The sequence below is a fragment of the Platichthys flesus genome, chromosome 19 (genome assembly GCF_949316205.1).
Source record: "Platichthys flesus chromosome 19, fPlaFle2.1, whole genome shotgun sequence".
Taxonomy (NCBI): domain Eukaryota; kingdom Metazoa; phylum Chordata; class Actinopteri; order Pleuronectiformes; family Pleuronectidae; genus Platichthys; species Platichthys flesus.
In genome coordinates, this window is record NC_084963.1 from 4,925,185 (window position 1) to 4,990,031 (window position 64,847).

The window sequence follows — 64,847 nt, forward strand, 5'->3', positions numbered from 1 at the left end:
TGTGATGGATGACGCCCGGAGCACAGTCAGAGCTGGCTCATAATTAGACCTTGATGGCATTAGTTGCATTTCCTGGTGGGTATGTCACAATACATGTGCCAGACTAGTTAAACAGGGACACCTTGACATTTTGAATTAGCTGCTTTTTTTTCTTCTTTTAACTCTGCAGGCGACTGATGGTGGAATGAAGCTCGGATGTACAGCAAAGGCTGGTTGGTCTTATTAGTGAGGTGTATTTAAGCAAACAGGACAATCCAAGGCTTGGAAGCACAGCGCACCGATGGCCTGCGATTGTTACACTACGTTCACCACCGCGCAGATAATCGTCACCTAAGCCCTCGACGTGTCTGTGTAATCGGAGGTAATCATTAAAGCGGGTTCCACTGTGTGGAGGTGAGGTAACAGAGTGGAAGGTACCTGCAGCGGCTCAGGTGATGGGCTTCCTGGTGTGGATTTCATTCGTCTGGCCGAGTACCTGAGGAGCAAGTGAAAGTCAGGAGTGAACTGGAGTAGTTTTGATGGTTTTAGTGGCAGCAGCACATGCACCAGTGGGAGAAGTGGTAATAATAATGATGAATTAAGAGTAGGTGTGATGTAAGGAGAGACACAAGTAACAGTAACTTCTTACCTTCCTGCAAAACTTAGGATTTAGTCCTGAATTGTTAAATAAGACATTTCATTTTAACCTAGCGTTGTACTGAAAGCAGTGGTAGTTGATGATTTATTATAGGCTGATCAAAACTGAGCCTTTCACAGACATATTAGCGTTTTTCTATTTGGTGATATGTGTCTGTATATGTAGTCAAACTCATTAGCGTCACTCACACTCTCCTGTGTCTGTGTTTGCTCTCGCTCTTCAAATGATATCCAGTTTATCTCTATCATGAAATCTACTCTCATATGAACATACACACATATTACGTATCAGGAAAATAAAGTGCTGCATGCCCATCTAACTTTGTGACCCCTACGACACACACACTTACAAACACACAGACACACACACAGAGAAAGCAGCCTCTACCCTCACGAGTCTGGCTGCTCAATTAGTCAGTCATAACGCTGATCCCTGGTCAGGCTGAGATCATGTTGCCAGTCTCGTTGTAACACAGTCAGATCAGACAGGTCAAATACCTGTTCAGGTGACACACCACTGATATTTCACCTCAGGTACCAGACAAGGCTAACGCTCACCTCCATTTGAATACCGTCCTGCAGGGTGTCCACCACATGCCTGCAACACAAATGGCACAAAAAACACATTTACCACATATCTGGTTGCTTTCTGTTGCAAAGGAGTTATAATCATTAATCATGTCATCTCCTTTTATCATCCATTTCATTTATACATGGTTTTTTTAATCATTTCCAATATGGTATGTTTTAAATCCCTGCCGGCAGATGTGCAGCGTACAACTACAAACACATAACTGCTGCTCGGCATCAATCTGATCATCTAATAAGGAACATCTGCTGAGGTCCCGACCGTCCAGTCAAAGAGGATTTCGCCTCACGAGCCTTGTTTTGACTCGGTGAAGCCAAACAAAGTGAAACCATTCAATCACAGAATGATTTAAATTTACACACGCATGTCTGAGTGCAGAAGACGGAGACACACATTACAACCAGAGGATGTTATTTCATTATTAATGTGATCTCAGAGTTTGATCTTCTGCATTATCGCTGGAGATCAGAGTTAAACTTTACAAGTGGGGTTGAGTGGAGGCCTGAGTAATTGTTTTCTTGGTAAAGAGGCTTTATGTTTCAAATCATATTATAAATAGTGCAAAAAGCTTCACTAATTGTCTTTTTACCTCAAATGCTCATTCAGCTCAGTCTGAATCCTAAAAGGTGGCACGCAAGACATAGACAAGTTTATGAATGACGTTGTTTGATTTATCTCTTTTGCAACATTCACTAGTTTTTAACAGGACATTTTTTATCTTCTATTAATTTTTAAAACAGGTTTTATTTTACGGGACAAAAGAGAATTAGAGAGAAATGGTAAGCCAAGTGTCGGTCTTTTAAATTCCATTTTAAATATAGCAGTTATATATTAAATACACCTCAAAGCACACAGGACGTATTCAAAGTTACTAAAGTAAATTTAATGAGAGTTTGTTTCAAAAGACGAATTAGTTGAACCAGTCATCTCTTGTGTATGTGAGAACAGAAAGTGGGAGGTAAAGACATGTAAGACAATCAGTTGTGTCAGAGTTGTGCAGCAGTACAGACGAGTGTAACACACTAACACACACACAAGCTAGAGCATGCACGCGCACACACAGTAATTAATTTGGTGGCTTCTGATTGCCAGGGTTGCTTACTGGTTGGAGAACCCAGATCAGAGGTGTCACCTGCAAGATTCCCAAACAGAAACACACAAAACATACACTCACACAAACACACTCTCATTAAAACACACAGAGCTGAGAAAAGTAGGAAGAAAAACTTAGAGTAGAATAAACAAACAGATGGAAAGATAGAAGCAGAAACAAAGATAAGGAAAGTCGAAAGAACAAAAGGAAAGAAAAAGGAGAAATAAAAAATAAAGAAAGAAGTTCCCACCCAGTTCCTCCCTCTCTCAGACACACACAGAAACACTGGGTGAGTGACAGGGCCTTATTGTGGGTGTAAATTGAGGCGGTGAGGTGTGTGTGTTGTTCATTAAAGCAGAGTGAATCTCTATTGGTTTTCATTAAGGGGCCTGACCACACCGACTGGATGGTTAATCTAGACAGCGACGTTCCTCTGCTCGCCCCCATCCCCATTTCTCCTCACACACACACACACACACACACATAGTACATCTCCCCTTAACAGACACAACCAGATTCTTATTTATTAAGCAGAGGTGACAGGTACTGAATAAGTTGTTTTCTGGTACAGCTTGTGTGAGTGTGTGTGTGTGTGAAACAAAGTTCATGAAAGTGCGTGTAAGGCCCTGTATCTGTTTATGTTGTACAACATTTCCGTGTGTGAACATTTGAACGCTCACATTCATTTGTGGGGTAATATCCAGTCGTGTGGTCCTCACAGATGTGTCCACGTGTGCGTCTTTGTGTGTCGGTGAGTGCGTATGCGTAGAAGGACAATTGGTGTGGTTATGAGTTAAGTCTAATTTCCAGGAGGCCTGTCCCGGCTAAGCGGAGGTGACACGGCGCTGCTCCAACCAGTTATCTGTCACTGGGAATTAGACACTAACACACACCCTGAGAGATGGACTAGGGCGTGCGAGCACACAAACACACATACATACACACTACAGTTTGTCTCTATCTGCCTTACATACAGTATGTGCATGTGCATAGATGTGCATCAAATGGCCGAATCCATTTGGAAAATCTTATTCCTACGGTTGCGGTTCCAACCTGCCCCGGTTTTATTTATCTTCTTCAGTTCATAATTACACTGTCCTCTCAATGAAGGTAAAAAAGTTAAATAAATCAACATTTTTAACATTAACTCGCATCTTTGAGTCAACTTTTCTTTGACCTGTATTATTATTTTCTCTCAGATAATCTTTAAACGTTGAATTCTCACTGTTAAATGCTTGCAGTAACGGCAAGTAGTTGTTGGCCCCTGTTATCTTGATGGATGCAAACGATTTATTTCCACTAATTTTGGACCATGATTTGCCAACAGCCTCAAACCCTGGTCTGTGAGGGGGAATGTGAACTGTGAAGTGTTTACAAGTGTCTAGTAACCCAGTTGGGTACCAGGAAATACAGCTTGTCTTCTTATCTGTCCCATCCCATTATTCCCTCCCTTTCTTTCACTCCCTCTCTCGTTCACACAGGGGACCTTTTAAAAAGTGTGTAAGAAAGATGGTTTATGGATCCCATCTGCGCTGCCAGATACTTCCGTCGGCGCAGATGGGATTGTGTTAATACGGCGTCTGATCTCGCTGTCTCATTATTCCGGTTCAGATACTCGGGGCCCCTTCAAGTGGTCTTGCTGCACTTTTAGCCAAGCCTCAATCCAATCATCTCAGGCTATTGTGTGCGCTGAGGGGCCATACTGCCGTTCTCTCCGAGGCTTTGAACATGAGCAGCCCCCTCCATGTAAACCAGATACTGATAGAAAATATAAAATTACATCTACAGAAGTCTCTTGTAGTTTTTTTGTCCGCCTTGTACCCCTCTGTCATGTCAGAACGGGAAAGTGAAGAGTTCTCTAAATGGTATTAAACGATATTGGATGTTTGCTGCTGAGTAATTGACATTAAAGAAACAACAAATAAACGTGGAACCATTTTTCTCACTGATGCTTGTTCTGCATCCTGGCTTTATGAAGGTAATCAATTACTGTGTATTGTGAGGAGGGGTAAACCTTTTTTCAACCGAGGGTATATTTCTTACTGAAATTAAATCTAGTTATTTTTAATGTTTTTACATTACATGTCATTTTTTTAAATTTAGATTTACAGTGTTTCATATTTTCACAAAAGCACATGGTATTTAAAATCTGAGATATTTCACACAATTCTGCAATACAAGTGATTTGAGGAGTTCTATATTGTATTCATACTTTATTTGACTTTGAATCTATTGGCATTAATAAGGCCTCTCTACCACGAATGGATATAAATAAGGTTCAACAACAAATTCAACATGGTTTTTAATTGTTGTCTCATTTTTTAAAATACAAGGAGTCCTCTCTATCTGAACTACTGCATCTTAAATTCACATCTGATTTGTGCAAAAGCCTTTGAGCCAGAACCTGAACACTGAAATAAAACACGAACTACACATCGAAAGTGTAAAAATGATTCATTATGATGCACTCGCAAAGTTGAGATACTTGAGAGGGACGATAAACAAAGCACAGGCAATACAGAACGCCTCTTATATGAGAGCACCGCTTGCTTCTTCGTTTAAAAAAATACCGCTTCTGTTTTCTGAATCAAAATAATCCATTAGAGAGAGAGAGAGAGATCGTACTGGGCTGTGGCTACTTGGAAAGAGGGATTTAGGTGTGTGTGTGTGTGTGTGTGTGTGTGTGTGTGTGTGTGTTCCCAGGGCCTGGACAGACTATCAAGCATCTATCCATCCTTTGGATCGATCAATATTTATAAACCCCCCAGGACCTGTGGTATGAAGCATATAAACAAGCAATGGAGTAGAGCAGCACCGACCACAAAGCAAACACACACACACACAATATTTTATATATATATAAATATATATATAAAAGCAGCAGCATATTACAGTGCATATGCAATCAAGCACTGATAGAGAAACAGAGAAAGAGAGAGAGGACAGAAAGTAGAGGTTCACATTTGATATATTTACCAGAAATGTAACACACACGTTTGTAATCCGAATCTGGAATATCTGCCGGTGTGATTTGCTAAGAGGCAGTTTGCTGTTTGTGAAATAAGGCGAACGACGATGACTATTGATTATCACTGAAATTCTGCATTTTATTACCGGCTCAATGATGTGATGGCGGCTGTCAAAGATAAAATAAACAGTCTTGACGAGCTGTTTACACGTGATTATATTAGTTTGTGTTAAATCACAGTTTGATCTTTTTACAATTCTTCTTCGCTTAGTAACAGTTTAACAGATGAATACATTATCGGTGAATGAGTTGAATTGGTCGGATTAATTAAAAATAAAAAACGGTTTGCACTATAAGTGATCGTGTGAATTGTCTTTACAGATGTCGGAAAAAGTTCCTTGCGATGCCTGAATGTGGAGTTTGTTTCGAACACTCGACCCCAACTTCCATCGATTTTCTCTGTTTCTCTTTTCTTTCTGGTCCTTGTCTGACTTTTCATATCCAAACAACTGGGCCAGGAAAGGAATGGGCATTTAAAAATAAAATCAGTATCACAACCTAAACATCAGAGTAAACAGAAATTTAGTTTCATCCCTGATAGAACAAAGATGTGGTTTTCCTCCAGATAGATCCAACTCTCCACTGCCATCGCTACAACATCTGAGACATCTCAGTCATCAAGGGTTACCTCCAGCTCTGTCTAAGGAATTACATGCACTGACACAGACACACACAAACACACACACACAAGCTAAAGAATCCCCTACTCATCCACACATGGTGCGTTCACACACAGACCCACAGACTCACAGACAATTCCCCCTTTTAATGTGTGTGTTGTGCCATCAGAGCAGGTGGAAACACGGTGTGTAATTAACATGTCATAATCAATGTGGGGGAGTTTGACACCTTGTAATCACTGTGTGGAGATTAGCACCCGTAGCCCCAGGACACACACACACACACACACACACACACACACACACACACACACACACACACACACACACACACACACACACACACACACACACACACACGCACACGCACACGCACGCGCACGCACACGCACACGCACACGCACACGCACACGCACACGCACACACACACAACACACAACACACATTTAGAGAACATTTCCAACACGCACAAACAGCCAAACACACACACACACACAGAAGCACCAGTGTGACGTACACAAACAAGCATGTGTGCCTGGCTACTCGGCTACCCAGGCTTACATACACACCAGAAAACACGCTTATACACACACACACAGACACACACACAGGGCCTGTTTAATATCATTTACATAATGAGAGAGCAGCCACAGTAATAGCTTTTCCTTTCTCTTATTATCATAATTTCACCCTGGGCGCCAAACGACAGAAAGAGAGAGGCAGAGAAAGAGCGGAGGAGAGAGAGAGAAATACAGCAGCGGTGTCTCGTCCTTGTTCCCCTGAAACAACTCTTCCTCAAAGTCAAGGCCAACTAACCCTCCATCTTCCTCAGTTTCTCTCCGTCCCCTCTGTCTTCCGCTCTTTCTGTCCATCTCTTCTGTCTCGTTTGGCTTTTGTTTCTTAAGGTTTAAGAATAAAAAGAACCTAATATCTTGTTTAGATTAATACCAGAAATGTAAAACTATTATGTTCAAAGCCTTGAATTATGTCCAACACTTATAGATTATATCAGATACATCTCTTAACATAAATATATCAAAATATCCTACAACTCATTTAGATATTAATACATTTATACATTCTCTACAGTAAAGTGTAGAAGTGAAGTCCTTCCTGCCTATTCGACTTTAGACTTGTCCTGTCTCGCTCGAGATACATGTAACCACACACCGCAAAAACCACACATACCGCAATTTACAAACGCAGGTAGATCTTTTTTAAATCAATGTGTGAATGTCTATGAAGTCCTATTGAAGCCCCGGGAGGATAGTGGGGGTCATATTCTACTGAAATCTAAAGAGTAAAAGACATATCAGACTCCGTGTGTCTGCAGAATGTCATTGATTTCTCACAAAAATAAGAGAATAAGAAAAAAAAATGTCATCCGTAAAAGAGGGATCGAGTGTTGGACAGTGGAAGGAAAGAAAGAAAAGCAGGGGACGAGATGAGGGAGGTTGAGGATGTATTGCTTTCTCTTGGTGTCTCCTCCTTAATGTCCTCAAACTTGTCACTCGTTCTTTTTGGCATTTTTCCCTTAGTTCTCCTTTTCCTCTATGTCATTTCTACTCCTTTCCTCTTCCTTCCCTTTTCTAGATTATCTCCTTCCATTCTGTCCATCCTCTCTTTGCCTTTATAATCTTCTGGATTTGTTTTTCCTCACTTTCATCCATTTCTTTTCAACCCTTTACTTCTGATGGCCAGACTGTGGATGGAGTCAGTCGGTATCATTTCTAGGTTTCTATGTCAAATTAGGATTTGTATGCTTGTTTGGACAGTAGCCAGGCGTACGTTAAGATGTGTGTAAAACATAAGGGAATAGATGTTTGCCTGCTATCTACACTTTTTTGTTAGCTTTCATCACTTTTCTCATCCTTACCATCCCTTCTTATTCTTTACTCTTATCGCTCACTCCTTCCTAAGTCATGTCTCCTCGCACTCCTTCCTCTCATCCTCTCCCTCCTCCTCCTCCTACTCCTTCCCTCCCTCTCTTCCTCTGTATCGACAGAGGAGGTATGCATTTTGCTAAAACATTGGCTGATGAATCATTGATGTTGCTGTTGGGGTTTCAGTGGCGCGGGGGCAGCCGGATGTAAATAAGTGAGGACTAGGTATGAGGTATAGCTAACTGATATTCAGCCCTCCCTCTGAAACATTGATGAGATATACTTGTGAGTGTGTCCGTGTGTTTGTGTGTCTGCGTGTGTGTGTGTGCGCACTGGTGCAACTGTGAAGGCTATTTAAGAAGGCCAAATATGACAGTTGTTTACAACTCCGGCCAGACACAGAAGAACTAAGGGAGGAAGGGAGGGGGGCTGATGAGAGAAGGGGGTGAAGGATGGGTGAACCTTACCAAATCAGGGATGGGAGAAGGGAAGGAGAAGGGAAGGGAAGAAAGGGAACAAGGAAGGAAGAAGAGAAACAAGGGATATGGTCGAAGATAATGTTACTCGCCTGGGAGAAATATGTTCGACTACAATGACATGAAGCAGACAGACATGTCAGGATGAAACACACACACCCGTGTGCAGGCTAACACAATCCACCTGCTCACACATACAGCAACATGCAACCAAGTAAGAATCATAATGCAACACACACAAGCAGCAGGGAGCAAACCATTAATAGTGAGTTGAAGATATCAGAGTTAAAGCAACAACAGCCACTTTCATCATTAAGTGATAAACACTGCAACCACCATGTACTCTCCTTCTGACAGATGTGGATTATCAGAGACTTGATTTGCTTTACTTTCCTTTACAGAAGCCTGAAGGTAGAGCGGACCTAATATACTGACTGTAAAGTCAATGGTTTAAACCCTGTCTGCTCCAGTATGTATGTGGAGGTGGACTTGGACCAGTTACTGAACCCCAAAAACCAGCTGCACCATTGGTGAATGAGTGTGAAAGAGAAGTACTGTGAATAGGTTGGGACTAATACATTGATGTGTATGTGAACGGCTGAATGTGACTTGTGGTGAAAAGTGCTTTGAGTGTTTGTTAAGACAATAAAATATCACTATATAAATTCAAAAACTGAAACACACACACACACACACACACACAAACACAAACACACACTCACCCAATCACTGCTCCACACATTCACTTAAAGCACTTTTCAGGCCTCTTAGTGCCTCTCTCCCTCCCTGCATTGAGAACCATTAATACAGTCATTTAGTCCTCTAATACATCAGTGTGGTCAGTGGAGCTACATTATGCATCAGCTGGGGTCAGGGCACACTGAACTGTGCTGGTCGTGACTCTAACCACACATTGTAAAGACATTATCTGTTTCTCACAGAAAACAACACTGACACAAGGGTGAGTGATTTAAAAGGACATATGCTTAGATCTGCTAGGATATGTGTACACACACACACACACACACACACACACACACACACACACACACACACACACACACACACACACACACACACACACACACACACACACACACACACACACACACACACACACACACACACACACACACACACACACACACACACACACACACACACACACACACAGAGGTTAGTGGTTAAATGTAAATATGTAGAACTGTGCATTAAACACTATGTGTGCACACAATATAAAGTGTTTCTAAATATAAAACTGCAGAGAGAGTTTGAGGCATATCCCAGCATGCACTGAGAGAGACGGGGAGAAACACCCTGAGTCTGTCACAAACTCAGATGCACAAACATCCTCTCTGCAGCAGCAGGGTTAAAACTCAGAACCAGATAAAGACAAGCCACCACATTCCATCTTGAAGATGAAATGTAAAAGATGAAATAATAGACAATCAAATTACAAACTAGAGAAAAGTAGAGTGCATACCTCCGCCAAGGCCCAACAGTCCTCTTATGAAACTACATTTGAATTCACTAGATGTGGATTTTATTTGCACCAAATGGCAAACACTCACAATTATCCGTCCACTAAAGATGCCTGATTGTCAAGATCCATAAATTATTCTCCTTAGAAATCAAGAAAAATTTTGAAAACAAAGTAAAATATATTTTTGCTTTTCTTCAAACCAGAATTTCCATGCAAAACTAAATTCTAACTAACAGGACATCACATTACATTTATGAATCAGAAAATCAGTATGAGCATGTTCATTTTTGATTCTGTTCAAATGAAATTACTGCTAGCACGAGTCTCTTACCAGCAAACGCACACACCCACCCAAACACAAAGCAACTCTTAACCACACAATAAAACCCCATTATCTTTTAACCACAGAATACAACAGCACCTTAAGTTTAAAAAACCAAACTCTCTGAAGCCCATTAGCCATTCACCATGGAGCAGAGCACTTTAGTCTGGTGTTTTACAGTTAACCACTGTTTCTGCAGCACATTACCTTCTCACCGCAGTGTGTTTGTGTGTCTGTGTGTTTGTCTGTCTTGTACAGAATGTGGTTGAGTCTCATATTTGCCATGTGTACGTGCATTCGAACATCTTGTGTGAGTTATCGAGTATCTAAGTGTAATTGTGTGTTATTGTTTCCTGGCCGTGTGTGTGTGTTTGTGTGTGTGCGTATGTAATGTGACACTTTAATGAAGGCAGAAAAAGACGAGAGTGAAAGAGGCAGCGGCACGAGAGGAGAGGGATGACAGAGGAGAACAGTATTGAGCGATGTAAGAGGAAGAAAAAAAAAGTCTAAAGATTATAAAGACACACGTGGACATCAATACTGTCGAACCGCAAAGTCACATTGGACAAACGAGACACAATCCAGACTCTCTTATAGTGAGTGACAGAGGGATATACAAAATAAAGAATGAAATATATATTTAAAGACAGTAAGGAAGAACGAGCAAGGAGGCAAAGAAAGAGAGAGAGAAAAAGAAAGACTTGAAGGAAAAAAGAATAAAGATGTAAAGAAGGGAGAGAGGGAAAAGAGAAAGAATGAAAGAAAGAAAGAGAGAAAGAGAGAAAGAGAGAAAGAGAGAAAGAAAAAAAACTAAAGAAACAGAGACAATTTATTTTGCACTTTGCATGATTCCTTAATTTAACATGATTTCTTCATTAAAGCCACAAAAAGATATCAAACTTATTTACATCAGCCTCTGAAAAACGACAAGAGGAAGACACAAAACAAGGGTGAAATTCAAAGGCAAATGAAAAAGAGAGAGGGAGGGAGACAAAGAGAGAGAGAGAGTTAAGAGTGGAATTCTAAGAGAAACTGTGACGAGGCGGCAGCAGTACATCTTGATCAACAGATGACTGATCATATCAGCGCTGGCCATCTTTCACCAGCCGCCGTTTGACGACACAACGTGACCCCCTGCACACACACACAAACATACACAGGCACGCTCCCCACACGCGCACACATCCATTTCCCCCGACGTTCCCCGAGGCAGGAGCATCAATAACGTATGGCCTGACCAGGGGCCTCCATTCACACACACATATACACACACACACGAATGCACACACATACACAAGCATGTGCACAAATACACTCCCATATGTGACAATTTCACATATTCATGCATTCATTCGAACACACACACACACACGCTGAGGCTCTCACACACACAAAAGGTGGTCAAGCTGGAGGAGAATAACTGTAACACACACACTCACACACACACAGACAATAACACCACAATATGGCAGTGTGCCCTCAGGCCTGGGGTCTCACCCCCGTCCCTGGACCTTGTGTCGTCCTGCTGTCCCACTGTAACGCCTCTGTGTTCCCCCGACAGTCCCAATGAGGAAAGATGAGGGGAATTCATAGGAAATAATAGATAAATAAAACAGATTTATCTGATGGAAAAAAGGTAAAATGGAGAGAAGACGAGAGTGAAACAATAAAAACATATGGAGCGAGTAACACAACGAGGAAGAAAAACAAATATGGGAACTAGAAAGGAGGAGAAGAAATAAGGACCAAAGCCAAAGAGTATGAAAGCTATAACTTGGAAATGTGGAGGAAAGAAATATCACATTCTGCCAAATACTTTCTTTCATGTCTAAAAACAAAGCAAAATAACTAATTAACGCATTTTAACTTTAGAGTAAAATGGCTATAAGGTAAAAACAAAAATGTGTGTGTCTGTCATCAGGGATTGTTACATTATGTGACACTTTACTGATTTTAGCATTGCAGCTGCACTGCTGCATTGCGGTTTTACGTACGTACTACAACTCCTCTTTTCAGAGCTGTAACCTTATCTTAATTTATTTAACGAAATATCGGAATGAGAGGATCAAGGCCAAAGGAGCATTAGTAACAGTGAATTTCATACATCTCCCAGAATGCCTTTCGGCAGGCCTGAGATAATAGGTTGGTCGAGAGCAATGGCGTGGACTGACTGAAGCTAGCTTGCTCCCGCTAATTTTTAAGGTCACAAGATCTGGTGATGTTTTGCAGCACTGGATGAGGTCGGACAACATTTCTAACAGCATGCATCACGTTGAACGCCCAAGCCTAATGGCTGTAAACTTGTGACATTCAGCTGTGACAATTAAACACTTTCCAGTCATGATTACAGACGCCTCGTGTTTGAGATGCAACAGTTGCACAAAAACAGTAAAGCTCAACTTTTGCATCGTCCATTCATTTTAATTTCTCATAATTAATGTATCAAATTGAATTAAAAAGCAGGAAATGAGATCAGCAGGAGCGAGGCCCTTTGTCCTGGTTCATGACAATACTCAGATCTAATAGGAGTGTACTTTAACACCTGAGTCCACCACGCTTCCATATCATTATTATGTTTCACTATTCATTCTCTCTTTTATCTTTTAGTTGTATTACGGCCATTCTGTCTTTTCCTTTGACGTCATTAAACAAACACACCTGGTGTCCGGTTACTTGAGGCAACACACAAGGGTTGTGTGGCCTCTTCAGAGCACGACAACAGCACAAGATCAATTCTTCTCAGCCTACATCCAATCATCTTACGTCTCCCCTCTTCTTACCTCTGTGTAGGTCTCATTGTTCAGGGCTTCTCCGTCTTCACTGCGCTGATGGTGTTTTGCAAAAAGGCTCCAGCATAGGTCGTGAATCAAAACTCCAGGTTAGCAGCTGGGAAATGGACTAAACTAAATAGTCAGAGTACATGTCTTTCAAAGATGGTTTTTATCCTCTTTTAGGTAGTACTTGTTATTAATAATTAGTTATATAATGTGAAATGGGGTGAAACGTCATGATTGATAGCTGTGACCTACTGAAGATGAGTCAAGTGCATGTATAGACGGGACCTCTATGATCTGTATGCGTGAAAATGAATCAGTTTCCAGACCAACTGGCCTTATCCGCTCAGAGAGGCGTGGGTTAAAACTTGCAATGATACACAGGTGTTATTGGTGAGATTAAAAAACGGCTGCTTCCTGTTCAAGTGTCCCAAACTCCACGACAATCTAACAATGAGTCAGCAAGAACAAGACCAGGATCCTGGTGTTCATGAAGCTAAATTGTACCAAGTCGATTATTTCATTTTTCTTCCTACACCATTCTTTTCTCAATGTGACATAACTTAATATCTCAAATGAAATTAAAATGGTGGACGACATGTCTATCAGAGAGAACCTCTGCCAAAAGGTCTAAAATATCAGTATAGGAAACAGAAATATAGAGTATATGAAAATGATGGCTCTAAACACAGTGTGCATGTAAATATTGGTACAAATTCATCAGTGATACAGAAACAAATTAAAGTGATCTGTAGCAGGAGGAGGAGCCACCTCCGGGAGGCATGGCCCACCCATGACTATTTAATAATGGAAACAAATTTGCTGCACATAAAAGCAGTCTCTGCTTCTTAATTGGACTCTTTAGTTATTCCTGTTAATGTTAAATACTGAGAGGGTTTAAAGACTCATTAACACACACACACACACACACACGCACACACACACACACACACACCTTAAGGTTATTTGGCTGGGTGAACTATGCACAGATACACAAAGACGATGTTGTAGGTGAGCCGCTGCACACACACACACACACACACACACACACAGACACACGCACAGACACACGCACACACACACAGGATAATTATTACCTTCATATGCAAATGCATGCAGTGCCCGTCTGGCAGCCTGACGTTTTTTTTAAAGTGTGTACTTTTCTTATTTAATTAATTAAAACAATTGTCAATGAACTTTAAATTAGTCCAGCATAAAATAATCATTTCCACAGTGTGCGAGTGTGAGTGTGCAGTGGTTGTGTGAATGTGTGTACGTGTTAATAATTAGCAGGCAGTAAAGCGGCTATGTTAATTGCATTTAAGATCCTGCCTGGGGAGAGAGGGAGCAAGAGAGAGAGAGAGAGAGAGGGGAGGGAACAGAGTGAGGATGAAAGAGAGAAAAGAAGGGAGAGAGAAGAAAAGAGAGAGCTAGAGAGAGAGAGAGAGACAGAGAGCATCTATCTCTCATCTCTTTTTCCTGAAATAGAGAATTCCCATGTATTCTGAGATGTAAAATGGAGCGTGGAGCCCTCAGGAGCAGGAAAACACACACACACACACACACACACACACACACACACACACACACACACACACGCACACACACACCCGCACACACACACTTGCTTTAACGCATACACTCTCTTTCTTTCGCTCACTCACACACAGCCCCTGGGAGGATGGAGCTAACCTTAATTAGCCTAACACTGTGGTGAAATTGATTGAAATGCAGAACATCAATTATTAAGCCTAACTGTTTTCATAACCCCACACACACCTCGCCATGTAGCACACGTAGAGGGAGGGGAGCGATAACACCGAGGTGGAGGTGTGTGTGATGATAAGAAAGGACAGGTGGGACATTACGTGTGTGTCTGTGTGCGCCGTACTACTGCATATCTAAGGAGATAAGACGGCTGTGGCTTACGAGCATATTGTGCACGAACCAGAGGGGCGGACGGTTCGATTCCCAGCTCTTCCAAGTTGCACCGGATGGCTGTACAGGCCTGACGTGATGGAACAGAACCGTATGAACCATATGAACCAATATCTTAACAAAGATCAGGGAGGACAGCAACACATCTGGAAAGTTTGTGTCATGATGCTCGTTTACAGGGATCATGACTTCACCGACTCCTGCAATGTTGATTTGACTTATGAGTTTAATAATAAAAACAAAATCTGTGTATTATTAAGTCAATACAAGAGGGAGTGCTACCTTGCCATTTTGCTAATCTATGACCTTGAGCTAATGACTGCAGCCCAACGGTGCCAATACCGCACAGTGCAAAGTGACCGTTGAGTGTGTTATGCTATTGAGCTTTTTTCACAGCACACATTGTGACATTTAATCGCAAGTAAAAAATAAAAACGGTGTAATTAATAACCCCAAAGATGGCTGAGTTCCATTGAGGCGGCTCTGGTGCTGTGCTTGCTAGCTCCGTGGCACAAAGTGGAAGAAGAGCCGTGATTAATGTCAGTTATACCTGTGCTGTTATGAGCACGCAAAATGTCTGCCATGAAAAAGGCAAATCATTGAAAAAATTCATAAATCACATTTAGATTTTGCAAAGCAAGCGTTTCCATGCAGCGACGCCTCGCACTCATGTAAACTGACAAAACTTAAATGACCCAATCTCCCTGTATAACGACCCCTGCCGACCTTTTGACCCCAACCCGACTGCAGGTCACGAGCAGGTGGCGATGACCTTACTTCAACCACAAACACACTTCCTACTGGTTCGTCTTAATGGCTGTGGTCAGCTTGAATCGTCTTTTGGTGAAAAGAAGAACTCTCGGGTGACCAATAAAAATAATAACAACAAAAAAAGAACAGTTTGCACTGAATTGATTTTTGGTGAACTCATCTCAAACTAAATTAGTCTTTTAAAAAACAAACGTCAGAACAATTTGGTCGTTAGCGACAGAGCTCGGTGGATGACTAAGTTAATCAGAAGCTGGACTGTTTTTTTCCGACTCATCCATTTGGAACTGGAGTGGATTAGCTGTGGTTAACTTAATGGCTTTAACAGTAACACCTCCAGGCCTAGAGCCATTGAGTGTAGCCCTTTAACATTTTATGATGAGTCTCATTTGCATGGTTTGCAAAGCAGGGGACAAACAGGCCTGTTCTCAGTGTGATGGCTTCGGTTTGACTCCCATCCAAAAGAAAACCAAGTCGTCAGCACTGTAAACTGTATTAAACTAGTTTCACATTGGAATGAAAGAGAGAAATATTCGCTATTTTTGCAAAACCTGACGGATAGATGTGAAACCATAGGTGGGCTAACGCTGCTGGTGACTCCCAGTTAGATGATAGTGGGACAATTAGCCAGCTTGCACATTACCAGGGCCCTGGAAATTAAGCAGCCGATTCAGCCATCATCAATTTTATCGGTTTCACTTGTTTGCTCTTCCTATCGTGACTTAATCATGAAAAAGAAGGATTTGGAATAAACAGCGAGATCCACACAGTCCTGATAAGATCTCTAATCAGCTGCAATAAGTGAAATCATGTGTGTGGGCGTGTCAGAGCCTTTAACTAAGAGAGTTATGTGATTATTTTTCTCTGCAGTGAGATGGATTTGTCACTCACATCATCTTTCTTTGCACTCCAGCAGCAGCGTGGCCCATCTCCCTGACTCAATGACTCCCTGACCTCCAGTCTGTCTTGCCCCCAGTGCTGCAACAGCCACGACCCACTGACAGAGTGGAAAACTCATTCAGGCCTAATTACATGGCCCGGGCTTCGGCCCTCTCTCTTACTTTCTTTCACAGAAGAGGCACTTTCTTTCTTTCACCCCTTCTCTTTTCTCCTGCGCTCTCTCACTGTCCTTTTCTCTTTGCTCTCTCGTTTCTTCTCCCCTCGTGCTCCAGTTACCGGATCAAGGTTAGCCGTGCACCACCGGCCAGCCAGAACACACACTCACGTACACACACACACACACACACACACACACACACAGACACACACACACAGGACATCCAACACTCTGCCGTGGCCCAGAGGCCACAGGTACACAGGTACAAAAGCTTTGAGATGGTTCATTGTCTTTTCCTCAGGGTCAGCCATAGGTTAGAGACAAGTCTTAATTAGTTGACATAACTTATACATGATTACCCTTCTTCAGGTCCTATGGCCCCCAAACAAACACACACACACAAAGTGATTTCTTAAGACTTCAGCCAAGTAGGACACACACATCTCCCACCCCCTCAGCTCAACTCACTTAACCCTGTCCTGGAAAGAAACAGGAAAGACGCGTAGCAACGAGGCTTTGAGTCCAGGGGTCATCTCAGGGAAATGTAAGGAACCCTGGGAGGAACCTTACCCCAGGACGCCAGACGGCACCAAAACAACGTCAGAAACAAAAGTCATATTAATGATGGATGACAGTCGGGGTCAGTGCCCCAGTCGTGTGTCAGGACCTACGTTGCACACCAGGGATTGAAAATGGCAGACAGTGGGAATTAAATGTGTTTTTTAAAATGACTCCGCTGTGTGTGACAGGTTTGATTTTCACCTTAAGGAAAGGACAATAATGATGGACGGAGGGATGGATGGCAACGGACAACAGACACTTAGAACAACTATAAGGTAAAGAAATTAAATCACATAATTACACTTTATAATTTACTCTAATTGCAATATGGTATTGACAGAAATATTCTCCTCCTCAGGAGCAGATGCCTACCAGTAAGGAGATTTGATCCTGCCATCACTCTCTTGCACCAGACGACCTCACATTTATATAAAATCCATAACGCGCTGTAGCCTAACAGGCTCATGTAAGCTCAATGCTGCAATATGTATGCTGTTGACTGTAATTTACCAACCTGAATTACTCCCATAGTTATTGGAAAGCATTTTGCATTTGCAGCCACTGCACGAGACGGAATGGTTACAGCAAGCCCGATCGATATCCCGCCCATAAAGCAGACGCCACGGTCACAGGAATTAACATATTTGTGTCTATAAACCATTCAGAGACATAAACCTCAACTGAAATCCGTTCTGCAACCACAAGGCATAAAAATGACTGCCACCATTACCAGTCTATGTTACACTTCCAGAAAGTTTAGATACACTCAGGATATGGTATTAATTTGTTTGGGAAATGCTTACTGCTCTGTACTGTAATAGGGCTCTGGGGAGGGGATGATTTCCAAGGCCAAACCATAAGGAAGCAGGGCAAGCCTCAACAACAACAACTTAATGATGCTCTGGTAATGGAGCCACGAGTGAAACACTTAGAAAGAGTACTCACTCTGGCAGGGGAAAAACACACTTTGTACACAAATGGCAATGTGCACGTCAACACAGATGCAAATGTGAGGAGTAGAGCCAGTGCAAAGATGTGTGCAAGAGTAAAAAATACCCAAAAAATTGAAATGCAAGAGGAAGTACGGACAATTAATGGACTGCAGATTAAAATGAGCAATTGCCCCAAATTGTGTGCATTTACGTTATAGTGACATCAATTAATGTGTTCGTTCCCAATGAATAGAACAAACAAACACAAACAGAGTCTCTTCACTCTCAAAGATTGTTCACACTAAGTGCACCAAGCCTTTTAACTGCGAACATTTTTTAATGTGTCTTAATGTCCGAGATGTTTAACTCTGCGGCCGTCACTTTGCTAAGAAGCCTGCTGCTCTGTGCACAAACACGAGGGGGTTCGCTGACAGTAAACAAACCTAAATAATTCACAAGGCCAAATAAGTTTTATTTATTTGTTATTCATCAATCCTTCTGTCGGGCGTATGATCCAATGTCAGTGCACGAATACACATTAGTCTGTACGATTGTACCGTATTCGACTGATAATTGCTTTTCAAATTTAAAAATCAATATACCGATTTTTATCTTTGTTGAATCTGGTTTTCTTAAAGCAATCTATCTTTTTCAAGGTGTGACCAACAAAACCATAAAAACTATTTTTTTTATCCTGGTTCAAATGTCTGTCCGGGAGTGGATGAAAGATTTTGACTCAAAAGGCAGAAATACAGCTCAACAAAAATATGCCACAATGAACAAAAAGATGTACACGATAAATTCAATGTATTAAAGAAGCACCATAAATGTCAAGGTACACTAAAACATGGAGAAACAAGCTAACCCCCTTAAAAGTTATTGAGCAATTCGAGGATTCAAAGGTGTTTTCAGCACATCGGTAAAATTATGATATAGAACAAAAAATAAAACACACAAATAATACAGTAAGAGATGGCTTGTTGAATAATAAAATGGTATGAAGAGAGGGTTAATATCACCAAACACTGCAGATTTGATACTCTATAGATAAAGGGGAATGTTCATTCAGACTCATTAATGTGCCTCTACCTCCCTCTGCTGGCTGTTAACACACCCAGCACCACAAACACAAGGCACAGTCCCACTGCCTCCAATTAATAACTGCTTAACCTGTTGTCGCCTGGACGTATAACTTGCATTAAACTGCTTTTAGATTTAAAACAAAATCATTAACGCTTAGACTCTAATACTTAAATCATGCACCTGTTCCTTCTATTCAATATTTACATGTAGATCATCTCTGCACTAAACATGTATAAGGAAGCTGTTTATAATCCTATGTGAATAAACGGGACTTTTACATCATGTGGTTATTGAACTGTGTATGAAACTGTAATGTTTCCTTTGGAAACATTTCATCACATTAATCAGGTTGATTTCTTAATTTACAATTTTTTTTTGTGTAATTTCTTGCTGTTTTCATGAGAGTGCTAAGTTTTTTCACACTGCTAACACTGTTGTTTATGAGTTTAGAGGCTGTTGTGGACTTACCTCCAGTTTGTTGTCTATTTTCTTGCTGTACAGTCCTTGAACATTTTGAGTTAAGTCCACACAAACATTATGTTAAATGCTTAAACAAATTATTCTTCACAAACGGGAGGAACACAGTCATAGTTGTGTTTGGAGCTACAAGCTAGCCTGGTACAAAGTACCCGCGGAAAGTGGCGCCATGTTGGTTCCTCTGTACCGCACCTGCTGATTTAAGCCCCGCCCCCTACCTGGCGACAGAGCATGTGCAGCGGGAGGAGGGCTTTGCGGTTATCAGTAAATTCAGGTTTAACTTTTCAATCCTATGAATCTGGATCAAATCAACATTGGAACATATGTTGAATTTTAAGACGACAGCTCACGTGTGTCTTCGATCTACAGGATCCTGACAGGGACAAAAATACATTTTACAATGAAGTGAGGATAAAAAAAGAGAGAAATATTTATATAGGCCTAAATGTTAGTTTTTTTTAATAAGACTTTTCATCTGTCCAGAAAAGAGTTTCTGTCAAATAGGAGAGTTTATCAATGATTGCATCATATCTATTAGAATCTTATTTTAATTCAACAACGATCCTTTGTTTCCCCACATTATATCTCAACAATGCTTTTACCATTTTATTCTCTCACTGTATATCAGAACAATGTGACGAGAAATATTGGATTTTTTAAGATGAATAGTGTTCAAATTGAGAAAATGACAACAAAGCAAACGTTCCAGGAATAGAATAGTACGTCAGATCAAGTAAAACGAATCGAGACTATTTCTTTAGAAAGAATTGTAACATGAAGGTCATAAAACTGCTCCATAAAATGATGTTTCTATTCTTTACAGAATATTTTTGGAAGCTGTTGAACACGTGATCTCTCATGGCCATTACAGTAGACTATGTGTTGTCTTTTTTCAAAATTGCAAATGATTTGCCAAGCAACACAAACATGACAAAATTTCCAGTTGAATTAAAACAGCTTTATTAGTGTACACTGTAATAAGTTGAATGTATATGTAGAATAGTTGGAAAGTCTATGAAGATTCAATCATCAGTGTTTGAAGAAGACAGAAATCCTAACAGCGTGTTTTCTAATGGAATAATAACCTGTCGATAGCAAGAAAAATAAAATAAAGCATGTATGGTCAAATAAAAACTATACAATAAACACTAGTGACTTGTAGAAACTTCACTTTTCTCCAAAGTAACCACCTCTTTTTTTTTTCTTTTTTTCTTTTTTAAATCAGAAAAAATTTATCAGAAAGCGGCTTTATTGGAGATACACAATTGTCATCACAATAAGAAGAAATAAAATAAAACATGATCTGTAAATGGGAATTTGGACCCTTCGAAATGTGTAGATGTCGTCTATAAGAAACCTATTTTGTTATTGGTGTGAAAGGTGGATCGTTTAAGGGGGAAAATTCTAGGTGGCACTCGTTTAAAGAAAGAAAAGTAGATTTAAAAAAAAGAAAAAGGCTTTTGCTGGACCCTGGCTAAATGTTTACAACAGTTTGTCTAGTCATCAGAAAATACACCATGTATACTTCTAACTGGGGGAAATGCGTCCAGACAATTCGATGCCACTGCATAGAACAACCGTGGGTTTGCAAAGACACAACACTAGTTTCATTTTAGCATGTGGTGTCCTGACCTTGGTGGAGTTGATTCAACTTTGTCGCCTAATAAATGACAAAGAGACAAGAGCAGCGAAAAGACAGGACAGACGAGAGAAAAGAAAGATACACACACAGAAACCAACATCACTGCATTTGGCTGATTTTTTGTTTGGTTACAAGTGAGCATGGAATGATTTCTACTGATTCAAAACTTGGGTCAAACCATTAAGAACTCGTCTTGGAGGATCGTCACTTGCTTGGGAGATTTTTTTTTTTAAGTGTCAATCTGTCACTTTGGTCAGAGGATGCCATTTCTCAAGTGTGTATCCAATGATAAAAATTGTCTGTTTTCTAAAGTTTCTGCAGGACGGACAACATGGACGACTAAACATCAGGATTTCTGGACTTCTCGTCTCTAAACTAAACCTTCATCTGGCGTTTCACAACATTTATTTTTGAACTGTACATTTTCTGCCGTATGTAGCGGGAGTGAGAAAATTAAGATAGAAACTGTGAATGTGTTCACATGCACCCGCAACGTTGTGTAAGAAATTAAGACCTGCGTGAGGTTTGTATTTTTTCCAGTATGTAGAAAGTCACAGCAGATATCTGGAATGTGAGAGTTTGATCCAAGATGGCGGTGCATGTATAGTCCCATTTACATGTATTTACATGTCCTACTTAATCACCCCCCCCCCCCCCCCCCCCCACGGGAAATAACACCATCAATACCTGTGTGCATATAAAACACAATCCCTGTCAGTTAACAGAGTACAACCATACTGAGAATTGAACCGCTGCAGTGCTGGGATTGGCTGCAGCTTGGACGCCGCGTACTGGAATGTCCTTAAGTAAAGTGGAGTTAATCAAATTCACCTCAAAGTCAGAGATTTTTTTTCTTTATTAATACTAACTGCAGCGATACTGGAAATTATGAATGTCTTACCCGGCTGATGGATTAAACCCTAATACTTTCAAATAATCTGAATTTTTCGCTATATAAAAACAGCTTACTTTTCAAATGACTATTGTATACTGGGAATGTGTGTTTGAGCAACTAACCAAAGTGGCAAATTACATCGGAAAGTTTGAACCTCACCTTGACGCAGATAAAATACTTAAAAACTGGAGCTAGGCTTTCAACAGCAGTTGGTATTTTTTGACACAGTGGATCTGCAGTGTACAGGACATACCATAAATACATGAATTCAGTCTTTGGGACAGCAATATTACAATTTTGGGTCGCGACCCTCGAGCTGAAAAATTAGTAACAGTAAGGCAAGAAATTTCTTTTTCCAACAGTTTCAACCGCCAAAAGATTCCAAGAACTATTCTCAGAGATACACGTTAGATCCTATGCTACATACTTCACATTCACTTCTTCACCGTCGAGCTGTGATCATTTCAAACCGGAGGGCATATTCTAAAAAATATTTAAATTCTAATAAAAAGGAAGAAAGCTTTGAAGATTTTAAATATATTTATATATAAAAAAATACATGAAAATACAAAAATGTAGCTAAACGAATGTGTAAAGAAAATAATAACTGTGTCGTATAACTAGCTTGTCAAATACTTAAAGCTTAAATACTTTTGAGTTGAAAAGATTTGGGCTCTAAAAATGCCGACATAGGTATTAGCTGGCTTTTAGATCAGGGCAAGGGGATCTCATTAAAACCAAATAGATGCTCCAGACTATTAGCCAATTCAGACAATATAAGGACTAAATATTTATAGCGAATATCCTAAATTTATGAACAAATTTCTTCGGATTTTCTTAATTTCAGGTGGGATTTGCAACATTCCTATCTGTACATTTCAAAGCATATCTTGCTGAACTTTACATAAAAGGCATCTGTATTACGGGTGCATGATTGGGGGCAGTGCAAGTACAGTATAGGGGCGTTTTTCTTTTAAAGTCCCACACTGCGGGACTCTATTGATAAAATGTCGATAATGAAAGACAACCGTGCATCAGTCCAAGCAAATAATCAAGAGACTTGCACGTTTTATACATTTGTGAAACGTCACGAGATGAGCGTTTCTCTTTTTAGTCTGTTCGACAGCAGGGGGCGACACTGAAGCGTAGACTCTTGGGTTTACCTCGAGTCCTGGTCCTGCACGTGGCGGACATCGGACTCCCCTTAATATACATGATGATAGAAAAGTAAAAATGGCAAGAATGTAAGCGAGAGACAGCAAGAGCATGCGGGAGAGAAACAGAGATAGTGCATCTTGTTGGGCCTGACGAACTAGAGGAACTGTAAGTAAATCCTTCTGGATTTGTCTTTTTTTTCGAATGACTAAACGTTCAAAGATTTAAGCGGTTTGAAGTTCTACAGAGGTGACGCGTCGCATGTTCTTACTCTGAGGATTCCTCAGCTTACTCATTCCAGTTATCTGTGTTGGTTCGCTAGTGACCAAACTTAAAAAAAAAGACAAAACTCCTCATAGAAGAAACATCTGCTCCACTGCACACTCCTCAAATCGGACCAACCCACATTCAGCACAGAGGAATTCTGTAAGTAAAACAACGTGTTCAAATATCTACTTAAGTGATGTATGAACTTTAAAAGTGTGTTTCTGTCACAGTATGTGTGTGTGTGTGCGTGTGAACATGTAAAGACAGGGTATGTCATATTAATTAATTTAGTTCTTCCAGTGGTCACCGCTCTCAGGGTTGAGGACCCTGTGGTCGGGGGGGTATGGTCTCGACGACGCAGGGCTGATTGGGGCGATAAAGGGGTTGGACTTTAAAAATGAGCTGGAAGTTTGGTCATCAAAACCAAGACATGCTGAGAAATTCATGTCCGGGCCTGAGGTCGATTTCTAACGCAGAAGAGCCCGGAGTGGCAGTACTGTCAGTCAACCCTCGTGTAAACGGAAACGTATCGATGATGAGTCAAAGCTTGTGCTGTGGTTGGTAGGGAAGAGGCCAGGTGGACTTGTGGTTGGACAGTCCTGTTTACACGTTCAATCCCAGGAACAACCACGGTCGGGTCGATGACGAGGACACGGAAGCCCGGTCCAGCTGTGTGTTTTCTGGGCTGCAGCCTTGATCAAATACCAAAAACACAAATGCAGTCTGGTCCTTTACGATCTGGCTCTTCATTTAGCATTTTTGATATTGCAGCGTGATTTCAATTCTCATGATTAGGTCCGTGATTACTGGAATGTCAGCCTGATGTTGATCCAACAGAGCCGAAAGGTAACCAGGTCCAGTGTGACATCACTGTTAACATTCCCCTCTTGTCCATTAGTCGTGTCATTCTCTCCTCCAGGTCCAATGTGTAATCGTTTTTCTCCGTTTGTGTTGTTGTTGTTGTTGTTGATGTTTTCAAAATGCTGTCAGTTCATCAGTTTAAGACGGCGTTGTTGTCTTCTTCAGAACGTACTGTTCAAACATCATGAAATGTCAGTCTGAGTTTGCGTCCACAGCAGCAGGAGCCTGTTTATGACATGCTGGAGCAGCGCACTGAGGGGGAGCCCATCTGGGTCAGCACCTTATCCAACCACTGGAGGGGGCCGTTGAGATGCAGCTCAATCCAACAGGGGGTGCTGGTTACTGTCTGACGCCTGCAGGGATAAAACAACAGAATAAGGGCACAGTCATACTTGGTGGTGGGGCCTGTGGTGCGAGATGGGCCTTTATTGATTACGGATAATATCAGGATATCCCCGGTTTCCGATTGGTATCAATCACTTAATAGAAACAATTACAGGCTGATACAAGAGGAAGCAGTTTGTCAAATGTGAACTGTAATCAAGCTCTTTGTTTTAGGTGATAAACAACCAATAAAGTTCATGTGGGAGTTTGCATTGTCAAAGGTCTGACCAGATGAAAAAACACAGCTCACTGCTCCTGCCAGGCTTCACCTGAACAAAAGGAAGGCAACCACTGTTAACGTTCACAGCAGCTTAACCCAGACCAGTGAGGACAAGCCTGGACAACCCCCCCGCCCCCCCTTCAAACACTGCTGTCTGGCTCCTGGGAGGGTACAACACAACCCTGAGCCAGGAGCAGAGCAGATGTTTGCTGGTTGGACAGCTGCAGAGACAAAAAGGTGCAGACAAAAGCCCGAAACTGACATTCTGCAACAAAAGGAGGATCATAATAGAGATTATTTAAATTTGGTATCTGTGCAAATCATGAAAAATCTAAAGCTTAACCTGGCGGGATGTTGCCATGGTCAAGGATTCAGTTAAAATCTAATCTTAAGTCACATTTTATCAACAGTTACAGTTTGGAAAGATGTGGAAACTATATTTGCAGCTCTACCAAAGCTCAGTTCATTAAGCTGAAGGCTTGTGAAATCAGCCTGTGAGTTAGTGTTCAGGGCGGATGAAACAGTTGCTTTATGCACCGAGCAGCATTTACGAGATCCTCCGAGCTACGCTGGGATCCAACCACAGGGACCAAAACTAAAAAGACCATTTTAAAAAGTTCCCTTTTGCTGCAATTTAGAGCCCCAGCCTTCCCCATGGAGCCTTTAAAACGACATGGGGTTTTTATTCCAAGCGCCTGATGCAGTAAATAACCAACTTAATTAAGATTTTACTCATGTGACAATGGCTACAACTTAAACCTAAAAATAAGGACTTGAAGAGAGAGACGTCTGCTTCATATCAGTTTTGCAACAAACAAAGCTAGACACAACCATCAGCAGCCTCTGCACAGACAGCATGGAGTCATTTTGTCACGTAGCTTCTTTCACAACCCTGTTTCACTAGGATGCACCACATGAATTTCTCAAACACCTTCTGGTCTGGACTGATACAACCCCTCCCCATTCATCACGTGTGATAGCAACAGATACTGCGTCAGAGATTGTGACCCACCTGTACTCAGCTCCCCAGCCCTTGACGAAGCTCATTCTGATCGTGCACATCCTGGTTAGCTGGTAGACCGCCTCGAATCCCTGATTGACTGACTGGGCCAGCAGTGCAGCAAACTCTTGGTTGTTAAAAATCTTCAGGTTACAGCCTTGAAAAAAGAAGAGGTGACCATTAACCACCAAAATCTAGGTGAACATTTGTGTAAAATGTGTTCTTGAGGCCAAACATGAGATTGGGGAGATCACAGTGACCTTGAAATTTGACAGTTTCCCATAAATTAAGGAGAGTGTGGCTGCCTGCTTTTTTTTTTGCTGTTGCTTCATGGTGTAGTCTCTCTAACACATAGATAACGGATCAGACTCACAGTCCGACTGGCCTTGGGGAGTATCTGGAGAAATCCCACCAAAAATTAGTTTTTGGGGGCCAAACAGAAAGTCCAGCCCTGGCGTGTCCATGAGGTCCTCAGTAGTGATTCTATTCACACTGATCATTTGGCCAGAAATGAAATATTCAAAGTTATGGGTACAGATGAGTCAGTATGTGGGTGAGTGTCTGAGACACTGTGGACATTCGTGATCTCCACAGTGAAGACCTCAGCGAGGCCTGTTTCATTATAGAGCCATTGAATACCAAGAGTTATGGAATTTTGTTTTGTGGCACTGGTGCTTGTTCCTCACATCCCAAGATGTCAGACAAAGGTTTCAAAAGGTACCACATCCCCTTTATGACAATAAATTCATCTCATCAGTAAACCAGGCAGGAAACTTTTTGTCAGATGTAAAGCATTCATGTGGCCTCAGGAGAAAAGGTAAGAAATACCTGGTGGTATCTTGCAGACTGTGGCAGGATGCCAGCCGTACCGCTGGTTACAATTGGGACTCTGGACAAAAATGGCACTGTCGCTGAGGCACTCGGCGAACACCTCCCCTCCGATGTAATACAACCTCACACCGCGACCTGTGGGGTACGAGACAGGAATAATTGTGAAGATGAAGGGAACAAAAGAGAAGCATGAAGATATAAGAATCTGTTTTGTACTCACAGTAATATTAATAAACAGCAAATTACATGTGTCTAGCAGTTGGTGAGTGTGTGTGATGTGTGTGTGTGTGTGGGGGGGGGGGGGGGGGGGGGGGTGTACCTATATGTCTCCTTGTCATTTCGACAGTTGCGTTCCTGTTCACGTTGCTGAGGAGCCCTAGACAGAAACGTTCAGAGTTGGAGGGGTCGGTGAAGCCGTCGACTGTCAGAGATGGCTGTGAGGCGTGGAACGTCTCTCCCACCCGCTGGTTTAGTTCATAGTAGGCTATGGAGCACCAGAACGCTGGTTCACTGTAGGTGACTGGCTGAAGGTCTGAAAAAAAAAATCAACATGTGTTTCATTAGAAATCCTTGTCTCGTAAAAAAAATGATTTCCCAAATGTAACAATTATTCAAGGCCTTCATTTCTGGGCATAATTTTTAAGATTTTACATTTATTGCTCAAAAAAATTCCAAAACCAAAATGATCTGATTCTCAAAATGGTGGAACCTCCCCCTAGTCATCCAACTGACTTACAATAATGTGAACATGCAGTTCACATATGAAGCAGTCTTACCAAGGCCATGACTGACAGGTGACAGGCTGCTTGGTGACATTTCTGCTGGTGAGCCTGTGAGAGTAAAAAGACACAAATCACATTATGGTAATCTGTGTGACGTGTGTGGCATTAACTTAGAGATTAAACTGATATCTTTCCCACCACATTTGTTTACCTGATTCCATACTCTGATTCATCTGCTGGTCGCTGGTCTCTCCATCTTCACTGATGTAGCCGGGGGGAGGAGTTTCTATATTCACAAACATTTTACACATTATCAGAGGGAACTGAGGAATAACGACCACCAAGCAGCATTTGAATTAACACCCTTCATTCAAAAATGTATCTTGTATGGATTGTGTGGCCGATTCTTTCATGAGTGAAGTGAAACCGTAAAGGTTTTACATCACGTCCTGCATACAGACCTGGTATATAGTTATTCGGAGGGTCTATGCCAGCAGGGAAGTTGGTGTTCTCAGGAATGGAGTTTGTAAAATCATCAAGAGGTGGAAGCTCTGTCAGAATCTCTGTATGTCGTGGAACCAGCACTGGAGGCAGCACTAAAGAGAAAGAGGCTGATGTTAACAGAGGCAGGAAAAAACCTGAATGAAACTACCATCTCAATGAATCTGGTTGCTATGAGAAACATCACTTAATGTAGGGCACTTTGTACTCGTGTAAACCTTTTCACACAAACAATTCTTAAGGGTCATTACCTGGCGTCTCCACTCTCTGGTAATGGTAGGGATTGACGCACACTTCATCCTTCTTGAGGTTGAAGGCGTACTGACAGGTATCAATGGCCCTCAGCTCATGGTGGCTGTGAAGGTCGGGCCATCTCCAGAGGCGGCAGTAGATGACGTGCGGCAGGCCTTTGCGATGGGACACCTGAAGACGCCCGTCCAGAGACCTGAGAAAGTGGTTTGTTAGTGGAATGTGGGTAAACAACACCCAAATAAAAACAAACAGGGGTGAACTAGTCAACTAACTCAACAGGGTGCAGGATGCTGGTAGTTTTATAGAATGATCTCTTAAACAAGTACCCTGCAAAACACATTTGTCTTTTCTATTTCATTGAGAAAACATTTAAATTACAAACTCCCTGAAAGTGATATTTATTCACTTAATATTCTTAATGTAATAAATCTCCTTTATAACTACCTTTTTTTTCTTATTCATTTCTTATTTTCTTATTATTGTAACCCATAATACAGTTTTATTGTGTAACCTTTGCAGCAATGAAGAGACGTACAATAATTGTTGACTGAGTTTGTGTGCATGGGAGTGTATTCACCTGCTGTGGTCAGGGTATCCATACATGCCTGCAGAGTCCCACTGCTCTATCGTGTGGCCTGAGCCTAGCCCCCATAGATCTGAGCAATTGCTATGGACAGACACACACGCATACGCACACAAACATGCACACACATGTACAGACACAGGACAAGTGCAAAAAGGATAAAAAAAAAAAATGAAAACAAAAGATGATAAACATGAGATGTTTCATTCCAAATTAGTATGATGAAATCACAGATATTCACAGTTGGTCTCTTATTGACATGAAGGAACCATCTTTATTCAGAAAGAGACTACGTGTGGATGGTTGGTGATTAAATGACAAATTCCAAATCTGACAGTGAAGTGATGCAGTCAGGTGATGCATAGGGACAGATGGATTCACTTTACGGTTTTGGCCAAAACAGTGATACAAGGGGTAGATAATTTTCCATTTCTGTTTTCCTGCTCTCACGCTGGAGAAAGACAGTAAATTATAAACATCTGATCATTTTACTTCTTAGGGCTTTAAGTGTTTAGCAAACCCCTGCAAAGCCTGACTGCATATATTATGTGAATTACACACATACATGTGATTCATCTTCCTGCACATCATTTCTACACCATGAGGACAAGTGTGATGAATCACACAGATTATATTTGCATCTGAACAACAATGGTATGTGAATGAGGAAATAAAGAAATTCAGTAGACGTGACAACAAAAAACAAATGTCTCTATGTACAAATGCAAAGTACACGTGTGACTTAGGAAAGCACACGTCACAACTGTTGCTAAGATGTTGATTAATGCTCTTGTGTTTCATCTCAGAGGAGAGGATGAGGAAGAAAGAGAGGGAGAAGAACAAAGAGAGGGAGCGATAGAGGGAGATTCTGTTATATGATCAGAGTGACCCGACAGCCAGACCTGCCTCTACAAGTGCTGCTATCTGACCACTTATCAGCCAACTCAAAGAATTCTACAAATAAAAGCTCTGAGTATACTATCTCCAGATGCCAGCCAATGTTGTGCCTTCTTCCTGTCTTACTTAAAAAAGGTCACCAGTTCACTCACAACCGTGTCTGCTCCTTTTCCCAGCAAGACTCTTGATGCTCATCTACTGACCTGCACGTCGCTGGGGATGAAAATCTAAAAAAGCCGGAGTTGGGAAATTGAATTTGTTTTAGTTATCAGCTTAACTGGATTATTTGCAAAACATCATGAGGATATTTTCACTCCAGAGCCAATGTATAGAGTTTTTTGCAAACCCGCTATCTTCCTCTGAGGTCATGTGGGTTCCCATGCCTGCTATCTCTCGACACAGATGAGCCCCTCTTTCACGTTTCCTACCTCCACTCAAACGGAAATCTATAAAGCCCTGCTATCTCTTCAGAATCCTCCTAACACCATTCTGACATCCTCCACCAGCCATCAGAAACGAGAACTGCGAGAGCAGAGCGATTAATCTCAGATTTCTATCAAACCTTACTTCTGCGTTCAAAGCTGGAAAGTGAGCTGTGCATTAAACAGCACTTTGTGACTCTTCCTCCTGTAGACTGAGGACAGCAGCGGTATTCAAGCAAATGTCTCACAAGAACCACAATCACCTTATCAGTGCCACTTCAGAGGCTATCTACTCCACATTCCTCACAGCGAAGAAACCGAGAGGCCTCTTTCGTCTCAGATGGAGCTAATACTGCATCTTAAATCCTTTTACTTTCCCCCCCGTTGTTACATCCTAAAATTACCTCAACGAAGTGGAGTAGTTTCAGTTAAATTTTTCAGCAGCTATATCATCGTCTTAAAAGGAACATCTACCATGACTTAACCTTCATTATTCACACATTTTTCTAGCACTGCCTCATTCTTTATTTACAGAACTGACAGACAGAAGTTCTATAAATTAAATATCAACACGTATCATGTAGCATGTTGATGCAAGGTGCAAATCTACACCATTGACTCATAGACGACATGACTGAATTGCCAAATCATTGTCTATATTTATATCTACACAGAGTGCAATAAGACAGCAATTTGATTCGATTGTCCCGTCCTCTGTCGGTAAGACTTACAGAGTGTACTGGTGAGAAAGTAGCCACCCCATAGGAATATCATCATCGGATATTCCCTAAATCATAGAAGATGAACTCCTACACATTTAAAGAAAAGTAAATACATGCATTATCCCCTCTTTTACTAAACCTACATCTGCCATCATTAACTTTGCTGTCACCACTTCAGCTTCTCACCACATCGCTAATGCTATCAGAGTTTTATCAAACCAGATGAACACATTTACTCAGATTTCATTGTAATGACAGGTTTAATGAGATCTTTCTTTGTGTATCCTATCTGTGAATCCTGAAAAAACATGACTTTTTTGACTGAAGAGAGATTTTTCAGAATTGGAACTAATTCTATAATTGGTCTTTTATGGTTTAAGACAACAAAGAGAGATGGATAGAGAGAAAGAAATGAGAGAAAGGGTGGATTGTATAGAAATCTTTGACGGGTGAAGCTCATAAAATGTTCACAGAGAAGCCTAGTTATCTCCCCTTTCTTCTGATCCTCGGCCGATTGATTGACGATAATCTGTGGCTGTCCATGGGGTCCCCCTTAACATTGCCACTATTGTCATGGAGCAGTTTCGTCTGTTCTGGTGACTTGGCTCAAGTAACTTATCATGCAACACTAGGAGAAGTCTGTGCTGAAAGACACGTGAGCCGTTCAGGCCAAGTATCCACAGCATTGGTCGGTTTGGGTAAAGAAAGGTTCTGCCACGAAAGCTAAAAGAAAATAAATTACCCAAAGTGCATTTTCCTCTGTGAAGTGAAAAAGTAAAGATCTGAACCCATTTGAGGTCAAGATGTTCCGTTTCGTGCTCTGTATCTTTGTTTCAACTTGAAAAACGTTTGCTAGGATTGAGAAGATATAAAAGACAACCTTCCCAACAGCTTCATGTCCCACATCAGCATAGCTATACTGTGTTGTTAATAAAGTGTTTATTCTTTGTTTCATTATATCTTCCTTGTATTGCTGTGTAGGTCTCAAGATGTCTACAAATTCAACCTCCAATAGTCTGGTTGGTGGAGGGGGATGGTTTGTGCCTCAGAGCAAGAACACTACAATGTCATGCTCAAATGTTCTTCATTAGCCATTCAGACAGCCTTGTGTCTTTGTCTACTTTCATAAACATGTTGTTTACTAGATACTAAGACTAATAAATGCAGGCTTTCAAGTGCTTCATCGATTTTACTTGCGTCGCCCTGAATGCCTTTCAGAGCTGATTCGGGCAACAAGCGTTTCATTAAAAAAAAGTGGCAGATGCCGAGTTCCAATCCAAACACTTAGTCACTCGTGCTGCTGTCAGGAATTACACATTTGTGTGAAGCTAATGTGTGTAATCAATAAGACACACCAGCACTTGTCACATTACATTCTGCATTAAAACAGTAGAAGCTCATTAGGCCAAACAACATTATTGAAAAGGTCTTTGTATTTAAGGAAGCTTAAAAATCATAAGTGCATCGCTACACTGTTATGAGCTCTCAACTAATTTATTCCTTTTGATTAGATTCATCTGATCTTGATCTAATTGTCTCTTTTAATGAGTAATGTCAACCTTATCACAGCAACGGGATGAGAGGCAACACCCCAACTAAGATGCTGGGGTGCAAAGGAAAACATGGAGGTAATCGGAGCCTGTCACACCTCCAGTGACTTATCAGATAAGTTCAAACCATCAACTTAGCTGCACACAATGTCAATGCATACATTTCCTGCCTATAGTTTACTTGGCATCGCGTGTTGGACATCTGTTTCCCCCAATCAAGTTTCACTTCTGCTGCCTTGGAAACATACAGCACAGGCGATGGGGAAGTGGACCCGCTGTTGCCCAACTGAATCTTTGCTTTTTTGCGAGCTTGTGGCTGCCTGTCAGCCTCCTGCTCACTTTCATGTGTGTTGACACACCTCAGCGAGCTGATCTGTACTGATGATGTTGTGGTACCAGTGCAAACAGAGACAGCGGATGTGTGATTGTGAGCACAGCTTGGAGTGTGCTGAAACAGCGAGTCGTGTACAGAATCGTTTTTGAAAATAAATCAATTAATCATTTTGAGACATTTGTCAAACAAAACTGTTGCAAGCTTGGTGCCTTCAGTTTCTCAGAATGTAAGACTTTGAGGCGTTTGTCTGTTTTAACTCACTTTAAAGTCAGAGTTTGGATAAAATAAGCATTTTGGAAAACATCATCTTGGGCTCAGAGACATTCAAGTTCAGAAATGTGGAAGACTGAACAATTTCTGAAAAACAATTAGAGGCAGATTCCTCGAAACTTGGTTTTGGCAAGTTTATACGAGTGTGTGTATGTGTGCATAAATAAATAAATATGTTGGCTCGTTGACAGTGACCGTTGTTGTTTGTGTCTACTCAAAGAATTACAGATCAGAGCCAGAGAAACAGAATAGAGAGTTGCATGCATATGTCCTAATCTCACCTGGGTATAGTGACACACTTTGTGTTGCTGTTCTGCGTGCTGATGGCCTTTTCGAGCTCATCCAGCTGCCCTGTCTTCTTCAGCTTCTTCACTAGGCTCTTCACGGCTTTCTCGCACCATTTCTCCTCCTGACCGCCTCCATTCTGCTCCCCGACTCCCCCAATTCCTCCTCCTGCTCCCCCGGTACTTGCTGGAGTCTTCTTCCATCCCAGGAGACGTTTCACTACCGGGGGAGTGAAGGGAAGGATGGAGGACATGGTGGCTGATTTATGTGTGTGCGTTATGTGTGGACCAAAGTGTGTTTTGATGTGTAACTTAATCAGAAAAGAGGAGAAAGGGGGTCAGAAGGGTAAACAGGTGCTGGGTTGTTGACTGAATTCAAGCTGGAGAAAGAAGGCTATATGTACAGAATTGTGAATAAAGTCTAATCAGATGTGAGGGGAGTCTTTGGAAATGTGAGATGGAAAATAGCAGATCATTGAGAGCAGGGGGTGGCAGGTCCAAAGAAACCTAAAGAACAGGAAAGACAGAAAGCAGAACTAGTAAGGAAAAATACGATGATGCAAAATCTGATAGAGGAAAACAAGTATAACATTAATTAAGGGATTGATGAGACCAATTGTGCCCACACATCCAGATTCATGCCCAGAGCCCTGACTATGACTGTGCATCCCAGCCCCCTGCTGCTCTCTCTCCCACCATGTGCTGAACTGTATGACGGCCGGGCTGGCCATCATGGCACTGCACACCCTGTGCAAACTCATGAAGGACTAACTGATCGTGTTTTATCTTCGACGATCGTTGGAAAACCTTGGATGAAAACACTCTACCGCTGGTACCCACTTGAGGCTGTGCACCTGTGCTTCCCTTCTGTTATCCTAACCACACTTAGCACATGCATCTTCCTGTTGCTGTTGTAGCATCGTTACAATTACAACCCAGAGTTGAATTCAGGCTTTTGTTTCCAGTGTGTTTTAGAAGATTTTTGTGGCAGTTAACAGGAGAACATTTACTTTTTGCTCAGCACTTGACTCTAAGGTCGCAGTAAGTTAGTGGGCCGTTAAAGAAGAGACATAACTAATAATAGTCAGACTTAAATGCTGTTAAACAAACCTGTCGAGTGCTTGAACATCTTAAATTAGACTACTTTTCAAAGACTGTGGTAAATTAGGACACATGGCTGACAGTGTCATTGAAGCACCGTCCGTCACTGAATGAGTGAAGGCCAATGTATGTTACTACACAAACACTTTTAATTTCTTCGACTTAAAATAAGAATTGTCACTTTTTGTTAAAATGCCAGAGCCGCATTAGACTCTTTTACTCCCAATACATTTACAAAATGTAATGAAAGACATCTAAGAATCTATAATCATGGTCAAGGTTAATTTTGACAGCAAATAGAAGTATTTAGGTCCAAGGTGACAAATCTATGTCAATATGTTTAAACCTAAACTAATCCTATAGTAAACCTATCCTATTATTGAAACCCCTGTTCGCCCTCGCAAAGAAAAGCTGAGCAGTGTCAAACAGAGTTAAACCCTGGTCGGCAGCTTAAAGCCTTAACAAATAAAACGCGCCGCTCTATTCACACCAACTGAACTGTCCTTCAGACCATCGACCACTGGTTTCTGCCACCGTTTTAAATATAAAATTGTGATGAGTGAAATGTGGAATTCAGTGGCACATGTAACCTAACCCTGAACTATATTATAGTTTCACTTTATTGCCATGATCCATTTCCGGCCTAATGTGGAAACACGCATGCCGGGCCAGCGCAAATTCACAAAATGACCTACACACTCAATTTGAAAACAAATCTTTCCTCCCAGGATCCAGTCCTCTACAAACAGAAACAGTTAGTGTCTGTCTGTGTGTGTGTGTTTGTGTAGATTAGTGCAGCAGATTATTGATCACCCAGACTTTAAATAAATAAAGACCGAACCCCTCGGTAATGCCGATTTTTCGACTCCGCTGACAGGGAGGAAGGGATAACTATCCTCAGCTTGTTACCCTGAAACTCCAAGCTCCTTCTAAGAATTAATTTTGCAGGCTTAAACCCATGAACTGCTTACTGCTAGTGCAAGTGTATGACTCACTTCTAGAGGTAGTCAGACGCTACACATTACACTACTGTATTAGACGCTGCAGTAGCTTGATATAATTCTCCAAAAGTTAAAGCATGCTACCCTTTAAGTGATACGACCACAAGAGATTGGGATCCTTGTTCTTTTTTGATGGAGGTTGATGCATGAAGGAGATCTCAGAACATATTCTCTAAAACTGCAAATGCTGATGGCACAAGGATCCTTTTAAAGTGAGCGGAATATCTCAATGTCTTTTCAGCCCTGTAATGGTTTGATATTGTCTAAAAAGCCGAGCACGCTGCGATGCCAGCAGAAGAGACAGAGGCTGGGTCTTGGTTTGTTCTTCATTGGACAAAAGGTTTATGCAGAGATATGTCAAAACATACAAGCTATCGGTAGGCAAACTGTCACAAAGGTCTTGTTGTACAGTGGGAGACTTTCACAGTGAACAGAGAGTCTCAGTGTTTCAGTCCCTTAAGGTCTTAGTTCCTGAAGTAGATTGGTAATGTATAATAATCCAAGCATTCAATCCTTTATATGATGGACATATGCTGGGGGAAAAACTATAATACTGGACGTTGAAGAATGACTTAAAGGAGATGTTTTAATATAGGATCAAAGATTGCAAAAGCTGGTGGCACAACAACCATGTTGCACAATGGGAGCCTTTAAAAGTGAAGAGAAAGTCTCAGCATCTTAAGCTGCTCTCAGATATGCACTGGACTCCACAGTTCTCTGTATTTTCTCCAGAGGAGGTGTGAACGCAATGTCAGAGTGAGATACTGCAGTTTCTACGGGCCCTCTCTGCCTTGCCTCCCAGTATAAAGTCCATAGAGATCCAGGAAAAGTCTATGTGTGAACACAGCAGGGAAACCCAAGCTGGATTTACTGCATGCGAGTGTGTGTGTGTGGTGTGTGTGTGGTGTGTGTGTGGTGTGTGTGTGTGGGGGGGGGGGGCTGACGCTTCTAACACATGAAAAACTGAATATACATATATATCTCCTGGTGAAACAGCAGTGACACACACACACGTAGATGTTGTCGAGTGCTGTAAACAAAACTATTGTGAACGAGTCCCTGATGTTTTGTGCGTGAGTGAGAGGCACCGTCATGTCTGAAAAAGTAGCTTGATATTGTCTAAAGCCTAAGTATGCGATCCTGTGGGTTATGCCAGCATAAGATACATAGGCTGGAAGAAGACCAATGATTTTTCTGCTTTCATTGCTAAAGGTCAATGCATAAAGGAGATGAATACACACTAAAACTGCAAAAGCTGATGCCACAACATTTGAGTTGTAGAATTTCTTCAAGGTGAAAGAAAGTTTCAGATGCTTAGTCCCTATAGTAGCTTGATATTGTCTAAAAATCTGAGCATGCTATCCTCAATGTGATTATAACAGACACGGGTTTGGGGGAAAAAGTAGTACAATACTGCATGTTGATCAATAACTCAAATAAAATGCCTGTCCAGATGTTTGTTATTAAAACGGCAAAAGCTGGTGGCACATAAATTGTGGGTGCACTGGGAAGCTTGAACAGAAAGTCTCATTGTCTAAGTCACTCTGCAGTAGCTAGATATTCTACAGCCCAAAAACCAAAGCATGCTAGCCGTCATAGGCTGTGATGCAAGCTTGAGACAAGCAGGGGAGAAAAGGTATAATATTGCCTGTTGATCAATACCTGGATTTGGGTCCATGCTTGCTAAGTGCATAAAGATGTCGGAACAAACTGAAAACCTAGTGGCACATGATATTGTCTTTCCACTGTCGTGCAGGCATAAGAGACATGAGCTTTTGAAATAGGACAATATTGCAGGTGGATGAATAGCTTAAAGATGTCTGATCATAGTACTGAATACTGCAAAAGCTGATTGCATGAAAAACCATGTTATCCAGTAGGAGTCTTTCAAAGTGAGGAGAAAGTCCCTGCAGAAGTTTGATAGTGACTAAAATCCCAAGCACGTTTTTCACTGCCATGCAAACATAAGGAGACATATGCATGGGGAAAACGCTGAATATTGCAGGTTAATCAATATCTCAAAAGGAGTTGTCTTATCATAGCATCGAATTCTGCAAAACCTGGTTGCACAAAAAACATGTTGTTCAGTGGGAACCTTTGAAAACTGAGGAGAAAGTCCCTGCAAAATCCAAGCTGCCATCCCAGAACAAGAGACATGAGCTTGGGGGGGAAAGGGACAATAATACAAAGATGAATTATCTAGAACTGCAGAGAGCTGGCGGCATCGAACCCGTGTCGCACAGTGTGGAGCCTCGTAAAGTGAGGACAAAGTGTCGGGGAACAAAACGTGCTGATATACGAGCACAGTTCACATCAGTCTCCTCCAACACACAATCCTCACAGCGGCTAATCGCGGGCCCTTTGTGCGACAAAACAACACAACGTTATTGTGTCTGTCGCGTCGTGTCTTCCCTGTGAGAAACTGTCTTGTTTGGGTTTTGCTCTGCTCCCGAAAAACACACAACAAGCGCACGGGGTTCTTTTTGTGTGTTTGTGTGTGTGTGCTGGAAGAATAGGCTAACGCTAGCAAAGCGGGGCGACTGCGGAGCGAGCAGCCGGGAGAATGTGGACTTTGACAAGGCAGCACAAGGCGACTCAGCCTCCCCGCTAGGTGTCATTTAACCGGGATAAAGATGTCCATGTTTCTTTTGTCTTGGTAATGACTTGGCGGCGGCGGTGGAGGAGGTGGTGGTGGTGGTGCCTCCTTGTTTCCTCCTCCTCCTCCTCCTCCTCCTCCTGCTCCTAGCCTCCTCCAAAAAAAAAAAAAAAATCCGCTAGCAAGCCTGCTACTTTGTGTGACAGACAAACAAACGGGCTCCGCTGCCGTTTTTAAAAAACCCGCTAGCTCGCTGGAAACACACTTACCCGGACAGGCGAGGGCGACCCGCGGTGCAGAGGCTCCGGTGTGCGTGGGGGAAACCCGCAGGCTCATCACTGAGCGCGTCCACGGAGACTTTAAAGTGTATTTTCCACATCCGAGGCGCCGGGGAGACGATGGCCCCTCATTCAGAGCTCAACCGAACGTGGAGGGGAGCGAGAGCATATCACCCGTGCTTTTCGCAACGCCCCGCCCTCCGCGCGCTCCCATTGGCTGCCGCTACGGAATCGACTCCGTAACCTGTTGGCAGGCGGCTCTCCCGTTGGCTGGAGGGCAGTGCCTGTCTTGTACGTCATCATGTAAGGGAGGCGCGTCGGTGATGTTTATCAGCGGGTACCTTGATTGTCCTCTCATTGTGTAATACAGTAACACACAATAACCTGGTATTATTTAGCTTTATATGTGCATATTTTAATATATAACTTGCACATATAAGAGTAAATGCACATTTCATTTAATCATAAAAGTATATATAACATTAAATATTGTCACCAAACAGGATAAATACAGTAATAACACTGTTGTTTTAAAGCATTATTTACTCGTTTGTTTACAAATACATATAAATAGGCTATAGGTCCTGTTTTTAAACTCATTAAAAACTCATTTTTATAATATGGCTTCTGGATTTATTGTGTTTTTGTGTATGTAATTGTTCTGTTTCTACAATTGTGAAGAACTTTGTAAACTTGAATTTGAAAAGTGCTATGTAAATAAAGTTTATTATTATTCTTACTATCATTATAGTCCTGTTGGCCACGTCATGCAAATATTCAGCCCTTGCACCTTCATGCAAAGCAATCTCAGTCTCTCTCTCTCTCTCAGTGTGTGTGTGTGTGTTTGTGTGAGAGAGAAATCCTCGAGTGATGCCGCTGCTTTCCCATGTTTGAATCAGTGTGTGTCTGTCCTGGGAGAATTCATTATCCTAAGCACGAGCCGCGGCGTCAGGGAGCCATGAGGCGCATGCCCAGTGCGCACGGTCCGCCTCACCTGAGATCTGTTGCTCTGCTCCGGGGGGTGTTAAACGTCGGATACCCTATTTGAATGATGCTTCACTTGATCATTCACACTAATGATGCGCCGCAGACCTCCCGTGTTGCAACCCGCCTTTAACCGAGCCGGATGAGAAGACGGAAACCAAAGGTGGACACCACAAATCAGGGCGTCTTTCACCTGTCGATCACCACAACGAGAGACGTTCACTCACTTGTAAGTAACGTTGACCTTTGACTTTTATTCATTGTTTGACTCAGTGCAGGTTTTTATTAGTTGTCTCTTATTAGACTGACTCCATAATACAGTGTGACCTGTGGAGAAACATGTGTTGGGACACTTTTTGGCTGCAAGGCTTATTATCCAAATTGATAATCCATTTTTTACCTTTGTCCATTCAGTGAAATAAGTTAAAAAACATCCCAACAGCTGCAGATAAACAAATTAACCATTCAATTAAACTGTGGAAAGAAAGAGGCAAACGACCCGTGAAGCACTCAACACGCTGTGCCAATATTTACCCAAGTTTTAAGAGCAAAGGAAAGATGGAGTTGATCCACTTCAATGCATTATGCTTGTTCCACACTGTGTCTACAGGGGCCGTGTGCCTAGCAGCAGGTAGAACTGATGCTCTGAGTGTGTAGACAAGAACAGATAATAACCCTCACTGGACCATCACCAAGGAGACAGAGACTCCAGAGGGTTGACTTCAGTGCTTGATATAAAGAGCTCTGCCAGGTAGACCCAGGCCTGCACTGCACATAAGATAAGATAAGATAAGCTCACATTAGTAAAGTAATTATAAGTAAGTATGCAATATAAAACTAAAGGACAATATAAAGGTATAATTGGTATAATTGAACGATCAATAGAAGTTATATACACGGCTAAAACAGGTTATAAAGTGTGAGAATATATTAAGTGAAAGTAATTGCACATTAGCCATTGATATTGCACAGTTAAATGAGTTAATAAATAATATGACAGATAACATAAACTAAAAAGTAATAAAAAAAATAATGATAAAAACAGCCATTCTCAGCCTTGAAGAGTGATGTCTGTTTGGTAATTATGAGATCAAATCATATTATAATGATAGTAATAATGATTTCAACACATTACACATTTTAACACACAGTTACAAGGTGCTTCACAAGTAAAAAATAGACAAACACCAGGAAACATTCAAATAGAAACAATTTAAAAGCAAGTTGAAGATCACACAGCATTAGAGGAAAGTTATAGAAATTGTGGAACATTTTAATATAAATGTATTAAAATAAAAGTGTAGAGTTAAAACAAGATACTATAAAAATCCTAATCTTTATAATAAAGATAAAAGAGATGGTTAGGCCAAAACTAGGAGAAAGCACACATGAGTCTTTAGGGGAGATTTAAAAGAGAATAAGGAGATTGGCAGAGGGATCTCCACAGATAGATTGTTCCTAAAAGTGGGAGCCCTGACAGGAAAGACCTGTTCACCTCTGGTCGTCAGCCAAGACTGTTGAATATCATATAATAATATAATAAAATATCTGAAATCTACTTGGCTGGAAAGTCCAGAAAGGGTCTAAGTCAGCAGTATAATCTTAATAGTAATTTTCCGGAAGCCAATGAAGAGAAGCCAAAATTGGAGTTTGCTCTTTTAGCAGATTTGTTCAGGAGTCTGGCTGCTGCGTTTTGGAAGAGCTGTAATTTATGTAGACTCTGTTGGCTCGGGCGTGTGAAGAGAGAATTGCAATACTCCAAAAGAGAAGAAATAAAGAATATAAGGATAAAAACATGCTGCTCTTTGAAAGTTATACCTCCTAACGCGTTATTTGCTTATCTGTGTGCAGGTGTGTGTGTGATTCGTTAACCGCAGGCAATGGGCAGATGCTGCAAATGCAACGGGAGACTGCTGTGCATGTGCCTGCTGCCCTGCATGATGACCGGCCACCTCCTGATTTATGTCATGGTGACCATATTCGTCACCATCACCTACGCTCCTCCGAAAATAACCCTTCACTACGTCGCCCCGGGCATTTCCGCCAACTCCTCCACTCTGGCCTCTCACCCGCTCGGCCCCTTCTGGAACCTCCGCCTGGAGGACAGCGCTCTGTGGAACCAGTTGCAGCACGTTTGGGATCGTCAGCACAATCCTCTGCTGCGAGGAAACGCCACCGGGGCGAAGCCGAGAGCGACGGCTTTATCAGAAATTGAGGATGAGTGCCTCTCCGACTGCCTCTCGCACAAGTGCTCAGTCCCTCGTGCTAATTTAGACAGCCTGTCAGAAAAAATGAGGGCTTTTATCATGTCCATGCACTGCAGGGACTACCCCCTCCTTATTAATCAGCCTGGTATATGTAGGAAGACCAACAGCAGCTTTGGTCTGGGTTCCCCCATGCTCATCATGGCCGTCAAATCCCAAGTGGGGAACTTTGAAAACAGGCAGGCCATCCGAGAAACGTGGGGGCGCAGCGGCAGGGTGAAGATGGACTCGAACAAGAGAGGCGGGTTAGTGCGCACGGTGTTTCTGCTTGGACGGCAGGACTCGAGCACAGGCCCCCACCCAAACCTGACCAACCTGCTGGATCTCGAGAACCAAAAATATGGGGACATCCTGCAGTGGGATTTCAGAGACACCTTCTTCAACCTGACACTGAAGGATTCTCTGTTTTGGCACTGGCTCCAGCGGCACTGCCCCAAGGCCATGTTCGTGTTCAAAGGCGACGACGATGTCTTTGTGCGGACCGGCGCCCTGCTGGACTACCTGCACCAAAAGTGGGAGGAGCACGACCGGTGGAGAGCCTATACAAATGACAGCGGCTTGGATTTGTTCGTGGGGGATGTCATCTACAACGCGATGCCAAACCGTGAACCCTCCACTAAATACTACATACCAGAACGCTTCTACAAAGGCGGGTACCCTCCGTACGCAGGCGGAGGCGGGGTGGTGTACTCTCGCTCCCTTGCAATGCGACTGAAAGAGGTGTCGGAGAGGGTGCGCCTCTTCCCCATAGACGATGTTTACCTGGGAATGTGCCTGCACAGACTCGGGCTCACTCCCGCCCACCACCCGGGCTTTTTGACATTTGACCTCCCGGAATCGGACAGGGGCAACCCGTGCGCGTACAGGTCTGTGCTGCTGGTTCACAGACGCAGTCCCAAGGAGATGCTGACGCTGTGGAACCAGCTGCAGAATCTCCCCGGTCAATGCTGAGGCTCATTTGCCTGCCAAATAGGATTCATTGAGGACGGGATGAAATGCAGTCACCGCACTTGACAACACGTGGACACTGTGGTTGCAGCTTCCTGTCAAGCAGGTTGTGCCTACTGATGGACCCATGTAGTCTAAGAGTTACCCACCTAGACTGATCTACCTCAAGGGTACATCTGTTTTGAGGGCATTACACCGATGTTTTTTAATCAATACTGATTGTGTATTTGTGCTCTTTCAGGTTAAAACTCTCATGTCATGACCCTATAAAGACGATATTAATGGAATACCTAACAAATACAGTAATTGTCTTTGTGATCTGTTCGCTGGTGAACATGATTTAATTTGTGTTTTACAGATGTTAAGTCAGCAAACAAGATTAAATCTCAGCACTGTAGTAAATATAACCGATCCTTCCTGTGCAGCCTTTGGTAAGTTTTGTAATGATTTACGCAAAAGTCACACGCTGATGTCTTTTATTTTGTTCTGGGAAAAACAGGGGCTTCCAAATTTTACACAACTCAACAAATTCCAGTAAGATTGAATTTTTTTTCTTCTCTGTCACGAATTACAAATAATTAGAAGAACTGACTGATGATGTTATACAGTTGTCTTCAAACTATGAGAAATGGGTTATATTTAGAGATGAACCGAGCTTAATGTTGTTTTGTGGCTGGATTGCTTTAAAAATTATAGATTTTCTAAGGTAAATAAACATTTGTATCTGAAAACATAAAAAATATCAATATTTATTTGTCTTATTATAGTCATATAATAAAATTATATTTTGATTGATCCACTGACCATACTATCTCTTTAAAAGGACAGAAAAGATTTCTAAATAAAGCTGGAAAAACCCAGAGAATTTAGAGTCTGACCTTTGGAGAATATGAGGTCACAAGGATCATTATGAAAATTCGCAGCTGTGTGTATATGCACCTGCATTAAAAAGAGCTGGTCACAGTAATTGCTCTGATTTGCATGTTGGTTTTCAAATGAAATATGAAAGATGTGATGTTTTCAACTCTGTGTTGGATCCTGACTTTCTACAGAATAAAGAAACAATACAGACAACTTTAGTTGTATGAGCGAAACCTTGAAAAACATACGTGTTTAAATGTTTTAAGTAAATGCATCTTTGCCTTAATGAGACAGTTTTACATGAAAACAAAGGAGGGAACATGTTGGAGGACGACGAGCAGGAGATGGGAATCCTCTCTCCCTGGAGGTGAGAATGCTCCAGAGAATGAAACTTGAGATAAAAACAAGACGGATCAAGGAGAGAGAGTCACTGTGTTCACACTGAGCAGTTCTCATATGAGAACCTTAGGAGATTTCTTAAATTTTAGGGGATGTTATGTCTCAGCCTCAGTAGAAATTGTTTCCTCTTCCCTGTCTGGTCTCCGTCATTGATTTCAGTCCTAATGGGCAGACAGTGGTTTCAGAGTAATGTGGTTGGAGGAGAGTAAATCCTGTGAACCTGAGAACGATCTCTGAGCTGCTGAACTCGGATGAGGAAGAAGGTATTGATGCAAAGTGAGTTCAATTCATTTGCTTCTTTTATTTCGAGTGTTTCCTTCCAGATGTGTTTCTAACATCTGATAAAATGTTGATTTCATTCTAGGTGAAGTGACACTTTAATATTGTGACACAAGTTTTAGTGACATCTAGTGTTGAAGTCTTGTAAATGCAGGAGGCTTCCTGACGATTCAGGAACGATCCAGTGACGTCACCAGTCCTGACTAACAGCCCCTCCCAGTGGAGAGCTGTGGTAACGACCGGAAAGTTCCTGAAGCCACTGGAGCTCCTGCAGTCAGAGAATAAAAGCTGAGCCCGTCCCACAGCTGAGACACAAAGCAACACCAGCAGCAAAGAAGAGACTCACAACAAGACGACTCCACACTGAACTGTGAAGATGCTGTGCTCTCATGGACTCCACTCTGCCCTCAGTCCCTCCATCAGCCTCTACTGGCCTGTACGCAGCCTGCGGCCGGAGGTCAGACCTCTGCTCCAGCAGCAGGATCGACTGCAGAGGGACCTACACCAGCTGTGCAGCAGTCTGCAGCTGATGGACACACTTCAACACCACATCCTGGAGGAGAAGGAGCATCTCCAAACCAGCGAGGCCCAGCAGCCGGTCTCCTTCCAGCAGCCGGTCTCCTTCCAGCTGCAGAAAGACGGAGAGACCTTTGGCCTGACCCTGGACACTGAAGGCTTCTCCCCAGAGGAGCTGAGTGTCAGGCAGGTGGGCAGGAAGCTGAGAGTCAGCGGGAGGACGGAGAAGAAGCAGGAGGACGGGAAAGGCTCCTACTCCTACAAGCTCCAGGAGTTCAGACAGGAGCTGGATCTGCCTGAAGGGCTGAAGCCTGAAGCCGTCACCTGCTGCCTGGCTCCAGACGGGAAGCTGCACATCCAGGCAGCCAGAGCTCCACCTGCTGAGGAGGCCGAGAGAGAGCTGACGATCCAGAGGAGCACGGAGGAGCAACCACAGCAGAGTGTGTGTTCACACACAGAAGAGAGGGAGACAGACGACAGCACACAGGAGCAGGCTCCACACAAGGACTGATCTCAATGCTGCTGTGAACATGTGCTTCTAGAAAAGAGTTTAATGATGATTCTGTTTTTCAAAGTGTAATCAACAAATACACTGTAAATATATAAAGTCTGTTTTATAAATGAATAATGAGCATGTTTGTGTTTGTAAATAGTCCTGATTAAATAAACATATCCAAACTTCATTATCATTTCTTTGGTGTATTATTCAATTGTTGTTTTTATTAAGGTAAATCTTATAAAGAACAAAATTGAAAAACAGGAAAGACACTTGTTCATGGTTAAAATATCCACAAAATACAACTGACACAGCTGATGATTCAGTTTTTTAATTGGAAGCTCAATAAATGAATGCACTATAAATTAAACAATCTCTCTTTTATTTTAATATGTTTCTGGTATTTCACAAAATGCTACATTTTAAATGTCTTGTTAGGTTAAAAAAATGAACTTGACAGTAAAAAATTTTTCCTCTAATAAAGGTTTGACCAAAAATTAACTGTGAATTTAAATCATTAACACTGACAGTTACTCTATAATACTCTATGCTCTAATTCTTACTTTCATGATCGCTGCAGATGGATCATATTTTAAATTCCACCCCTTGGATCATAAGATTGATTAGTTCCTGATGAAGGTGGTTTTGAAATCAGCCGAGAAGTTATTCAATTAATTTCTGTTTTCATTCAAATGAAGGCAACATGTGATTCATTATTTCTGTCACAGAGACAAAGAAGAAAAGAGGTCGCACTGAAATCAATATGTATGACAATGAAATTAATTTGCAAAGACTATTTCAACAATAGCTTGATTTCTTGTTTGATGATGGTAAAACTCATCTCTGTTAATATTCACAGTTTCATAAATTCATCAGTAAAGATGAACAAAAACTATTAAATAACATGAGGTTATTTTATGATTTCGTCTAATATGATATCATGAAAATCAAACTTTTCACAAAGAATGTTGTGAAATCAATACTGAGTCAACATTTATAATTTTAGTTTAGATAAAGAAGTTTTTCTATCCTCATTAAACTGAGCCAATTATGTGATTCTTACAAATAAACTGTTTAGGTATGTGGGTGTGTCTTTTGTGATCGATCCTATAAATGATCAATCAGTATATAAATATACTAGTTATACTTAATGCTGTTTTGTGGCTGGATTGCTTTAAAAATTATAGATTTTCTAAGGTAAATAAACATTTGTCACTGAAAACATACAAAATGTCAATATTTATTTGTCTTATTTATATTCATATAATAAAATTATATTTTGATTTATCCACTGACCATACTAACTCTTTAAAAGGGCAGAAAAGATTTCAAAATAAAGTTGGAAAAACCCAGAGAATTTAGAGTCTGACCTTTGGAGAATATGAGGTCACTAGGATCATTATGAAAATCTGCAAATGTGTGTCTATGCACCTGCATTGAAAAGAGTTGGTCACAGTAATTGCTCTGATTTGCATGTTGGTTTTCAAATGAAATATGAAAGATGTGATGTTTTCAACTCTGTTTTGGATCCTGACTTTCTACAGAATAAAGAAACAATACAGACAACTTTAGTTGTATGAGCGAAACCTTGAAAAACGTATGTGTTTAAATGTTTTAAGTAAATGAATCTTTGCCTTAATGAGACATGAAAACAAAAGAGGGAACATGTTGGAGGACGACGAGCAGGAGATGGGAATCCTCTCTCCCTGGAGGTGACAATCCCCTAGAGAATGAAACTTGAGATAAAAACAACAAAGGGAATAGACGGATAAGAGAGGGAGAGTCACTGTGTCCACACTGAGCAGTTTTCCTATGAGCAAATTATAGATCAAAAAAGATTTCTTAAATTTTAGGGGATGTTATGTCTCAGCCTCAGTAGAAATTGTTTCCTCTTCCCTGTCTGGTCTCCGTCATTGATTTCAGTCCTAATGGGCAGACAGTGGTTTCAGAGTAATGTGGTTGGAGGAGAGTAAATCCTGTGAACCTGAGAACGATCTCAGAGCTGCTGAACTTGGATGAGGAAGAAGGTATTGATGCAAAGTAAGTTCAATTTAATATGTGGTAATTAAATATACCTAGATGATAAAGCTTTTAGTTATATTATTACTGTAGTGGCTACAGTCATTTGCTTCTTTTAATTCGAGTGCTTCCTTCCAGTAGTTTCTAACATCTGATAAAATGTTGATTTCATTCTAGGTGAAGTGACACTTTAATATTGTGACACAAGCTTTAGTGACATCTAGTGTTGAAGTCTTGTAAATGCAGGAGGCTTCCTGACGATTCAGGAACGATCCAGTGACGTCACCAGTCCTGACTAACAGCCCCTCCCAGGGGAGAGCTGTGGTAACGACCGGAAAGTTCCTGAAGCCACTGGAGCTCCTGCAGTCAGAGAATAAAAGCTGAGCCCGTCCCACAGCTGAGACACAAAGCAACACCAGCAGCAAAGAAGAGACTCACAACAAGACGACTCCACACTAAACTGTGAAGATGCTGTGCTCTCATGGACTCCACTCTGCCCTCAGTCCCTCCATCAGCTGCTACTGGCCTGTACACAGCCTGCGGCCGGAGGTCAGACCTCTGCTCCAGCAGCAGGATCGACTGCAGAGGGACCTACACCAGCTGGTCAGCAGTCTGCAGCTGATGGACACACTTCAACACCACATCCTGGAGGAGAAGGAGCATCTCCAAACCAGTGAGGCCCAGCAGCCGGTCTCCTTCCAGCTGCAGAAAGACGGAGAGACCTTTGCCCTGACCCTGGACACTGAAGGCTTCTCCCCAGAGGAGCTGAGTGTCAGGCAGGTGGGCAGGAAGCTGAGAGTCAGCGGGAGGACGGAGAAGAAGCAGGAGGACGGGAAAGGCTCCTACTCCTACAGGCTCCAGGAGTTCAGACAGGAGCTGGATCTGCCTGAAGGGCTGAAGCCTGAAGCCGTCACCTGCTGCCTGGCTCCAGACGGGAAGCTGCACATCCAGGCAGCCAGAGCTCCACCTGCTGAGGAGGCCGAGAGAGAGCTGACGATCCAGAGGAGCACGGAGGAGCAACCACAGCAGAGAGTGTGTTCACACACAGAAGAGAGGGAGACAGACGACAGCACACAGGACCAGGCTCAACACAAGGACTGATCTCAATGCTGCTGTGAACATAAACTTCTAGAAAAGAGTTTAATGATGATTCTGTTTTTCAAAGTGTCAACAACAATACACTGGAAATATATAAACTGTCTTTTATATAAATGAATAATGAGTTTGTGTTTGTGTGTATGAATAATCAAAAATAAATCAATATATTACAAAAACATTATTATTTCTTTAGTGTATTATTTAATTGTCAAAGTATGTGCAGGTAAATCTTACAAAGATAGATAGATGGATACTTTATTAATCCCGTGGGAAATTCAGACAACTGAACGTTAAAAACAGAAATTATTGCTGTGTGATCCAACAATAATTAGTCAGAAATCAGTATATAGCCCTAATTTCAATGGTATACATCTATATACTGATTGATTATTTATAGGATCAATCACATTGATTGCATTGTTTGTAAAAAGAATGAAACAACCAACCATTTGTAAGAATCACATAAGTCCCTCAGTTAAATGAGGATAGAAAAATGTCTTTAATCTAAACTAAAATCATAAAAAATGACTCAGTATTGATTTCACAAATTCTTTGTGAAAAGTTTGATTCTCATCATAGGAAATCATATCATAACCTCATGTTATTAAATAGTTACTGTTCATCTTTACTGAGGAACTTATGAAACTGTGAATACTAACAGAGATGAGTTTTACCATCATCAAACATGATATCCAGCTATTGTTGAAATACTCTTTGCAAATTAATTTCGTTGTCATACATATTGATTTCAGTAAGCCCTCTTTTCTTCTTTGTCACTGTGACAGAAATGATGAATCACATGTTGCCTTCATTTGAATGAAAACAGATATTAATTGAATAACTTCTCGGCTGATTTTAAAACCACCTTCATCAGGAACTTATCAATCTCATGATCCAATCGATCATAAAAGTAAGATATAGAGCATAGAGTATTATAGAGTAACTGTCAGTGTTAATGATTTAAGTTCAGTTAATATTTGGTCAAACCTTTATTAGAGGAAGATTTTGTTACACTCAAGTTCATTTTTTTTTACCCCTAACAAGATATTTAAAATGTAACATTTTATGAAATACCAGAAAAATATTAAATGAAAAAGAGAGATTGTTTAATATATGGTGCATTGATTGATTAAGCTTCCAATTAAAAAACTGAAGCATCAGCTGTGTCAGTTGTATTTTGTGGATATTTTAACCATGAACAAGTGTCCTTCCTGTTTTTCCGTTTTGTTCTTTATAAGATTTTCCTAAATAAAAACAACAATTGAATAATACGCCGATGAAATGAAAATGAAGTTTGGATATATTTATTTAATCAGGATTATTTACAAACACAAACATGAATCATTATTCATTATAAAACAGACTTTACATAGTTCCAGTGTATTTGTTGATTACACTTTGAAAAACAGAATCATCATTAAACTCTTTTCTAGAAGCACATGTTCACAGCAGCATTGAGATCAGTCCTTGTGTGGAGCCTGCTCCTGTGTGCTGTCGTCTGTCTCCCTCTCTTCTGTGTGTGAACACACACTCTGCTGTGGTTGCTCCTCCGTGCTCCTCTGGATCGTCAGCTCTCTCTCGGCCTCCTCAGCAGGTGGAGCTCTGGCTGCCTGGATGTGCAGCTTCCCGTCTGGAGCCAGGCAGCAGGTGACGGCTTCAGGCTTCAGCCCTTCAGGCAGATCCAGCTCCTGTCTGAACTCCTGGAGCTTGTAGGAGTAGGAGCCTTTCCCGTCCTCCTGCTTCTTCTCCGTCCTCCCGCTGACTCTCAGCTTCCTGCCCACCTGCCTGACACTCAGCTCCTCTGGGGAGAAGCCTTCAGTGTCCAGGGTCAGGGCAAAGGTCTCTCCGTCTTTCTGCAGCTGGAAGGAGACCGGCTGCTGGAAGGAGACCGGCTGCTGGGCCTCACTGGTTTGGAGATGCTCCTTCTCCTCCAGGATGTGGTGTTGAAGTGTGTCCATCAGCTGCAGACTGCTGCACAGCTGGTGTAGGTCCCTCTGCAGTCGATCCTGCTGCTGGAGCAGAGGTCTGACCTCCGGCCGCAGGCTGCGTACAGGCCAGTAGAGGTTGATGGAGGGACTGAGGGCAGAGTGGAGTCCATGAGAGCACAGCATCTTCACAGTTCAGTGTGGAGTCGTCTTGTTGTGAGTCTCTTCTTTGCTGCTGGTGTTGCTTTGTGTCTCAGCTGTGGGACGGGCTCAGCTTTTATTCTCTGACTGCAGGAGCTCCAGAGGCTTCAGGAACTTTCCAGTCGTTACCACAGCTCTCCACTGGGAGGGGCTGTTAGGCAGGACTGGTGACGTCACTGGATCTTTCCTGAACGATCATGAAGAACTCCTACATTTGCAACACTTCAACACTAGATGTCACTCAAACTATTGTCACTATAATAAAATGAGACTTCACCCAGAATTAAATAAACATTTTATCAGATGTTAGAAAGTACAGGAAGGAAACACTTGAAGTGATAATAACTAGTAAAAGTATTCAGAGAACTAGAAGTGGTTGTTTTGTCAGAACTGCTGACATCACTGGATCTTTCCTGTTTTTTCAGGAAGTTTCTTTTCTGACACAATCTTGTTTAAACAATGAGATGAATGCAGTTGACCCAACTTCTATAATAAATCTTTGACTTTTTATTAAATTTGGTTTTGATTCTTTCTCAGGATAAAACAAACTGCTCCTTGAAGTTTGAATTTTAAAAAGACTTTAAGGAAAGGTGAAGTTTTCTGATTTGAATGACATCTGAGGGATGAAACATGTTATTTAACATCTCATTATGACGCATTTGTGTTTTTTATAAACAGAGCTCGTCTCTTCCCTTTTCTAATATACATACCTTTCCAGCAGGTGGCAGCAATTCCTAACCCTTAATCTTACCGGTTCAAAACGGCATTAACTCATTTGCTATCTTCACCACTAGTTGTCGTCCTAGTTCATAAAAAGAATATGAATACACTAACGCACATGAAATAAGAAACTCAGTGATCATTGACATTTTCAGTTATTCTCAGTTTCCAATTAATAGCAATTTTTTAATTGATTAATTAATTTTTAATCATATTGATATTTTCCGTGACATTTTTATAGATTGTTAGTTTTCATTCTAAAGTAACACAACCTTATTAGAGCTATAATACATCATCACTACATCAGTGATTAGATCTCCTCTGTGGAACGAGAGACTGCCTCTGAAAGCACTGGGGCAAAATCAAGTAAGAAATAAAATATCAGTCGTTAATGTTTCATAAACGACTCCTTGGTCGTCCATGTTTTAGTAATAAATGTGCCGTCGTGGCAAATATCATTATATTCACATCGTTTAAACCTCTCATCCGCCTGTTTTTTGTATTTATTTACCCAGAGAGTGCAAAGGAGAGACCTGGAACTGTGAGCTGTGCAGAGAAGTAGGGCAAGAACAACACAGAAGGCAGGATTTCAACCCACAGTCTTCTTTTCAACATATTCCATCTCTCATGAAAAAAAGGGAAAGATGGATGATGAAACCTGGACTGGCAAACACAGCGCTCGCTGCTCGGGGATGGTGCCAAGGCTGGTGTCAATGTTTTTGACACATAAAGAGAATGCATGAGTTTTTATTTTGGGGAGGGAGGGATTTTTTGTTTTTTTTTAGTCATGGATTCACCTTTGGATGAACTCCCCGAAGTGAAGGCAGGATGGAAGTGAGGAGGAGGAGGAGAACGAAAGGTAGCGGAAATAGAGGAAGGATGAGGAGGAGGAGGATGAGGAGGAGAAAGCAAGGCTCAGCTCCATGTAAATCATCTGCACTGTTCTCCTGATGCTGCATGTGTGCACAAACACACACATTTATTGACGCACACACACAAATGACATCCACAAACTCACACTTCCTTGTTCCTGTCTTAGTTAGTCCCCGCTGGAGATGCTTTTTAATGCAGCATAATCCCCCTCTTTCCCCAGAACACATAAAAGAGATATCCTTCTATCTGTGTAAGTGGTTCTGACGGCCACCAGCTCATCTCACACACACACACATGACACAACACAACAGACACACACAAAAACAGACAAACACACACACACTCACACACTGCCTCCAGCTCATCAACATGCAGTTATTCCTTTGGCGCTGGATTGCAGGTTGTTAATTGGCTGCCAAGCAGAATGTGTCTGTTGCTGTGTGTGTGTGTGTGTGTGTGTGTGTGTGTGTGTGTGTGTGTGTGTGTGTGTGTGTGTGTGTGTGTGTGTACTGCAGAGCCGGGGGTTGCTCAGACATTCCCGTCACGTCTCTGAGCCTCGATTAAGACGTTGCTCCAGTTTCGCACAGACAGACATGTGGGGAGGCGGGGGGGAGGAGAGGATACAGCAGGAGGGGGGGGGAGAGAGAAAGATGAGAGAACGCAGGAGGAGTGGGGAAGAGGGAAAGAGAGGTGATGAGGCGGGACTCGGCAGAGAGAGGAGGGGAGAAGAAGTGAAGGACGAGGGAGAGAGGTGGTGAAATGCTGCAGTGGCTCTGGGACTGATAACTCTCCTGTGCCGACGTCCTTATCTCAACTGTAGTGATGCAAAGAAGAGGAAGAGGAGGAGGAGGCAGGTATTTTCAGGGGATGTGGACTTCCTGTCGTGGAAGTTCATCTTCTGCCTTGATAAAGAGAGGTGTGTGATGGACGTCTCCTGGTTTAATCTACAGTGGGATAGATCTGTGATGCTCAGAGGACGTGCAGTAGAGTGTTCACCTCCACCAAGTTCAAGTTCACAAGACCCGGTCTTCTATTAGTCACCTGATATATCTTGTTCTGTAATAAATAAAAAAGTCAGTAAAATAAGTAAATATTAGGAAATAGTATAGTACGTTTTTGGGGGTTTAGTAAAAAGCCACATACGACCAAACAGTCACGGCTTTCTTCTGGTCATCAAATGAATGAGTTCATATTCTGTGGTCGTGCTGGTCCTCAGTTCATTTTTCGATACTGGACAGTTGTGAGAGCACATTCCCTTGCAGCTGCTAACAGGAGGGGCCAGATGCTGTTTGGGTGAAATGTGTTTGTCGATCAAGTTCAACATTCAAACAACTCGGAAACTCCCAGGGCCCTTTGCACATGCTCACTTCTGTCACTGCCCAAGGGAAACTCAAACTGGTGACAAAGATGAGACTGTCCAAGAAGCTTGACGGCATCAGATGTTGCCGATTTACCAGAAACAGGAAAGTGGTGCAGTACTCGAGCGAGTGCAGGAGTTAGGACTCTCATCCAGTGGGACGCTGCTCCACAGGAAGTCCACAAATGGAGGAGATGAGGAGGAGAACAAGTTGACATTAAATGTTCCTGAGGTTCTGCAAGTGAGAAGGTCCCAGTCTGTTGCTTTTCACATTTTCTGGAACTTTCCCGGCTTGCTCCCTGGTGAAATGCTGGAAGGAGCCGATGTGAGAATACAGGACGAGACAACAAGCTGCCAGCGTCTGAGTCGAGCTGAAGGTTCTGGACAATTTCCTGTTCTTCTGACACAAACAATATTCCGGAGGTTCAGCTTTACAGTAAACTTCCAAATAAACATAGCATCCCTGAATAATCCAAGAGGCGGCTGTGTGTCTGTGCAGAGGAACATCAAGGACATCAGTGGGGAAAAGAAAGATGTTTGAATCCAGAGTCGTGGGGGAAAAACACTTACACAACCAGCCGCCCCTCCCCACTCGCAAATCTATAGGAGACGCTGCAAGGGGGGGGGAGAGAGAAAATGAAATAAGACCAAAAGAACGAGATACACAAAGAGAAGAAGAGTCTCGCTGTGAGAAAACTGTATTTAAAACAGAAAACAGTGACACAAAAAGGACACACACAACGTCGCAACAGGGGGGAACAGAGTGATAATTGGAAGGTTATAGATTCTGAGCTCTGGGTTTATGCCCTAATGAAGCCATGAGAGACTGTCAGACGTTTCTAGGCCACACACAAACACACACACAGACACACACTGGGTCATACGATACACAAACATGCTCTCAGTACACACACATACACAACACATACAGATTCTTTATAAATTGCAGATCGCCTGTTATGTAATTGTGACAGAACAAGCGAGACAGAGAGAGAGAGGACAGGAAGCTCTGGTCTAATCAGACGTCTCCCAGCTGTCTGTCACACTGTGGCCATGTTGCCTCACAGCTGCAGCACCCACACGCCTTGTTTCGCTTCGACAACTCACCATTGTGTTAATCGCTCCGGGTCAGATGTTCGCTGCTGACGACAACTGCTAAAAACAAACTAAAAGCTCATCGGCAGCGTGAGCTTATACAAATCTTTTAAAACTGACACTTGAGAGGGAAAGAAATGAGAGGGATCAAGTTTTGGTGTCTTATCCAGAGCACAAAGGTCCAAGTCGCTTGCACTGGATGTTTTCTGGAACTTTTCTCCCAGCCAGCTCTTTGGTGAAATGTCTGTGTGAGCCCTTGTGAGAAGGTAACGTAGAAAACTCCCTAAAGATTCAAACCAACCAGCATTTCAATGACCCTTCTAACACGCTTCTGACAAAAAGAACATAAATATCTCATAGACGTCACCTTGAAAAGACGAGAAGATAAGGGTCAACGCCTGATGTGCTGTAAACAGAAACACGTGATTTACACGTCATGTCCTCCCTCTCGTGTCTTCTACTGAAACGCCATCGTTCGCCTGGATGCTCTTTTGTTGACATGAAAAGACATTTTCCATTTTCATGAAGTTCATGTCTGGAAAGAATGTATTCGAGAAGAATCCGCTCTTGAGGGTCTTCTGCGAAAGCATTTGGTTTTTATCAGCTTTGGTGACCTTGAGTCTCCTTTATTTCTGTTGGTGTGTGTGTGGGCGTGCGTGTGTGTGTGTGTGTGTGTGTGTGCGTGTGCGTGTGTGTGTGTGTGGTACTGTGGTCTCAATGATGTCAAGGTGCTATCATGTTTGTTTGATGGAGGATAATTAAATAGGTTATAGATACCAGCCTACTCTCATCACTATTGATTCACTTGCAGCATGTATGAACACACGTGCGCACACACACACTCTCACACACACACACACACACACATACAAACACACACACTCTACTCTAAAGCCGCTGGTCTCTAAGAGGAGACGTGTGATACTCCCACATCGGCTATCAACAACCTTTCATGTTTTAATGGGCCCGTTTAACCTAATCCACACTCGCCCGCCATCCGTCAGCCGCCCCCCCACAAAAACTCAACATCAGTGGCCGTCCAAATCCAAACGCTGAGTCCTCCACTAAAGACTGTTTGTTTGATGAAAATCAATCAAATAATCCGTCCTCCGTCACGAGCCGCCTCTGTTCTCTAAATCCACAAATCTGAAGCTAAGCCCATGCACAGAAAGGCGATCAACTCGAAAAAGAGAGGAACACGTCTTAAAAATAAAAACGACTTTCGCTACAAATCAAACGGTGACACAAACCCGGGATGATAACAAAGCTGAGTTTTACTGCTGCTGATTGATGGAAACAAAATTCAACGACAGTGGTTATTTATTGTTATTTCTTTTTGGACAGAAACCTTGCTTTTCATCATCATTCTTGCGTCATCACCACGGCTGTTGAGTTCTGTTGATGGAATGAGGTTTTGCAACTGTTTGGAAAATGTAGAGCGATGCATTGTGGGACAGTTTGCAGAGAGTATGATGTACATGACACAGAGGTTATAGTTTCACTGGGGCAGACACGGCTCAGTTCATACATTTCCACACTCAGAACTCAGACACTCAACAGAAATGTCAGACAGGGACTATAGTTCACAGTAGGGGGGGGCCCTCCTGATGTTTTGAAATATCCATCCCAGAAATCCTGCTGCCACCAACTTTAGTACTTTCTCACCGTAAAAGTTTATTAGGTAGGAGATTTTAAATAATAATATGTAGCACAAACAGAGGTTTCACTGATAAATAAGTAAAAATATCACAACATAGAATAATGTCTACATCGCTCATGAACTCTGGGAAGTTAGTTTCTGGACAGGCAGGAAAAGTTCCTGAAAATATCTGACTCTGACATTTACTTTCTAACTTTGGAAAGTGGTAAATGATGCTTTACCTGTGTTGATCTGTATAAACTGACCCTTTAATACTTCTGGTGTTGCTCTATATTTGCTCTCCTTTCCCGAGCTCAGTGTCGGAGTTCGACTCTGTGTACTTTGTTTCCCACAATTCAACGAACACACATCCCCGAACACACAAACATATTTATTTACCCTCTACATCTGTACATTTTGCATGTGGCGTCTGTTTCAGTGAGGAAATGAGAAGCTCTGTTTGCCTTCGCATCTTTTCATCTAAGACGAGCAACATGTTCCTGCGGTGCAGCCGCGAGCGCCTTTGTTCTCCACGTGTTGTGTTCCTTTGTTCCCCCGTAATGTGCGTTGTTTGTCTGCGTATCATGAACGACAATGATCAGCCGTGATGGATGATGGTGACCCGATAATTGTGACAAGGACACATCATTAACATTGAAGTGGGGGGGGGGAACAATGGCGCTGCAGCTGCGAGTGCGACCGCTGCATTATTCAGACAGGACGGATGGATGGAGAGGGGGGGAAAAGGAAAAGATGAAGGGGAAGAAAATGGGGAAGAAGAGGAGACAGGAAGGGAAGGATGAGGGCGAGGGAGGGGAGGAGGGGAGGAGGGGAGGGGATGTTACGTATAGAGCGATTTATGGAAAGAAGTGGAGGGATGGAGGGATGACACAGATGGAGAGGTTCGGGATGTGATAAGAAAAATAAAAGAGAGATGGATGTGATGCGAGAGGCACCAGAGGGATGTCACGGCCCCTGACTGTTATCAAAAGCACGGTGTCATATTAAACAAAGTGTTTACGAGAATAGATTTGATGGCACAGAGAAAATATTTGTGGATTTCATATGATAATGACATTAAAATATTAGTATTTCCAATTTCGCGTCATTGTCAAACCCTCGGATCCGTAGAAAGGTCTCTTTAGCCTGATTAGCTGCGGAAACTCATTATAGCTCCCACCCACCCGTGGTAATAAGACGCCTGCCCATACATACCACCCAGCCCCCACCCTCCCCGCCATAGAAACCATTAGCAGAAACACTATGGGGACACATACATAGTGGATCTCATTGCCGGAGCACTGATCTGTAATCACCACTGTCTTTTTAAAAGGGAATAAGGCAAACTGGGCCCCGAGGACAGATGTATTGATCCTGAACCAGGATCAGTTCGCTCCATCTCTGCAGCGGCAAGAAACATTTTTAAAACACCATGTTTGAATTTGCTGTCTAGACTTTAATTTCATTTCATTTCCTCCCCTGTCTAAATAGCCCAAAGAAATTAAAGTTTATCTGAGAGACAATTCAAAGAAGTCAAACATTCACTTTTGACCCGTTTCTTCCCCAGACAGCGTTAGAGGGCTTCTGGCCGAGGAGCTGAGGTCAGGAGGTTCAGTATTGCCGCTTCTGTTTTTCTCTGGCCCTATCATGGTCTATTTTAAGTTTTGCACCATGTTGAAATTTGTTCTGTCTTGCCTTTGGTGTCAGCAAGCTGATAAAATATGCATGGTTTGGACTTTTCACCTTTCCAAATTTTATTCCTTGTATAAATCAAAGGAAAATGGAGCCTTTTATGGTTGGAGCTCATCCATGTTTGATGTGCAGCCAGGAGGGAGACCTAGATAATAGAAGCTATCAGAGACATACAGTGCTCTGAGTGTGTGAGTGTGTGTGCGAGTGTGTGTGTGCATGTGTGTCCTTTTCCAAATTCCGCTTCATTCACAAGCATTAATGGACTTGCATGTATTACAACACACGCAGACGATCTGACACTGAGCTAAATAGGTTCACGCATACATGCACACACATGTACGCACACACACACACACACATACTTATTTAATAACCACATAAAAAAATCTGACTGCAGTAAAATGCAGCCACAGAATCAACCGCTGCACGAAAACTAGAACAAGCAGCCGAGAATCTGTCTTTCATCTTCGTCAGGCAGACGTCAAACCAACACAGAGAAGACATCACGTCTGTTGAGACGTCGTCTTCACCTCGTGCATCATCCATTCACACTAATTCATCCTCTCAGTGTGATTTGAGCATTCATTGATTTTCTTTGCTGCCGGAGGAGACTACGAAAATAAGACGAGAATACCTGCAAGGGAATACCGCTTCCGGGGGGGGGGGGGGGACTGATCAAAGCAGAGTGAAGTGATTCATCATCGAGCGTCTGATGATCTGCAGGGACGGTCCCGATTGGAACTTCCCTCGTGCTTGAGTCTGTGTGGCCCCCTCAGCAGCCACTCGCTCGCTGAGGGATAGAATCAATAGTGGTTTTGGAAACATGTCTTAATAATGACTTATTACACACTGCACTGAGCACAGCCGGAGGAGCGAAGGTCACACGCAGAAATAATCCCTCTGAGATTTATGTGCATTTGCGAAAAAATTGATGCTTTGTCACCTGAGGCATTTAAAGAAAATAATCAATAAATCTCTTTATATGTAGAATATCTGTAAAACTGTTAACGTTTCCATATTTCAACCAAGAAATACACAAATTAGCCGAAACTTGTGAATAAGAGCTTTCTAATTATTATTATTTGGTAAAATGGTGTCTAAGAACAAAATATTTAGGTGTAAAATGGCAAAGTGCAGTTTCTTTTCACATGAAGTGTTTTATTTCACATTTGTCTAAGTGTGTTACATCTTAAATAAAGTGGGTCCCATAGTTGAGATAATATTCAATTAAGATCATCATTGGACGATAGGAAAACTCGAGCCCAGAATCGAGTCACATGATTGGATAAGAAAGGTGAAGCCCTAATGTGACAATAAGATAAATTGTCTCCTCGAGGTGACACAAGGATTTTATTAAGTATTTAAGGACATTGCTTTTTATCCCTGAGATCTCTGCTGCCATCCCAAAATAATGGAGGTGAATGAATTTGCATGTGTTCCTGTCACTCAGGATTATCCACAGAGTTTGTAATAACAGTTTACATTTATTGGATAGAAAGTATTAACAATTAAATCAGAGTTAAATTGATGTCATTCGATCGGTTGAGTTTTGTTTTCACATCGTTACTTAGGGAGCACGAAAAATACTTTTCTATAACATCACTTCCTGTTGTCACAACCTGCATGAGCTGCATCTATGTATATATTACATTCACTAGCTTTTTTAAATAAAGTTCAATTGTTTGAACTTAGCTGAGAAGTCAGAGGGTCCAGACTTAATAAAGCAGGTATGAAAGTGGCCTATATTCCAAAATGACAGATACTGTAAGTGCCCTCATGAGAAGCTTCTTCTGGGGGCCATGTTTCTCTTGATACGGTTGAACCTTCCCTTAAATACAGACAAAGTCACAGTTGACTTTGTGGAGAATAAAACGAAGTCGGAACTCAGATCTGAATTTGAATTGTGGCCGGTGAACGTGGAACCACAATTCAAATTCAGTGCATGGGCAGGAAAATCCCAGAAGACGGGTTTTAAATGGGAGTCACTTCATTACACATATATGATGCATTGTGATGTGTGCGGCTGACACACTCAAATGGTAGACACACACACACACAGTTTATTATTGAAATATAATATCCAGGTGATGCATTGCGGTCATTAGTTTGTCTGTGCAGAGCTCAGTGAATATTAAGACAAATGGGCTGTTCCTCACAGACACCATCACACTCTACTTGCAGCCATTAGCTCCAGTATATAAATATCTGAGGGAAGCCGAGAAATATTCACGTCATGTTCGACAAAAGGCAAAAAAGGGGCTTCGGATTTTTGTATTCTTTTATGTTTTAGTGTAAAAAGTATAGATTTATTCTACTCTATCCTGAGTTGACATTTTCTTCCACTAATCACCTTCTGCACCAACACTTTCTGGGACCAAGAGATCTTACCATCACATCACATTTGTCATCTACCCGCAAATTCCACAAACCACATATTTTGTGACTTGATCAAACTGTGAGAAACATCTGTTCCAGCTGCTTCTCTTGTAATTCCCAGTTTGAGCTGCTGCTGCTTTGCTTCAGTGTCTGAAACAAGTAGAAACCCAGTTAGCTACAAGGTTCTTCCACCATATTATGTGGTTTTAGTGCTTTTGTGCATCCAGTGTTTCTGCACTGCCGCTCCACTGTGGCTCTTTTGTTGCCGAGCTGCCTCACTTACTACACAATAATAGGCTACATTGATAAGTGACAACACTCATTACGTTATGAGCACATTACATTACGAAACAATTGTGCTAGGCTAATTTCAGGCTATTAGCTCAATTCATTTTGCTGTCAAAGCGACCCGTTAAGAAAATCCACTGAACAAATAATAAAGACTGTGCTTTGTTAGGATTTGATCGGTTCTAGTGCAGATCGCCGCGACACGATTAGTTAAATTCAATCATGCATCTTCTCCTAGAGCACAAATACAAAGTGAGTCGTGGTCCATTTGTAACATGTTAGACGCACACACATTTGTGTCGTCGCGGGGAAAAAACCTACCCATGCACGGCGGGGGCTGATTATGGAGAATGTATGGCAAGCAGACGCTGTGGAGCATAATTCCCTTCCAGCTCTCAGTGGGTAATGTCAAAATAATTATCAGATGAGACAGCTCAGTGGGCAGGCAGCACCTCTTCATTATAGAGCAAGGTTGAAGGGGGAGCGGGGGGGGGGGGTGCTGACAAGCTCCAAATGTGACAGCGTTCGAGCACCACACGGAGTTTGACATGAAACCGTTATCTTTGCTGATCTTTGTTTTTCTAAAGCACTTCTCTCACATGATTATTACCAGCAAAAGAAACAGGTACAAGCTGGGAGAAGGTAAAACATCTGCATGTGCAAACAAGGTTGTATGTCTTTTTAAAAATTAAAATCCAGATTATTATTCTTGTCTTTTCTTTAATAATCATCACCACTTTCTATACAGCCTTCGGATACGACTTCTCTACGATATATTGGGAGCAAATGAGAACAAAGACTAGAAAAGGGTTGTGAAATTCATATTTTGAAGAATAGTATGGAAGGATTTATGTTCTTGGTTGAAAAATAACACAGAGACACTGGAGCACGAGCTGGGAAAAGTATTATTGAAGACAAAGTTACTTTTATACATTTCTAAATAAGGACAATGAGAAATAAATATTGCATCCATCTAGATTTACGGAGGGGAACTGCAGCTCAGTCTTTTTTATTACGCCTCTGACACATTAGCGATAATTATGACATATTTCCCTTTGCATAATGGCACATGCATTTTCATGAGGTCGTTGCAGTTAATTTCATCACCAAACATGGAAATGTGTTTGTGAGCAGTCGGGAAGAGGCGCCGGTGAAATTCAGTCGGAAGCTCGGTTTTATTTTCATGAGGAAAATTCGAACAAAAGAGTGTGTGTGTGGCCGGGGGAAGATGTGTGTGTCTGTGTGTGTGTGTGTGTGTGTGTGTGTGTGTGTGTGTGTGTTTGTGTCACAGTGACAAACATCATTAGAGCAGATAAATGGCTTCCGTGCGTGTGAGAATGAGTGTGTGCAGTATTGTACTTGTTATTAATACATTACCGCCCCGTGTCTCAGGTTAACTCCACTTTCATCTCACCTTGACCGACCTTCCTCACACACACATGCGTGGATGCACAAACACAAACTTAAACACCCCCCCCCCCCCCCCCCCCCCCCCGCACCCACACACACCCACACACAGAGCCATTGCACCAAAGGGACTTCACATTAGGGACATTTCTGCTCACATGATTGACTGCTTGGAATAAAGGACCTTGGAAAAACATCTGGGCAAGTGACAAATACGTCCCTCTGGCTGCCTTTCTCTGAAGGAGACGGATACCGAGAGAGAGAGAGAGATAGAGAGAGAGAGAGAGAGAGAGAGAGAGAGGGGGGAAGCCAATGTGTGGGTTGTGTTATCTCCAGTGCTACACAAAGACCTGCTAGACTGCTACCACTGGCGCTGTCTCTGTCTCTCTCTCTCATTCTGTGTGTGTGTCTGTGTGTGTGTGTGTCAGTGTGTGTCCTCGCCAGCCACTTCACATCACACAGCCCTCTCATGGCAGGCGTCGGATCAGTAGCAGAATGGATAAGGCTATTTACCAGCAGCTTATTCGGTCGGGGGTCAGACCTGTGGTAACAGTTTAATGGGTGTAGAGGGCGGCTGCTACACGGAGAGAGAGAGAGGTTTTATCTGTCCGCCTGCACCTTGTGCTGGCATCTGCATGGAAAAGGATTTTAGGAAATTACAATTTCTTGTGACAACCAGGGGGGGGGGGGGCAGGAACTGGACACAAGAAAGACATGATTCATGGATTTGTTTTTTCCTTTTAATTTAAAGTTTAAACGTTGAAATTTGAATTCATGTCGATATTGATATGATCTCCTGAAACCTGCTGCTGTAATGAAACTGCTGGAATATGGAACGCCGAGTGTTCTGACTGAATATCAGACTTCAGAGACCTCCCGCTCTCGACTGCTTGTGTGCTTCATCGAGCACGCTATGTAAACATCCTCTGAGCACCGCCGGGGTTTCAATTCTGACGTTGTAATCACGCAAAATTAAATAAATATATCCCCTTTAAAAGCTTATTCTAAACTGCAGTTGTACACACAACATGAGGAATATTCCTTCTGGGAAAAGCTGAGGGAAATTGTGAGGTGACCGTAACACCCCCGCCCCTTGCGCAAGGCTTAATGATTCCTCTGCAAGTTTCAGCCTTCTACAAAAAGAGAAGTCTAGGTCAAGTCTCCCTTACAGCAGCACTTCCACTTCGGAGCACCCGGCCCACTGGAAAATAAATCTGCACCAGCACCAGCTTTTGAATACAAAGTACCTCCTGCACCTCGTCCAGCTGGGCTCCTACGATAACTCTTCTCCCTTTGACGAACAAATCGCATGAAACGTGTTCTAATTAGCACAAATCAAACCTCCGAGACAAAGTCATTGCACAAACACATGCAAGACGAGAAATGCATGCACACACACACACACACACACACACATGCCTGTATCTTACATACTTGTATGAAAAGAAAGCCCGTAGATTCACAGGCACCCAAACAACCCCACCTAAACTGACAGCTAAGGTTTCTCGCTGAAGGTCATTCATGGTGATTAAAGAGGCGTCTCTGCAATGATTTCCAAATGACCCCTGGGACGTCAGGACCACTGACACCTCTTCAAGAGAAAATTACTTTGCGGTGCCCCGAGATGCCCGACTGCCGACTGACAGGGTGACAAGCTAATAGACAGCGAGGGGGAGCAGAGAGATGTAAAACGCAAACAGAGAGGCAGACGGGGGAAGACTTAATAGAGTCGTGGATAAAACTGAGAGTCACAGCGACACGGGGACGTGCGGCTTGTAACCGTCAAACCAGACAGAGACGGTCGAAGCAAATCAGAGGCAAACAAGCGGAGAGGCTTCGTGGAGACATGGGAACATACACAGAGAGACGGGGAACCAGCTGAAAACCAGTGTCCTGTCCATCCATCCATTCAAGAACAATCCCAGTCAGCACCAATGGGAGTACGGCCCCAGTGCAATCTCAACACACACCCACCCACACACACACACCCACCCTGCAGCTCTTTTCCTCAAGCCGCTGATACAGAGGTTTTGGTAATAGCCATCCTGAAGGTGTGATGGCTAATTTCACCTTCATACACTTCATGTGTGTGAGCGTAATAATCACCTTGAGCCATGCAGGCGGCAGATTCCCCCAGAGATCAGGAAGTCCTGATTTGACATCATAACACACACACACACACACCCCCCCCCCACACACACACACACACAGTGACAGTATTAAAATACAAACAACTGTAGCAGCGTATGAACCAAGCGTCACCTTCACATATAATTCAAGGTTAACGCACATATGATGAAAAGACGTGTGAATTAAAGATTAGAAAAAAAAAATGGTTTATGCAAATTGTGATCACTTTTGTTGAAACTGTCTTTTGGATTTAGAGAAAGACATATCCCATGAATAATTTGCATCTTGCTAGTGAAACCAGACGACTTGTAAATGAATCGTGAGCCTGATTCCCACGTTAGTTATCGACTCCTTTGTCTGAGCAGCATCACACACACACACAGACGTGTGAACTGCTGACATCAGCGACTGGTTCCACGCGTCTGACAGACACATCATTGCCCGAGCTTGCATCATCAGGTTTTTTTTTAAGAAAACAGCATGCATTTTAAAAACCTCAGAGCTCATTATATTCATAACCCGCCAATGAACCATATTCCACTTGATGCACTGCTGATGATAACGTGTACCGAGACGGGAACGCTGTAATTTAGGGTGACTCTCCCCAGATCAAAACACATGCCTCAGCTCACTTCTCCGTCTGTCTCCGTCTCCTCCTCCCTCTCGCTCTCCGCGAGGACAAAGAGAAGGAACCGCTAACTAGCTCCCTTGTTACCCCGACAATTGGTATCTCAACCAATAAACCGTGTCTAATTGCATTGCTGGGAAACATCTTTTAGCAATTACATTGTT

General features: G+C 42.2%; 5 protein-coding genes across 5 annotated transcripts; 3 read left to right on the top strand and 2 right to left on the bottom strand.

The window, feature by feature from the left end:
- Positions 1-22,200: 22,200 nt before the first annotated feature.
- Positions 22,201-38,981, bottom strand: smad2 (SMAD family member 2). The gene is made up of 11 exons (XM_062412775.1): positions 38,480-38,981; positions 33,510-34,019; positions 29,028-29,117; positions 28,450-28,643; positions 28,159-28,293; positions 27,909-27,983; positions 27,752-27,805; positions 27,295-27,507; positions 26,973-27,110; positions 26,157-26,301; positions 22,201-24,893 (listed from the first exon to the last, which is right to left on the bottom strand). Exons 2-11 carry the CDS (start codon positions 33,764-33,766, stop codon positions 24,770-24,772), a joined length of 1,425 nt encoding a protein of 474 aa, XP_062268759.1. The 5' UTR covers positions 33,767-34,019; positions 38,480-38,981; the 3' UTR covers positions 22,201-24,769.
- Positions 38,982-41,352: 2,371 nt separating this feature from the next.
- si:dkey-175m17.6 (N-acetyllactosaminide beta-1,3-N-acetylglucosaminyltransferase 2) lies at positions 41,353-42,864 on the top strand. Its single transcript, XM_062413204.1, has one exon. The coding sequence runs from the start codon at positions 41,353-41,355 to the stop codon at positions 42,685-42,687; it is 1,335 nt and encodes a 444-aa protein (XP_062269188.1). The 3' UTR covers positions 42,688-42,864.
- A 1,665-nt stretch (positions 42,865-44,529) lies between these two features.
- Positions 44,530-45,422, top strand: LOC133975073 (heat shock protein 30-like). The gene has a single exon (XM_062412950.1). The coding sequence runs from the start codon at positions 44,600-44,602 to the stop codon at positions 45,248-45,250; it is 651 nt and encodes a 216-aa protein (XP_062268934.1). The 5' UTR covers positions 44,530-44,599; the 3' UTR covers positions 45,251-45,422.
- A 2,253-nt stretch (positions 45,423-47,675) lies between these two features.
- On the top strand, positions 47,676-48,497 carry LOC133975095 (heat shock protein 30-like). Its single transcript, XM_062412977.1, has one exon. It carries the CDS (start codon positions 47,723-47,725, stop codon positions 48,353-48,355), a length of 633 nt encoding a protein of 210 aa, XP_062268961.1. The 5' UTR covers positions 47,676-47,722; the 3' UTR covers positions 48,356-48,497.
- Positions 48,498-49,640: 1,143 nt separating this feature from the next.
- Positions 49,641-50,539, bottom strand: LOC133975033 (heat shock protein 30-like). The gene has a single exon (XM_062412884.1). The coding sequence runs from the start codon at positions 50,461-50,463 to the stop codon at positions 49,813-49,815; it is 651 nt and encodes a 216-aa protein (XP_062268868.1). The 5' UTR covers positions 50,464-50,539; the 3' UTR covers positions 49,641-49,812.
- Between the last annotated feature and the right edge of the window lie 14,308 nt (positions 50,540-64,847).

What these genes read in the sequence shown, in the direction of transcription:
- si:dkey-175m17.6 (XM_062413204.1), top strand. Translation starts at nt 41,353, where the DNA reads ATGGGCAGATGCTGCAAATGCAACGGGAGACTGCTGTGCATGTGCCTG.
- LOC133975033 (XM_062412884.1), bottom strand. Translation starts at nt 50,463, where the DNA reads ATGCTGTGCTCTCATGGACTCCACTCTGCCCTCAGTCCCTCCATCAAC.
- LOC133975073 (XM_062412950.1), top strand. Translation starts at nt 44,600, where the DNA reads ATGCTGTGCTCTCATGGACTCCACTCTGCCCTCAGTCCCTCCATCAGC.
- smad2 (XM_062412775.1), bottom strand. Translation starts at nt 33,766, where the DNA reads ATGTCCTCCATCCTTCCCTTCACTCCCCCGGTAGTGAAACGTCTCCTG. An exon ending in AAGTGTGTCACTATACCCAG is followed by an intron (nt 29,118 to 33,509) that starts GTGAGATTAGGA and finishes GTCTGTCCATAG; the next exon opens with CAATTGCTCAGATCTATGGG. An exon ending in GGCTGGGGAGCTGAGTACAG is followed by an intron (nt 24,894 to 26,156) that starts GTGGGTCACAAT and finishes TTATCCCTGCAG; the next exon opens with GCGTCAGACAGTAACCAGCA.
- LOC133975095 (XM_062412977.1), top strand. Translation starts at nt 47,723, where the DNA reads ATGCTGTGCTCTCATGGACTCCACTCTGCCCTCAGTCCCTCCATCAGC.